The sequence below is a fragment of the Leiobunum rupestre genome, chromosome 8, assembly GCF_980474605.1.
Source record: "Leiobunum rupestre chromosome 8, qqLeiRupe1.1.hap1, whole genome shotgun sequence".
NCBI lineage: Eukaryota > Metazoa > Arthropoda > Arachnida > Opiliones > Sclerosomatidae > Leiobunum > Leiobunum rupestre.
In genome coordinates this window covers 32675262-32747350 of record NC_143391.1, presented here as the reverse complement: position 1 = coordinate 32747350, position 72089 = coordinate 32675262, and positions in this window count along the sequence as shown.

Here is a 72089-nt window from a genome sequence, read left to right as displayed (position 1 = left end):
TTTCTATTCATATTTATCATATGTCCGTTTATCATATCCGTTTCCTCACCGATAATGGTAATCGTGTATGAGTTTTTACTACTATGGGTATTTTTGGCTATCATCTAAGAAATATTGTATTTTAAACACGAAAGAGTAAAAAAGATCGCTTAATTTTATTAAATTCTAAAATCGCTGTACTTCAACCAATACGCCTTCATGGTCTTTTTTACTCTTATCTACAATTATTCCGATGGTTGGTGACTTCCTTTCTTCCGATTTCTTAGGAAATATTGTTTCTTTTAATGTTTCTGTATTTTTTTCGAGTAAAAATGTAACTTAACCTTTTCAAATCTAACAATGTAAGAACAATTACTGACATATGAAACGTTCAACGGAGTATAAACTGATGTTTTAAGATCTTTATAAAACAGGAGGTGTTTTTTTTTAGAAAAAAAGGGTAGATTTTTCAAATGTTTTCAGTGGAGCACGAATACAATATATCACACATTTATTCCAAGGGTTTTTAAATCATTTCAATTTTTAAGAACTGTTATAATAATGCCATAATTAGACATTTGTTTAAAAAAGTTACATATTAATGTCATTTGAAATTCTGGCATTTATGATTATCTTAGAAAGGTTTTGTATTCATGTTTGTATTTCGAAATAGAGTTTTGTCGATTATTAATTAAATGTCAAAAGCATATAGGCTAACATAAACTTTGTGGTAACAATCCTACAATTTCATTACTCAAATAATCTTATTGCGGCGTTTAACACTTTATAGCATCCCCCCAAATATCATCATCCATAAAGCGCCAACGGTTTAATGGCGGATGGAAACACGACGTTTAGTAAATAAAATATGTCCTTCTCGTCGGGCGCAATAAACGGGCTTTGGATAATCTAGGCTGCTAAGTTGCGCCACAGGGTGACAGGATCACTCGCGAAATCAGATGTACAAGGGCACTGGAGGATTAAAGGGGAATGGTCAAGCTTTAACCAGTTAGATAGCCCTATAGGCCATTAAAAACTAAAGTTTATGGCGAAAACCGCATCAAAAAATTTTGAGTGGTTAATTTTTAATAAAATAAAGAAATTTCGGGAAATCGAAAAGCGAGCGTCCGCCGCGACTCCTGGTGAGAAGTCGGTGAGACAGAAAAACAACGAAAAAGCGCGCGCTGATGAAGACGCGAAAAATTTGTTTTGCACGCGCGGCGCGTTCCAATTATAGGAGACTGTAGCGCTAGATATCCCTACCTATACCTAACCAATAATACTAATTCGAAATGTGGAATAACTTAGCACTACATTCCTCGAACAAAGACTCTGGCCCGGGGAACCGCGTCACTTTCTCTATTGGGGTGAGCGATATATTTATTAAAGTTATCTAGGGGATTTATTAACGAGAAATTAAGGTCAGTTATGGTGTCTAGGGGTAAGCTTAAAATAGAAACTACAACTGGTTGAGGTTTGCCATTGAAATAAACTATTTAATAATAACACTAAAACAATTAAAAGAAAATAAAAGCATTGCCAATTTACAAACTTGATTACTATAGACAATGAATACTAGAGTAGTCGACTACCTTCGTCATAAACGGATAAACAAAAGTTCCCATTAACGGGTAACTTAAAACATACGGGTCAATATTGCCCAATAAACACATAGATTAAAATAATAAATATTGGAAAATAAAAATATACAAAACGATTTTACGGAATTGTCCGACGATCCAAAGACTCGCTGTTAGTGACGATAGTTTCGCATTAGCGTTGGTTGATGAGAAGGTCCGATATGAGGTCGCACATTGCGCGTTGAAACTCGGTGTAGCGCGGCGAAGCCCCCGATCTCACGACACATTTTCCGATCGCGGTCCTTGGTACTCGGTTACCGATCTCGAAGAAATTATCTGTCTCTCTCTTAAACAAAATTTTTAAGTCCCGGTTTAAAGGTCGGAGGTCACGTGGTCCTTGTTGAACATCATTCGTTCGGACCAATCGTGACCGTTCACAAGAATCCCGCGCTTGGAACTTTTTCCAATGACCCACCGTGGGAGCGACCACGGTGTCGCGCACCATCAAAGGGGTGACCCGCACATCGTTCCAAAAATATTTACGACGAGAGATGGCGCCAGAGTAGCGGCCATCATAAATTAACGAAGTTCAGCAGAACTAACAATACCAAAAGAAAATCAGTTGACAGGGTGATACCAATTATATTTTCGCCCTGCCGAATGGGTAGTGGGATTTCCACGAACCCTCGCAAAATATAAAATATGGCAAAAGGAATATATTGACAACAATATAGGCAAACCTCAACGGGAAAATATGAAGCACTGGGTCTTCACCGTTTAACGCTAACGAAGGGGGTAACACAATAAGCCCAATAAAGTCGGTGCCGCGGCTCGACATAGATAAGGAAAGTGGAAGGGGACAATGGCCAGTAGTCCCGGAATGACTTTCGAAAAGAAAGGGGGGTTTAGAAAGGAAGGGGTAAGCTTATTAGCCTGCCACCTGGACGACCAGCGTCCGGGTAGGTAGATGAGTTCGCGGAAGATAATTCGTAAACAGAGCCATAAATTTAAGAATGTGGGAAATGTATAAAAAAAAATCATCTGACTTTCTGAAAAAAAGAATACTTAAATAACTTTAGCGTTACAAGACCTAAAGCCCCATTTTCATGCTCGCTGGTAGCGGGTAAAAATCGTCAAAATTCGCTTCCGCCACTCGCAAGTATGAAAAGAAACCTAAAATATCTGTTTGAAACAGATCGACGCGGAAAGTCAAAAAGTGTGTAGCGGAAGCGGATTTTGACGATTTTTACCCGCTACCAGCGAGCATGAAAATGGGGCTTTAGCCTATATTGCGCGATTTTAAAGTTAGGAAGGTGCTGCTGGCTCTGGCAATACACCTTAAGATGGCGGTGCCTTGGGTATTAGCGTAGCTGATTTTTTTTTATATATATACTTGGCGTTATTTTGCGTTTCAACTTTTTTGGCCAAAAACTATTTTTTCAAGACAAAATAAGGTACGTGTAAGTATATTGAACGCCTTGTTGATCTTTTGATATGCAAAGAGGTGACATTTGGAAAAGCTTGGCCGTTCCCCTTTAACTACCATCCGGGCCCTCTGAGCTCGAGCTTTATTAGGACCCCCTGGACCTTATTCTAGCTTGGTACCGAGTCTCTACATTTTGGAAATATCATGGGCCCTTAGGCTTAAACCGAATCAGCCTATTGGTTAATCTGTCACTGTGATAACGTGAATTATTTGGCCTTCGATCGTAATAGCAATTAAGATTCATATCGCTAGACCGGGTAATCATATTCAAGACGAATATGCGCTATCCTTCCTTGGCTTTCGTCTATCACAAATTTGGCCAACATTGAAAATAACCTAGTAGTGAAATTTTATTCCAAAAATAGGTATTGACAGGTCTAAATATATATACGTTTAACATATCATGAGGTGGTGAAGCTATTTTGGCGCCCAGAATCAATTAGAGGGTATATTCCCATTCGATCGAAATCCCATTCGACCGAATTCAATATGTTTCCGAAATATAGCCCAAAAGGCGGATTCGGTTCATTGGGACCTTTTGTTTTGTTTTTTACTTCTGCCCCGAGATATAGCAGGGTACGCAAAAAACGTTATACCTAAACAAAATTGCTACAGGTGTACTAACGGTAAGGTTAGGTTAGTCTCTCACTTCCCTAGGGTGGCGCGCTTTTATAAATATATTTATGCTTTGAACTTTTTATTTATATCAAGAATACAATAATTCGAACAATTTCATTTTTTAATGTGAATGGTTAAGTTTGTAGCAATTGCGTCGAGTAAGGCTAACGCGACGAAATGTGATGTACTATAAAAAATAATATTAACGTGCAAAATTGGGCTGTAAACCGCACAATTGGGGTATTTTCGATCGATTGGGACTCAATGTTAAATCGTTTTCGAACGAATGGGATTTCGGTCGAATGGGACCAAAGCCAATTAGAGCCTAACTGTCTCCGTCCCGTACGTTTTTTTTGCTCTATAGCCACGACAAGCAAAGACTATTTATAGAATATAAATAAATAGGACGAAAGTGGTGGAGGGGATGTGACTTTGCATAAGCAGCCAAAATTCGAAGCCAAGTATCATTAGGCTAATTAATTAAAAACTAGGAATTAATGAGTTACCCGATTAAAAATTTACTATAGACGATCTGGAGATGGGGTCGAAAGAGGAGAAGACAGAGAGGGAATCGAAGCCACATAATTAGGTCTCATTCATTACGAAAAAAAACGTCTTTCTGGAGAGTAGTTTCGGGATAATAATGATTTTTAGTCGAGCACGCGGGTGGAGGGGGGGGGTCGAGGTGGGAATGCCTCGGCACGCGCTGAATACGGCGTCAGAGGAGGCCAACCTTTCGTCGTGGCCTCCTGCCCCAAACATCTGCCGCTGTTAATTATTAGCCGTTTTTTCTTCACTCATTATTTAGCAAGTACGTCCCCCCCCCCTCCTCTTTAGAATCTACGCGAAACTTTCGTTCAAGAGAAAAACTTTTAATTAAAAACTTAAAATTTTCCAATATACGTACATAAGTCAACCGCCCATGGAAACTACTGCCCCTTCGTGGTTCGCAAAACGCCTAACTGGATTGGTAATGGGAGCTTTACAAGCCAAATGGTAAAGTACAGTAATGCGAGAGGTTAAGTGGTCCAACGACCTGAACCCGAATGGATAATGTAGGCTTTCCAGGGTTGGCACAATTTTGCCTAGGGTGGAAAAAACTAGATTTTTCCGCGATTTTTTCCACCTATTGTTTTCCAGTTAAAAACCGTGTGGAAAATCGTACTTCCATGGTTTTTCCACCTCTAGGGGCAAAATTCAATAAAAAATAAATAATAAAAGCAGTATATTCTTCTATTATATTCACTCTTCTTCTGGCCTTTTTTTCATCTCTTCTATTTGCAATGACCAAATTAGTCACTTAATAGATATATCAATGATTAATTTAGCATGAAAAGAGTTTTTCCATTTTTCCGGTTTTTACCAGTTTTTCCCACATGCCCCGGAAAAAAACCTGTTTTTGCCCGGTTTTTGCCAACCCTGAGCGTTAAGGGTTGCTAATTCCCTGTTTTTTTTTCATATTTACCCTGACTTTTTTTGCAAGACGAATCGTCAAATTAATAATATAATAATATAATATTATATCATATTTTCAAATACCCCGACTTTATCCTTTTTATAGTCTGACCATTTCAAACATTGTCTCTGAACTATTGAAGATCGAAATGAGTGAATGTTTTACTTAATATTTTATTTCTATCAAAGGTGAATGAATTTATGCTTTAGTAAAAAGTTAAATACTTTATAACAGAAATATAGTAAAATTAACTTCATAAAAGACTTCAAGGTACATTAAAAAACCATGACCTTTCACCGACGTTTTAGGCCCATTTAAATATCGCCCGACCTTTTCCTGAATTTATAGGCTCATTTAAATATTCCCCTACCTTTCCCCGACTGTTTAGGCTCATTTAAATATTCCCCGACCTTTTCCCGACTTTTTACTACCATTTAAATGTTCCCCGAACTTTTTCCAAATGTTTAGGCTCATTTAAATATTCCCGACCTTTTCCCGACTTATTAGGCTCATTTAAATATTCCCGACCTTTTCCCGACTTATTAGGCCCATTGAAATATTCCCCTACCTTTCCCCGACTGTTTAGGCTCTTTTAAATATTACCGACCTTTTCCCGACTTATTAGGCCCATTGAAATATTCCCCTACCTTTCCCCGACTGTTTAGGCTCATTTAAATATTCCCGACCTTTTCCCGACTTATTAGGCCCATTGAAATATTCCCCTACCTTTCCCCGACTTATTAGGCCCATTGAAATATTCCCCTACCTTTCCCCGACAGTTTAGGCTCATTTAAATATTCCCGACCTTTTCCCGACTTATTAGGCCCATTGAAATATTCCCCTACCTTTCCCCGACTGTTTAAGCTCATTTAAATATTCCCGACCTTTTCCCGACTGTTTAAGCTCATTGAAATATTCCCCTACCTTTCCCCGACTGTTTAGGTTCATTTAAATATTCCCGACCTTTTCCCGACTTATTAGGCCCATTGAAATATTCCCCTACCTTTCCCCGACTGTTTAGGCTCATTTAAATATTCCCCGACCTTTTCCCGACTTTTTACTACCATTTAAATGTGCCCCGAACTTTTCCCAAATGTTTAGGCTCATTTAAATATTCCCGACCGACCTTTTCCCGACCTATTAGGCCAATTGAAATATTCCCTGACCTTTCCCCGACTGTTTTGGCTCATTTAAATATTCCCGACCTTTTCCGACTTATTAGGCCCATTGAAATATTAACCTACCTTTACCCGACTGTTTAGGCTCATTAAAATATTCCCGACCTTTTCCCGACTTATAAGGCTCATTTAAATATTCCCGACCTTTTCCGACTTATTAGGCCCATTGAAATATTCCCCTACCTTTCCCCGACTGTTTAGGCTCATTTAAATATTCCCGACCTTTCCCCGACTTTTTAGGCTCATTTAAATGTTCCCCGAACTTTTCTCAACTGTTTATTCTCATTGAAATATTCCCCGACCTTTCCTCGACTGTTTAGGCAAATTGAAATATTCCCTGACCTTTCCCCGACTGTTTTGGCTCATTTAAATATTCCCGACCTTTTCCGACTTATTAGGCCCATTGAAATATTAACCTACCTTTACCCGACTGTTTAGGCTCATTTAAATATTCCCGACCTTTTCCCGACTTATTAGGCTCATTTAAATATTCCCGACCTTTCCCGACTTATTAGGCCCATTGAAATATTCCCCTACCTTTCCCCGACTTATTAGGCCCATTGAAATATTCCCCTACCTTTCCCCGACTGTTTAGGCTCATTTAAATATTCCGACCTTTTCCCGACTTATTAGGCCCATTGAAATATTCCCCTACCTTTCCCCGACTGTTTAGGCTCATTTAAATATGCCCGACCCTTTCCGACTTATTAGGCCCATTGAAATATTCCCCTACCTTTCCCCGACTGTTTACGCTCATTTAAATATTCCCGACCTTTTCCCGACTTATTAGGCCCATTGAAATATTCCCCTACCTTTCCCCGACTGTTTAGGCTAATTTAAATATTCCCGACCTTTCCCCGACTTTTTAGGCTCATTTAAATGTTCCCCGAACTTTTCTCAACTGTTTATTCTCATTGAAATATTCCCCGACCTTTCTCCGACTGTTTAGGCTCATTTAAATATGCCCGACCCTTTCCGACTTATTAGGCCCATTGAAATATTCCCCTACCTTTCCCCGACTGTTTAGGCTCATTTAAATATTCCCCGACCTTTTCCCGACTTTTTACTACCATTTAAATGTTCCCCGAACTTTTCCCAAATGTTTAGGCTCATTTAAATATTCCCGACCGACCTTTTCCCGACTTATTAGGCCAAATGAAATATTCCCTGACCTTTCCCCGACTGTTTTGGCTCATTTAAATATTCCCGACCTTTTCCGACTTATTAGGCCCATTGAAATATTAACCTACCTTTACCCGACTGTTTAGGCTCATTTAAATATTCCCGACCTTTTCCCGACTTATTAGGCTCATTTAAATATTCCCCTACCTTTCCCCGACTTATTAGGCCCATTGAAATATTCCCCTACCTTTCCCCGACTGTTTAGGCTCATTTAAATATGTCCGACCATTTCCGACTTATTAGGCCCATTGAAATATTCGCCGACCTTTCCCCGACTGTTTAGGCTCATTTAAATATTCCCGACCTTTCCCCGACTTATTAGGCCCATTGAAATATCCCCTACCTTTCCCCGACGGTTTAGGCTCATTTAAATATGTTAAAATAGAAGAGACCACCTATGGACTGTGAGAAGGATGATAAAATACGCGAAAAAGTAGATTAGTCCATAATTAAAAGGGATAATATATCTAAATCCTAAACAAATTTGAAGAAATTAAAAAACTTACTAATAACTCGTACCGATAGGTCTTCGAGCGAATCTCGGATCAAATAGATCTTCGAGTAATACACTCCATAAAAACTAAATAAAATAGCCAGAAATTCCAACGGTAGACCGGTTTCGTTCTATTTGGAACTCATCAGTACCGTGCGGGAAATCTGGCTGGCGACTGTTATATCGAAAAGAGAAACTAAGCCTAAACATTGTCAATTTCAAAACGCGTTGCATAGCAACGGAAAGCCGAAAAAGGGGGAAGTGTGGTGGAGGTTAGTATATACGATAAGTTAAAATAGAAGAGACCACCTATGGACTGTGAGAAGGATGATAAAATACGCGAAAATGTAGATTAGTCCATAATTAAAAGGGATAATATATCTAAATCCTAAACAAATTTGAAGAAATTAAAAAACTTACTAATAACTCGTACCGATAGGTCTTCGAGCGAATCTCGGATCAAATAGATCTTCGAGTAATACACTCCATAAAAACTAAATAAAATAGCCAGAAATTCCAACGGTAGACCGGTTTCGTTCTATTTGGAACTCATCAGTACCGTGCGGGAAATCTGGCTGGCGACTGTTATATCGAAAAGAGAAACTAATACTAAACATTGTCAATTTCAAAACGCGTTGCATAGCAACGGAAAGCCGAAAAAGGGGGAAGTGTGGTGGAGGTTAGTATATACGATAAGTTAAAATAGAAGAGACCACCTATGGACTGTGAGAAGGATGATAAAATACGCGAAAAAGTAGATTAGTCCATAATTAAAAGGGATAATATATCTAAATCCTAAACAAATTTGAAGAAATTAAAAAACTTACTAATAACTCGTACCGATAGGTCTTCGAGTGAATCTCGGATCAAATAGATCTTCGAGTAATACACTCCATAAAAACTAAATAAAATAGCCAGAAATTCCAACGGTAGACCGGTTTCGTTCTATTTGGAACTCATCAGTACCGTGCGGGAAATCTGGCTGGCGACTGTTATATCGAAAAGAGAAACTAAGCCTAAACATTGTCAATTTCAAAACGCGTTGCATAGCAACGGAAAGCCGAAAAAGGGGGAAGTGTGGTGGAGGTTAGTATATACGATAAGTTAAAATAGAAGAGACCACCTATGGACTGTGAGAAGGATGATAAAATACGCGAAAAAGTAGATTAGTCCATAATTAATTTTAACTTATCGTATATACTAACCTCCACCACACTTCCCCCTTTTTCGGCTTTCCGTTGCTATGCAACGCGTTTTGAAATTGACAATGTTTAGGCTTAGTTTCTCTTTTCGATATAACAGTCGCCAGCCAGATTTCCCGCATGGTACTGATGAGTTCCAAATAGAACGAAACCGGTCTACCGTTGGAATTTCTGGCTATTTTATTTAGTTTTTATGGAGTGTATTACTCGAAGATCTATTTGATCCGAGATTCGCTCGAAGACCTATCGGTACGAGTTATTAGTAAGTTTTTTAATTTCTTCAAATTTGTTTAGGATTTAGATATATTATCCCTTTTAATTATGGACTAATCTACTTTTTCGCGTATTTTATCATCCTTCTCACAGTCCATAGGTGGTCTCTTCTATTTTAACTTATCGTATATACTAACCTCCACCACACTTCCCCCTTTTTCGGCTTTCCGTTGCTATGCAACGCGTTTTGAAATTGACAATGTTTAGGCTTAGTTTTTTTTTCGATATAACAGTCGCCAGCCATATTTCCCGCACGGTACTGATGAGTTCCAAATAGAACGAAACCGGTCTACCGTTGGAATTTCTGGCTATTTTATTTAGTTTTTATGGAGTGTATTACTCGAAGATCTATTTGATCCGAGATTCGCTCGAAGACCTATCGGTACGAGTTATTAGTAAGTTTTTTAATTTCTTCAAATTTGTTTAGGATTTAGATATATTATCCCTTTTAATTATGGACTAATCTACTTTTTCGCGTATTTTATCATTTAAATATGCCCGACCCTTTCCGACTTATTAGGCCCATTGAAATATTCCCCGACCTTTCCCCGACTGTTTAGGCTCATTTAAATATTCCCGACCTTTTCCCGACTTTTTAGGCTCATTTAAATGTTCCCCGAACTTTTCTCAACTGTTTATTCTCATTGAAATATTCCCCGACCTTTCCCCGACTTTTTAGTCGCATTAAGAAAATTTTTAACCTTCAGACGTTTATTTTTTTTTCCAAATAAACAAACTGACTATAGAAAGTTGGAAGATTAATTTTAGTGAGATCTTCGCATCTAATTATGGCCTTTCAAATCCACCAAAATATAAAATAATGCAAATTTATTCAAACGAATTGTCTATAGAAATCATACTAATTTCTACGTGTATTTGACTAGACCAGCAACATACTAATATAATAATATAATATACCATAAGCGACTAACTACGTATCATTTGCACTGTTACGCTGTATTTCTAGTTAAATCCATCGTTGTTATTTATTTTTGTAAATTTTTCCAATATGGAGAAACAAAGCAAATGTCATAAGAACTCGTAGTATTTTCGTAAATCTAAATGAACGTTGGATTTCACGTATTTCATTAGGTAAAACATTTTGGATAAAATCAATAAAAATCTAAAGTTCATACAAAAGTGATTTTAAATTTATAAATAAAGAGTTAACGTTGAAAGCGTAAAAGAGGCCGTCTAAATTCCAGGGAATATTCGTGCTCGCGTGGCTTAGGCGACTGAACCAACTGGGAGTACGACAGTACGTCCATTGCGTCCTTTACCTATCTAAATTACGCAACCTAATTCCCCCCGCGGGTGCCAAAGCTGATATACCAAATATAGCTAAGTATAATCTAAACTGGGAGACACATGACGAATCGGGACTTATTACGGACCCGGTTTGATTGACAGGAACGCGATATTCAATCAAAATTCTGCCGCCGCTCAAGGCGCCGCCTATGTTCAAGATCCATCATTACCGCGTGCCACACCTATATAACACTAGGCAGAATACACTAATTTCATGGTTTAAATGCCCCGATATAACAGCGACAACGTCAAGAATTAATTAACAGAAACAGAAACCATTAATAATAAGGATAATTTAGCTTAAAGCGCGTATATTTCCGCTTAAAAGAGTATATACCAGCGTATAATAATAATAATAATAATCAGCTAGGCTAATCAGCCAAGGCTCCAAAGCCAATGTTTGAATTAAACACTATAGAAACTGTAACAAGATCAAATAATCTTTTAAATCAACCGATCTATCAAACTACAAAAATATTAAACTCGATATTTTATATGGGAGTTAAACTGTATAATAAATTTTATAAAAACATGAGACTTCTACAAAATAATCAATCTGTGAAAAAAATTATAAAAAATGCAATATTCAAAGATATGCGACCGTTAATTATCACCCCCAAATTGCAAATTGTATTTCTGTCAATTAACTTTGGTTAGCTGTTTTATTAATATTTTTTTAATTATTTTTTTAACTAGAAATTTTGTTATAAACTAAACTTTGTGAAATTTTGTAAAAGAGGGCTATAAGTCGCACTAAGACTTGGCCCTCTAAACCTCTATTCATCGCGCTTTAAAAATAAAGAAAATTTGAATTTGAATATTTGATTTGATTTGGACCACCTCAGGCCTCAGTCATCAATCGACTTTTAAAGCCATTAATTCAGGTGACTGGGTTACAATGCGTAGGAGGGTGGTGGCAAGCCATTCATGCCACCCGAGCCAACAGCTCCCTACACTCATTATTACCGTTAACCTCGACAAGTTTTTATGGAAGGGGAAACCGAAGAGCTCGGGGTAAAACCCCTTAAACCAGCGGGGAGAGAACTTGCAAACTCAACGCGAAAGGAGTTGTTCCGAATTTTCACCCAGTGCCACAAACTGACCTATAATTACCCTATTCCGCCTGAGGAAGTGTTCCAACCGCAGCGCGTCGATGCCCCGGGAGAGGTCCCCCACCAGGAAATAATAAACTCCGTCGCGAAAACATTCCCATAAAAAATAGGCGCAAAGGGAAGGCAGTTTATATTTTGTACAGAAGGCGCGACCCTAAATGGCGCATTTCTTTGGCTGCGAGAAGAGAGAAAAAATCAAAAGAAAAGAACGGATGACCATTGAACGAGGGAGTCTCGCTATTCGAAGTGTCCAAATGGCTTTCTTTCAGTAATGGATCAGTGGCCTAATGTTTTTTCATTAAAAGCCTTGAACTCTGGTTGTCGGAGTCCCGGCGCAATCAAGCAAAGCGCTGCCCTATATAGTCGTCGATTACATTGTAAAGATCATTTAGAAGCAAACACCTCGTACAGCTCTCTATTCTGTTGGAAATGTTTTGACTGAAACTCCCTGTTCCATTTAACCGTTATACAATTCACTCCCCCGCGCCGCCCCCTGCTTGTACGAGGATCCGGCGAATTCATTATTTTTTCATCAGAGACGGACGGAGGCAAAAGGGCTGACTCCGCTTGACTCTTTTTTATTCATCCGCTTTCCGCTGGGTGGCAGCACCAACATCGTCATGGCGAGACGGGCAAAAACTTCCCGGAGAAAAAGGCTCTTGTCAGAACAGATTATGTTCCGCCCGTTTCGCCGGCCTTGCTTTGCTAAGCGCCTTCCGCTAAAAAGATACTTTTTATTATCCCTTAAAGCGTGAAATTCTCCGGTTTCACGCGCACTCGTCTACTATCGTAAAATATATCGGATATTTATGTTTATATCACGTCAAATTGTTTCCATATTTCTACCCCTGATTTACAGGTTATGCCATATCACCTAAGCGGTTAAAGACAGGTTCAAAGGACCCGCTTTGGCTAAATCTATTCGTGTAAAAAACCCGAGGCAGTTCACAAATTTAACAATTTATTTTTTAAATCTATCTTTTTTAAAGTGAAAATATTTTCTCGCTCTTATAGCCAACAAAATTACTAATTAATAAATATTTGCAAACATAATTAAAAAATTTTGTACAATTTTTTTTTTCTTTAATTCCGTGTACATTTCTATTTGTTAAACTACTACCCTTTTTAAAGGGTCGGTTAAGTTGCCCCCCCCCCCCCTAACACCATTTACAAAAACTAACTAGTTGATTAAAATGCACCCTTTATGCACCATTATGCACCATCAATGCCCCTTTACGCACCCATTCGGTTCGGAAATAAATGACGATTTTAAAGTGGGGGCCAGCTTTATCCGTGCCCCCCCCACTTCCACTTTTCATAAAACCTTGTTAACCAAACAAACGCACCCATTACGCACCATTATGCACCACATTCGAATCATTACGCACCATTATCTCTTAAGAATTAACTTAAATACTAAATGGGGGGCCAGGTTAATCCCAGCCCCCCCTTTCACTATTCGCCACGAAAAGTGTGCCATTCAAACGCACCCATTACGCACCATTATGCACCACATTCGAATCATTACGCACCATTATCTCTTAAGAATTAACTTAAATACGAAATGGGGGGGCCAGGTTAACCCCAGCCTCCCCTTTCACTATTCGCCACGAAAAGTGTGCCATCCAAACGCACCCATTACACACCATTATGCACCACAGTCGAATCATTACGCACCATACTAGTTAAGGAAATAACTTATTTTTTTAATTTTGGACTTTCAAATTTTATAATAAAAAAAGTGGGGGCTAGGTTAACCTCAGCCCCCCCAATCACCATAGGCATTAAAAATGGTGCCATTCAAACGCACCCATTACGCACCATTATGCACCACAGTCGAATCATTACGCACCATACTAGTTAAGGAAATAATTTAATTTTTTAATTTTGGACTTTCAAATTTTCGAATTAAAAAAGGGGGGCTGAGGTTAACCTAGCCCCCACTTTTTTTATTATAAAATTTGAAAGTCCAAAATTAAAAAAAAAAGTTATTTCCTTAACTAGTACGGTGCGTAATGATTCGACTGTGGTGCATAATGGTGTGTAATGGGTGCGTTTGAATGGCACACTTTTCGTGGCGAATAGTGAAAGGGGAGGCTGGGGTTAACCTGGCCCCCCCATTTCGTATTTAAGTTAATTCTTAAGAGATAATGGTGCGTAATGATTCGAATGTGGTGCATAATGGTGCGTAATGGGTGCGTTTGAATGGCACACTTTTCGTGGCGAATAGTGAAAGGGGGGGCTGGGATTAACCTGGCCCCCCATTTAGTATTTAAGTTAATTCTTAAGAGATAATGGTGCGTAATGATTCGACTGTGGTGCATAATGGTGCGTGATGGGTGCGTTTGTTTGGTTAACAAGGTTTTATGAAAAGTGGAAGTGGGGGGGCACGGATAAAGCTGGCCCCCACTTTAAAATCGTCATTTATTTCCGAACCGAATGGGTACGTAAAGGGGCATTGATGGTGCATAATGGTGCATAAAGGGTGCATTTTAATCAACTAGTTAATTTTTGTAAATGGCGTTAGGGGTGGCCAACTTAACCGACCCCTTTTTAAAATAATAAGCCTTTGATGTTACATCAAAACCAGCATTTAAATTAATTTATTTTTATAAATTAATAATTTACATCTCCTATGTATTTAAAATCTATTTAACAATAGTGTTTGTAACCACACAAATTCAAAAACAAATTAGATTCAAATGAGTAATTAAATTTAATTGTACTTAATTTAAAATATGTTTAAAAAAAGTTATTTTGACCATAGAATAAAAAATAATTTAAATAATTAATTAATTATCAAGAAATATTAAAATCAACAACCCTAACCTACCAAAACTTACCTGTCACGCTAATTTTTATATATTTAATTATAATTTCCCTCTAGCATGTATAAAAACAAGGATCTCGGAGCTCCAGAAAACTTAAAAACTGCGGGTATGGTTTTTAATGATCAGAACAGATATCGTGCCAATGGTCATTTTAATATAAGGTAAAAAGAATAAATATAACGATTCTATAAACCCCGACACACCCTCAAATATACAAGTCTATAAATCCCCAATTATTAAAACTAAACGGCATATTAATTTTTGGAATAGTACTTATCATAAGTGTAGGCGGTACCGACTGTCGAGATGTCACCTCCGTAAACGGATATTGAAGAGTTAGCGAAGTTGGCCACAGAGGAAGACTAAGAAGCTTGGAGATGGCAGTGTCGTAGGACAATTCCGACCAAAACACGACTTGGATTTGAAAATAGCACGAGCTACGTTGATTACCAGCTAGGAGCAACAACCACAAGGAGAACGCAGCTAGCCTATAAACACGCTAACGAAGGGTTGTGTACGAATTTCATTGGACGAGCGTCACGAGCCTTTACGCTGAACGTTTTACGGGTGGGGGGGAAAACGATTTCCGAATTTTCCCCTTCCGACGGCAGCAGGCTCTAAAGCGTCTAGCCAATGAAAAACTTACACAAGAAATTCCACGACTTTTGACGGGTTGCGTTCTCCTTGTATGGGGTGTTGTGTTTGTTGGTCCTAGCTACCAGCAACTGAGGAAAGGATACTCTGTTGATCTCTCACTTTCGGACTCGACCGAATTTAACTTTTTTCCTGGTTTTGATGTCCCAGTACATCCATGATCTTCGGGGTCAAGTTTAGATAACCTGTGGACTACCCAATCGCTGACCCTGGGTGTAGTTATCACTACCCAGTCCAAATATTACGGCAATCTTGATTCTATGTGGCAATTTTATACTTTAAATAATAATTTGATAGCTTTTCACCGAAACTGGCATTATGGCTTTTATGACTTATATTTCATGGCCTGACACTTACTTTGGCAACTATCCCTAATAGTTCTTTTTATAAAGTAAGGTGGCCTTATGGTTTTAATGTAGCTCTTACGTCATCGCCAGATAAATATAGGTTTTTCTAGAGCCCGTGCAAATCACGCGTGTGAAGAAAATGGTAATAAAACTGTGTCTTCTGACGAAAGAGCAACATTTTAACAAGTTAGGCAAAACCACTTTTTATTTTATAAAATCATCTATTATTCCTTATTTATTTAGGGTTTAGCTTTTTTGTCCCTTTTCGTAATGGACTAATCTACTTATTCGCTAATTTTAAAATCCTTTATTATTTCCTAACCCACTAAAATACCATAATACCCCCTAAAAATATTCCTAACCAAAATGTTTCAAAACAAGGTAACTTTTTCCTTAATACAATGAACGAAAAATCTCTAAAATAGGAAAAAACCGCGATTTGGCCATGCTATTTTACGAAGACAAAGTTTAAACTTGAGTTGTGAAAAACATTTTTGGTTGGCATGGAAAAACGAATGGCCATTGAAACGTTTCCCTTTAGGAGCTTTCAAAGGTACATGAACGTCTACTTAACCCCCGAGTTTGAAAAAAATCGGGGGTAAACACTTCGGAATGTCTCCTTGTTAGGGTAGCCCACTTTCCGACCTCTGGGATCTAGGGACCCAATTCACCTTTTCTGGGAATCGGATCCCTTTGAAGAAAATCGGAGTAAAACGAATATTGATATAATTTTAACGTGACACGCCCTAGTTATTTAGACAGTGAAATATAATCTAAGTTAAAAAAACACGTTTAATTAATGAAATAAAATCGAAGTACGGCTTAACAGGGAGCAGATGTCTCGTTTGAAGCTTTAACGGATTTTTGGTCTAGTCAGCGGTAATCGTAAAGTTGTTACTTTGTTTTTCCACTCGAATGTAGTCGATGAAGTTTTTTATCATTTTCAACTAAGCATATACAGGGCGTTAACTAAAAAATGATACAAGGCCAGTGTTGGAAAAAAGCCGGCTTTTTTTGAAAAAAAAAACAGACCAGTGGTTTTAATTGGCTATAACCGGTTTTTTTTCGGTTATAAACGGCTAAAATATAACCAGTACCTTTTACTTATTTAAGTAGAAATTGTCTGCAGTTATTGTCGTAAATAAGAAACTAAACAAATAAAGCGAAATAACTATATAAAATAACTGAATTCTTTTGATTTCCTCGGGAAATTCCCCCCAGTTTTTGTGTATGACGCACCGACAGAAGCGAGGCAGCGAACTTTCGAACTTTAAACCGACCGAAAAACTGGCCAAAGTAAACTGGTTTCTAAATATGAAACAAAAAATAAACTACATTTCTAAATAAAAACTATTAATTTACTAAAATATTTATATTGTAATTTCTTTTTAAAAAGCCAAAAAAATCCGGATTTTTTCAAGTGGCTATAACCGGTTTTAACCAGGTGGCTATAACCGGTATGGCTGGTTATATGCCAACCCTGTACAAGGCCAATAACTCAAAATGTGTTTTAGTTTGGAATTTGAAATTTTCAGAACACAACTATAGAACCATGTCATTCAAAATTTATCTCGAGAACCATTAGAGATACAAATAGTTGGTTTCAATTAGAAACGTAGTTCCCGTCACATTTTAGGACTAAATAGCTTTGGCCCAGCTAATTTTACCAATATTTAACAAGTCGAGGGATTTTAGACAAAAACCGCTAGATCGTGATGAAAATATTGTACCAAAGACCAGGTTGAAGGGCTAATCACTCGAAAAGTACTCATGCTAGAGTATCAAAATTTGCTATACATACTCATCTGGTAGGGGGTCTTTAGAATTTTCAAACTCTGATGACCTTAAACCCATGGTTCAAGGTCATTCAAAGTTTATCTCGAAAACCAATGGATTTAGAGAAATGGTTCCAATTTGATAGGTTTCCATCATGGTGTTTTTTCATCGGGCTAAAGTCATTTAGACTTAAAATTTCAATTAACATACTTTTCACACGTTCTATATGTCCTGAAAATTTTAAATTCCTAGCTAAAACATATTTGGAGTTATTGGCCTCGTATCGTTTTTTAGTTAACAACCTGTATATCATTTTCTTTAATGACAGCCATTAAAAATTAATTTCTTAACGGAATAAGCCGAATCTCCCGGGGAAAGAGAACTACCCGATCAGCAAAATTGAAGAAGACAAACACATTGGAAACGATGAGAGAGCCGGAAAGCGCAAATAATAATAGTACTTGGGTTCGGCGCGTTGTTAACATCCCTTCGAATACGAAGGAAAACGAAATAAGCCGCGTTCACACGCAACGTTTGTATCCCGATGTGTGAACAGTGACCGTTGCGCGTCCCAGCGTTTCAGATCGCTTCGGCTAAGCCGCTTCGTTGACAGGCTGAGAAATAAGGAATATTTTTTTAAACTGGACCTGTGGCTAGTAGAGCCTAGGTAGTTTACTACTTACCATTTTTAACCTTCAAAATCAGGCTTTCATAATTTATGGTCAAATTATCTATTCTTGACAATATGTGCTAGAAGCAAAGACCAAACCGTTTTAGGGATGAATATAGTATTTTTTTAATGAACTAAAATCTTGAAGGGAAAAAACAAATTAATTAAGTGGTCAACAGGGCTACTAACACCCCAAGCATTTAATTTTTAAACTGTACCAGCTAATTTTTAAACTGGCGATTGGCCTGTGATAGTGTCTTATTTCTCACACTGTTCGTTGACCATTTTGGCAGCGATTCGTGACGTCATCGAGCGGGTTTTGTGAACCATGAGCCCTTTTTTTACAAAAATCGTCAATCGTGATTTTTTTTTCGCCTAATAAAACTTTTATGCCTTTTTGAGAGGAATATATCACGCAACTTTTCGTCTATTTGTTTAAAAAATACAACAAATTTCTTCTGAGTGCATTAATTTTTAATTAGAATGTTATGAAACGCCACTCAAATGCGCAAGCGGACGAACTTCTAATATATTTCTATACTACGCGTGCCAAATTTTCTTCAAAACTCACTGGAAATCGAACGTGTGAACAAACAACTTTCCAAACGCCAATAACCGCAGCGAGATCGAATCGAGGCAAAACGTTTTCGAGGGTACGTGTGAACGTGGCTTTATAAGACGTTACTTCCGGCTGCAGCCCCGCGTACATGGCGACCCGATAGTTAAGGCATGGAAAATAAAAGAAACGAAATCGATGAGGGGAAAAACTCGAAAGTACTGAGAGCACGAAGAAAAAGTAAAACTTGTCAACGGAATCGTGTTTTCGCAAATCGAAATGTTATTGCCAAAGATTTTTCGTTCTCCTATATCTCCGCCGCGGAGAACGAGGAAAAAAGGGAGAAAAATTCAATTCTTCGTTTTAATCAATGTTTAAGGGATTTTGCGACGAAAGAGAAATAATGCGATCTTGAAGATCCGCCGATTCTTTTGTCGGTCTTAGCCAACATCGTAAATACACGGGCCAGCTCTGGCCGACCCGGACCAGAGCCCTACAAAATCTCATCGCTTCATAGCCGTAAAGGCAAAACAATGCGGCTCACACACAGAATCGAAGATTCACGCCACTATTTACAAGTATATTCTATTGTTACGAAAATAAAGAACTATTTGAAAAGAAATAAAAGGAGTTCATACAAAATATGGCAATCTGATTTTCTTGATATTTGCACGATTTTCAGTTACTTTTATCCCTGGTATTTTCGCGATTTTCACTGACTTTCCTCCCTGATATTTCCAGAATTTTAATTGACTTTTATCCCTGATATTTCCGGAATTTTAATTGACTTTTATCCCTGATATTTCCGGAATTTTAATTGACTTTTATCCCTGATATTTCCAGAATTTTAATTGACTTTTATCCCTGATATTTCCGGAATTTTAATTGACTTTTATCCCTGATATTTCCAGGATTTTCACCGACTTTTATCTCTGATATTTCCAGGATTTTCACCGACTTTTATCCCTGATATTTCCGGAATTTTAATTGACTTTTATCCCTGATATTTCCAGGATTTTCACTGACTTTCCTCCCTGATATTTCCGGAATTTTAATTGACTTTTATCCCAGATATTTCCGGAATTCTAATTGACTTTTATCCCAGATATTTCCGGAATTTTAATTGACTTTTATCCCTGATATTTCCAGGATTTTCACTGACTTTCCTCCCTGATATTTCCAGAATTTTAATTGACTTTCCTCCCTGATATTTCCGGAATTTTAATTGACTTTTATCCCTGATATTTCCGGAATTTCACTGACTTTTTCTCCCTGATATTTCCGGAATTTCACTGACTTTTTCTCCCTGATATTTCCAGAATTTTAATTGACTTTTATCCCTGATATTTCCAGGATTTTCACTGACTTTCCTCCCTGATATTTCCGGAATTTTAATTGACTTTTATCCCTGATATTTCCGGAATTTCACTGACTTTTTCTCCTGGATATTTCCGGAATTTCACTGACTTTTTCTCCCTGATATTTCCGGAATTTCACTGACTTTTTCTCCCTGATATTTCCAGAATTTTAATTGACTTTTATCCCTGATATTTCCGGAATTTCACTGACTTTTATCCCTGATTTTTCCAGGATTTTCACTGACTTTCCTCCCTGATATTTCCGGAATTTTAATTGACTTTTATCCCTGATATTTCCGGAATTTCACTGACTTTTTCTCCCTGATATTTCCGGAATTTCACTGACTTTTTCTCGCTGATATTTCCGGAATTTCACTGACTTTTTCTCCCTGATATTTCCAGAATTTTAATTGACTTTTATCCCTGATATTTCCGGATTTTCACTGACTTTTATCCCTGATATTTCCAGGATTTTCACTGACTTTCCTCCCTGATATTTCCAGAATTTTAATTGACTTTCCTCCCTGATATTTCCGGAATTTCACTGACTTTTTCTCGCTGATATTTCCGGAATTTCACTGACTTTTTCTCCCTGATATTTCCAGAATTTTAATTGACTTTTATCCCTGATATTTCCGGAATTTCACTGACTTTTATCCCTGATTTTTCCAGGATTTTCACTGACTTTTTCTCCCTGATATTTCCAGGATTTTCACTGACTTTCCTCCCTGATATTTCCGGAATTTTAATTGACTTTCCTCCCTGATATTTCCGGAATTTTAATTGACTTTTATCCCTGATATTTCCGGAATTTCACTGACTTTTTCTCCCTGATATTTCCGGAATTTCACTGACTTTTTCTCCCTGATATTTCCAGAATTTTAATTGACTTTTATCCCTGATATTTCCGGAATTTCACTGACTTTTTCTCCCTGATATTTCCGGAATTTCACTGACTTTTTCTCCCTGATATTTCCGGAATTTCACTGACTTTTTCTCCCTGATATTTCCAGAATTTTAATTGACTTTTATCCCTGATATTTCCGGAATTTCACTGACTTTTATCCCTGATTTTTCCAGGATTTTCACTGACTTTCCTCCCTGATATTTCCGGAATTTTAATTGACTTTTATCCCTGATATTTCCGGAATTTCACTGACTTTTTCTCCCTGATATTTCCGGAATTTCACTGACTTTTTCTCGCTGATATTTCCGGAATTTCACTGACTTTTTTCCCTGATATTTCCAGAATTTTAATTGACTTTTATCCCTGATATTTCCGGAATTTCACTGACTTTTATCCCTGATATTTCCGGAATTTCACTGACTTTCCTCCCTGATATTTCCGGAATTTTAATTGACTTTCCTCCCTGATATTTCCGGAATTTCACTGACTTTTTCTCGCTGATATTTCCGGAATTTCACTGACTTTTTCTCCCTGATATTTCCAGAATTTTAATTGACTTTTATCCCTGATATTTCCGGAATTTTAATTGACTTTCCTCCCTGATATTTCCGGAATTTCACTGACTTTTTCTCCCTGATATTTCCGGAATTTCACTGACTTTTTCTCCCTGATATTTCCAGAATTTTAATTGACTTTTATCCCTGATATTTCCGGAATTTCACTGACTTTTATCCCTGATATTTCCAGGATTTTCACTGACTTTCCTCCCTGATATTTCCGGAATTTTAATTGACTTTCCTCCCTGATATTTCCGGAATTTTAATTGACTTTTATCCCTGATATTTCCGGAATTTCACTGACTTTTTCTCCCTGATATTTCCAGAATTTCACTGACTTTTTCTCCCTGATATTTCCGGAATTTCACTGACTTTTTCTCCCTGATATTTCCAGAATTTTAATTGACTTTTATCCCTGATATTTCCGGAATTTCACTGACTTTTATCCCTGATATTTCCGAAATTTCACTGACTTTCCTCCCTGATATTTCCAGAATTTTATTTGACTTTTATCCCTGATATTTCCGGAATTTCACTGACCTTTTCTCCCTGATATTTCCAGAATTTTAATTGACTTTTATCCCTGATATTTCCGGAATTTCACTGACTTTTATCCCTGATATTTCTGGAATTTCACTGACTTTCCTCCCTGATATTTCCGGAATTTTAATTGACTTTTATGCCTGATATTTGCAATTTGGTGCTTTCGTGTATCTAATTCAAAATAAAAACAAAAATAAATTGTAAATGAAACCAATCTTATAGTAAATTATAATCTTTCATTCTTCCACTTCATTTTCATTTAATTTTTTTTTCTGTTATTTACTCTTACACTTTGATGCCCTAAAGAAGTTATCATTTTACTTAATGGTTAATTCAGTCCCACAGGTGCTAGAGAACAAAATGGTTTGTGTGTCGCACAACTTTGTTAGTTTTAAAACCAAGTGTCTCAAAAAATAATTTAAGAAAACAATATTGAATATTATTTTACACGTTTTCAAGGGGTAGCTTAAGCTGTCTAATCCTGGTATAAATGAAAGTTTAAATACTATTTCGAAATCGCTAAAAACATTAAATACGCATAAGTCGATTTACTTGGTTCTGGAAATGGTTGGTTGGCGGAGTGGTTAGCACTTTCGCCTCGCAGCAAGAGGAACGGGGTTTGATTCCAGCTATTGGCACTGGGCAAAAACTCAGAAAAACTGCTTCTGCGTAGCGTTCGCTAGTTATCTCCCCAAGTTATTCGGTTTCCCCTTTCCATAAAAACTTGTAGAGATAACGGTAATAGTTAGTGTAGCGAGCTGTTGGCTCCCGTGGCATGAAGGGCTTGTTACCACCCTCCTACGCATTGTTACCCGGCCTCCTGAATTAATGGCTTTAAAAGTCGCTCGATGACTTGGGTCTGAATTGGTGCCTTGGGTATTAGCGTAGCTGATTATTATTTAAATGTTTGTATCACGATCATGAATGACATCAAAAGACATTCCGACTGCTTAAAGGTAGTTCATAATGACGAAAGAATTTAACGGGTTCATCTTGAACCAAAAGTATCAACAACCACAACCGCTTCATTTGAAAGTGTTTCCCAAAACACCAAAGGTGTGACTTAAAAACGTAGGGGATAAAATAAGAGAGTGGCAGTGCTTTTTGGAATATCGAAAAAACGATAATACGCCTATGCCGTATATAGTATATTAGCTTATTTTCCTCGGCTACAATCCTTTACTGGTCGCTTCGAGCGGAATATCCGCGCATACGGAATATACGATAAAATAGCTTCTTCCGGTGGAGAGACTGAAAGAGTGAAAAACGGAGACTAACACCCGTCGCGCGCGAATATCAAGAATATAAGCAGCGCTTGTAGCCTAAAAGCAACCGCCTTAACAAGGTTGTTTATAGGGTCCTACTCCGGGTTGGAAAAGGGACGGGAGACCCCGGTGGAATCATTTTCTATATTAAAACGCGCTCATTTTTTATCCGCCAGAAGGGACAATATCAAAAAACCGTATAGATAATATCTACTTTTTATCCGGCTAAGATAGAAAAGGGGTTTGAGGAAAAGAACGGGTTCCGGGGCCTCGTGTCGCCCGTGATAGCGAAGTGATGGCTAGTATTAGACATCTCTTTATCCCCCGCTGCAGGAAGATGCAATCTCACTAAGTGAGCGTAAAACTCGGCGACGACGATCCATTTTCCAAAGACCTCTCTCCTCTACTCTACACGACCAGATACATATTATAGGCTCTCCGAAATAGTAGAAGGCCTTAGTCGCCGCGACGAAGATATCACAAAGAAAATATTAGAAAGCTCGCTCCTTTCCTCGACATCCCAACAGTGCCAGAAGTGGCGACAGAGTCGGGTTTCGACGAAAACAGAGTCCTCACGTTTAGTGGCGCGTCTCCTTTAGCTTCCCTTCCAGGTTCCAGCTCGACCTCCATACACGCGCTTCTTATATTAAAGCGCCGCTCGGAAAGAGGTTTTTCGGGCGCGTGTGTTCGAAGGCGGAAACCCAGTTGCAGGGGCTGCTAGCCGAGTTGTTTGGGGAAAGAGTTCCCTCCATTTTGAGACATAATATTGCGAGTTCGAAAGCAATACCCCGAGATTTTCATGATTAAAAAGTTTCAGTTCACCTTCCTCTTTTCATCTACCAGCGAACGGGCTTAAAAGAAAGTGAATGTTTCGAATAAAGTTTTAAGAGCGAAAATATTCGGAGCATTCTAGAATATCATAAGAATTATTTCGCAAGTGTATCAGCATCTCCTATGCACCATCTAACTGGCTAAGCAAAATAAGCAATTGTCTAGTGTCTGAAATATCCAAGGATCCGGAAACCAAATTTTTATAACCTTGATTTAAAAGAAATGCGCGTATGTTTTAAAGAAACTTTCAAAATAATAGGTCTTCGTGAGCTCACAGTTCATATAGCTATAGAGACTCTTGCTTTCAACAATTTTTCCCCCTCGAAGAAACTCGTGGAAAGTTATTGGAAGAAGGCTGGTTCCACTCTTTGTCTCGCAACCTTCCTCTTATTTTAATTTGAGCTTCACATTTCTGCCGCCGGCTATGGCTGATTGGCGCTAGTTACGTTAAAAACCAGTCTCACGGACGATTTTACTATTTAATTTTTACTCCTTTTAATCTTGGATTTAACAAAGACTTCGGACAATGGCGACCTAAAATGGCTTTAATTGTTTTTACGTCTTTTCCTTCACTTCCGGTAGCAGTGGGATACGTTTCGGGTTTCGTATAACCCGAAATATAACCACAATTATCTACCTGGGAGTGAAAGACAAGCAAGTAACAAAAAAAAACATTTGATTAAAAGCAAAAAGTTTAGATATGTATCTATAATATAATATTATTTAATAATATTAATATAATAATAATTATTTTATAATATAATAATAATTATACTATAATATAATAATAATTATATTATAATATAATAATAATTATATTATAATATAATAATAATAATATTATAATATAATAATGAAATCTTTATTTAGAGTGCACTACAACAGTACGAATTGTACCAATAAGGTAATACACAGCAATAAAATATTTACAACTTAAAGTGACTATAACAGTGCTATAATGACAAAATTAAACAATTTTCAAAATAGAGGTGTATTTACATGAAAAAATATCGATTTGGTTGTACATATTGCATGTTTGTTGCATACGCAAAATCGGTGAGACAGGTTTAGTTTTACAAAATGTTATTTTCTGACGGGTTCTGTGGTTTGGCGTGTGAAAATTTAAATAGGAGGTTAATTCAATTATATCAGATCGATTAATTTGTTTCCAAATAAAAATAATTTCTCATTTGGTTAAAAATAATTCAATTTATTCGAGGCTCAAGCAGTCCAGGAGACAGGTATAATCGTATGGTTTATTTTTTAAAAAGAAGGTGTGAGCAAGTTCAACGAATTTCCTCTGCACTCTCTCAATTCTGTCCAAAAAACAATTAGCACAACCACACCATGACAGAGCGTCATAGGACTGTTTTGCGCACACTAAGCTAAGGTATAAAATACGAAAGCAATTAATGGATTTTAATACACGCGCCGAGCGAAGGATACCAAAAAGCAGGCGCTTTGAACGACCTACTATACCAAAAAATTTGCTCTTGGAAATAGAGGCCACTGTCCTATAGATAGCGCACCAAGGTCTTTTAATTAAGTGTACGTCCGAGGGACAGGATCACGACTTACGTGGTAGTTGAAAAATATGGAGTTCGATATCCTCGTAAACGATATATAAAACCTCTAGAAATAAGAGAGGAATTAATGAAAATAATTCTAAAATTCAGGGAAATACATCATCTTCCTCGAACTGTTGTCCAGTCTCTAACTAATGATTTATTAATTTTTTGCGAATACATTTTATCTGCCAACAAAGACAATATTACAAAAGTGCTTCGTTCCAAAAACATAGACATTGACGAAAATGAAATATTTTCGAGAAATATAGAGGTCACGGAGGCGTTTGAGAGTGTTAACTCAAATTACAAATTAGCTGAACTGTGCAAATCTGATTTTGGATTAATAGAACCCATTCAATACACATTTTCGGAAACGTTGAACACGGAAAAGAAGAGATATTTTCACTATGTTCCAATAATAAAAGTGATTAAAAAGATTTATTCTACGGGTGATGAATTTGGAAAACATGAGGATTGTACAAGAATATTAATAGCTAAGCTTTTAGAGCCGTTTATGAGTAGATTGTTTTGCAGGCACCAGTTGTGAATGCTGTGAAGGTCGGACGGCGTAGCTTCGCAGTCCTCTATACGTGTTATTGTTTTGTAGAGTTTGTTATCATCGACGGACTGGATAACATTAGATCTACCGTCCAAGTAGTTTAACCACAGTGAAGCAGGCTCTACTAGCCAATAATGTCTTAACTTTGTCATCAGTAAAGGGTGCGATACCCGGTCAAACGCTTTAGATACACTGAGAGAAAAAACCGTAGTTTTAACAGAACATTTTTACATGAAAATACGATGCAACACGTTGACAGAATAGTCCTGTAAATATTACCGGGTTTTGGTATTTTTTAAAGAGAATATTTACAGGAATAACGTGTATTCTTTAAGAAAGGTATTTACCGTAAAAAGTACCGAAGAGGTACGTAAAAACCTTTAGCACACTTTAAATTTGTATAAATTACAGGGAAAATGTCTGTGAAATTGTCAGTGCACATTGCAAAATTTACATAAATATAATGCTTTCGCTAAGTAAGTTAGCTTACGTTAAAAGTACAGTTTGATGTCGTAAATACGATTTATGTAATTGAAAACTGTATGTTTTACATATATTGGAAGCTAAAATATACATAACGAGAACTTTTAATGAAAAATCAATTTTAAATATTTTAGACCACATAACACCATAAGTTTATTTTCGCAACGCTATTTTTTAATGACAGTATGTTTTTCTAATAAAAATATATTTTAAAGGGAAAAGTATACTCTTACTTTTACCAAATAATAATAAACTATTCAGTTGGAACCAGTGGCGTAGTTAGGGGGCACAGGTGGCACGTGTATATACAATAGGGAAATATCACTCCGTAGCTTTGAGCATGGCCGCCATTGTGGGGGGAAATTTTTATCAATAGGAATAAGCACGGGTGACGTAGTGGCACGTCATACTGTAAACTCCCTATTTATGTATTTTATTTGTTTCCATTGTGTGCCCCCTCCGAAATTAAATCCCGGCTACGCTACTGGTTGGAACGTTACATTTATTATTATAAGCGCTCACTTAAATCCCAAAATCGTCTGCTAAAACTCGTTCTTAGGTAACTAGCACCAAACACTCCTAGCTTTGTTAAACCTGGTGGTAGAAATGCGAAACTCGTTGATCCATCATAAACATGGAACTACGTACTCCCTTTAAGGTACTAAATTTTATCTCTCCGAGGGTACATTCCTGTTACGCAGTATAAAAAAATCTCAAATATTTTATTCAATGACGTTTTCGTCACTCTTTAATCATCAATATTTGAATTATTGCTGTGATACGCTAATGTTTTAAGTTGCTGAATTCCAGGCAAAAGAAGGAACTTGTACTTTTGTTGACCTTTTTGTACTGATCGACATAACGATTAATTTTCTTTTATTTTCTTACTACTGCATACGATGGTCGACGTTTGTTCTGCATTTCAGCAGTGCTACTACTGTCGCCTCTAACGGCTGGTCAGAAGCTTCTCCCGTGTTTCTAATGGAGGTAACAATATTGTTGTAGGGCGAAGTCTGTCTAGTTAGCGAAGCGTATTAATAGTCTTTGCAGGAAAACTTTAGATTCTTAGATCGTAGAATTTCGTTTCTTCAAACTCTCGAACAATGTTGCCACTCCTTGAAATTTATCTTGGCATCAGGGTATATATTTTCAACACTTTGGCATTTCACCTAGGGGTTTTTTTTTGTCCCAAAGATCTTATATTATCCGTAGGATTTTCCTTTCGAAAACGTTACAAATTGGGATTTTACTATAATTTATCATATTTAGTTTGGGCTTCTAGGTCACTACGAGGCCGTGCGAACAGGGTTGGCAACCTTGCTTACGAATTATAAACATAGAAATCAGAAAGTAACTACATGTAGAACGATTTTTGCAAAGGCGGAATGACCGCCGATTAGAACCGTAGCTTTGTCTTTACTAAAACTTGGCGGAATCCGCCGGTAGCGGTCACTCCCGCTAGTTTTGTAACTTAAAAGGCTACCTTCGCTACGAACAAAGGATATTTTTAAAAAAGGCGTTACTGACTAATCCGCCAGTTTCAAGTCGGTGCGTGGTCTACCATCGCAAAAACGTTCTAGTTTCTTTCGGATTTCTGTGACTGTAAATTGATCTACGCGTCGTTAGAGCTGTCACAGTTGTGAACAGTCGGGGGTAATATTTGCGCTCAATAAATGATTTTTAGTGAATGTGAGATTCCTTTTTCCATCTAAAACACTGCGACCTGTATAAATTAAAATTGCCACGCTTATTTGTGGCTACTGCTTTGAAATTTCACGCTTGACATTTCTTGGCATTTTGAAAATCACAGAGTGGCAACACTGCTCTCGAACTAAGCTCTCGAGTGCCGGGAGTAGTGGCTCACTTTCCCAGGCATCCAGGAGGCAGAGTTTGTGGATGGCCGTGTGAGGACGACCACCAATCCCCCAAGGGGTGGTCGGAATACTTCCGCCACGGGGTTCCCTACCCCTGTCCCCACGTATCCCCCCGTTGGCGTGGCCGTTACACATATCTCGCCCTGATTAATCAGATGGTGTTTTCGCCGGGCTCGCGGTCTTCTCAGACTCAATCAACCCTTTCTTCTTTGAATAAAAAAAACAAAGCTCTCGAGCACGTTAGGCTAAGCGGGAAACATCAAGGCTTAAGAATCAAGCGAACAGAAATTAAAAGGTAAATATGTTTATTTTGATATTAGTATATTTTAAAGGGGTAATTCAATATTTAACGTCTACAATCTGTGGGTTTTGTAACTGGACTTAGGAACTAACACAACGTTCCTAGTCAAAACGTAATTAAGGTAAGTTGATTATGTATTGTAATTAGTAGACTTTGAAAGAAAATATAGGCCTAATTGTGATTTCGATTGCATTTCTTTTTGTATAACATGCATGGTTGAGTTGTGATTAGAGTTCAGTGGAACAGATAAATGAACTACAAAAATGTGGCTTAATTATAACAATTGTTGTTAACCGTTTATTACTGGATAATAAACGATTTAACATGCAAAAAATAATTTATTTTCGGCTAATTTGCGTCCATCGATTCAAAACAAATAAACGGTTAATTTATTATCCAAACGCCGAACCCTAAAGCCTGGTTTTCATGGTCAATTGTGAACGGAAATAAAACGGAAGCGGTAAGGCGGACGTCGGTGGTTTTGTGTTTCGGGAAAAATGCAAGAGATGGTGTGTCTTGGCTGGTGGTTTTCGACAATATATTTATATCAATTTAACGTGATTCGATCCAATTCATAGGTGTTTCTTTAAAATGTGATAGGTTACGTGAAAATGTTTTTTCTACGTCACATAGTCTTAGTCGATATTTCAACATAACGGATAAAAAGCCGTCGACGAGTTTCGGTATATTTTTCCGGCGGCCCAACAGAGCGCCATCTTCGGTGTGACATGGTTGCCAGCTAGATTTATTATAACTAGCTATTTCTGCTGGGTTGCCAGATCCGTAGGCAGATAATATAAATATTTTTTCTCTCACTCCGAAAATGGCTACTGATCACGTGACCTCGCGATTTCCCGCAAATTTAGCCGCACGCCAAACATTTGTGCGGCGTACGTATCGACTAGGTTTATTGAAGAGCGCGTTCTAGTCACTCGACCCTTCGGAGTTTTTATTCCGCGTGCATAACGCGCGTGCCTTTAAAGTACAAAAATATACTTACATGTACGCTCGTGACGCGGAGAAAACATTTTGTACTTATAAATGTTATTGTTTTATTTTATGGAAACACCTATTGTACTGAACTTAAAGTTGAGAACGGGTTTTTATGAAACATACCCGCGCTGAAATATTAGCTCGTGGAATAAAACGATACAGCGCGTTGCATTAGAAATTAGCTTTTTTGTAAGAAAGTCGCTCAGCAAGACCGTAGCGACTTCCCACGTCAGTTTTTCCAAATTCTCAAAATATATGGCTTTAGTTGAATATAGAATTAGTTCCTTGAGCTAGCAGTGCCGTTTTCAATCGTAAACTAGATTAATGTCAAACCTACCGAGATCCGTTTTAATTTTAAAAATCGGTCCAATAATTAATTATATTTCAAGGCCACCAGTTTACAAATACTATAGTTGGTAAAATATGTATAATTAAATGTTAAAAATGCAAATACGAATCATCAATCATTGAATAGTTAAAGTTTCAAATAAAATGTTTCAAAACACAGCGGTTTAATATCTAAATAATTGTAGGAGTGCCGTAAAACATCTTATTGCTATGGTTATTGCGGACTTTCTCATTATGAAAGCCCTATCGTTTTAAAGGGATAATGAAATGGTAAATTAACCTATTGTCTATCGATTGGTGATAATAGGTACAAAACTTGGTTAAATCTATTAAGCGTCAACAAACCCGCCCGCCTTCCACACAAGCATGTTTGTTAGAGAGTGCATCTTTGGTAATCAGAAAGTCACGGGTTCGCTCCTGGCTCCAGACCTTTAGCTTTTTTACTAAAGTGTTATTTAAATTAAAATTGAAAAAACTACAATTAAACTCTAATAAAGACCTTATCATTATTTCTGTATATTATTTCATGTTTAACAGCATTAAAATAAATCTAAAAATAAATTTAAAAACTCTATAGTAAAAAGTGTTTGGTGCGGAGCCGGCGCGACCCCACGACGTTTCGATTGCCAGAGACGCGCTCTTAAAACTGTCTATGTGATTCTCGTTGCTGATTGAATATGAGTATTTCACTGATTTCCTACTAATACCGTCTAGTTTTGCAGAACGTTTTAATTAATAACATATAAACTTTATTCTATACTAGCATTTGAATATCATTTTGTACTTATTGTCAGTGCCGTATTTCCGCCTAGGCCAACCTAGGCCGTGGCCTAGGGGCCCATCCTTGGAAGGGGCCCTCCAGTGACCGTAATTACTGTATTTGAAGGCGTAAATCTATAATATCAATCGTAATTTATATTGGAGAAATTTCTAGGTAGAAGATTTTGTTTTAAAATTACCAAAATGTTTGCCTGGCAGTTTACGGACGCAGCCTAAAATCGAAATGTTGCATAATTATCGCGTATTTAGTCGACGATTGTTAAGAGCTTTTATTTAGTAATATAACCGTAGAGCTCAAACTTCTACGGTGAATCAGGGAAATTCGGGCACAGCCTAGTTCCGGGGATAAGAGTAAATGCAGCACGTGAAAAGGGGGCCCAGACTCCTTATCTGCCTATGGGCCCAGGATCTCTAAGTCCGGCCCTGCTTATTGTTCAACTACAAATTGATAGAAAATAGGTTATTGTTCCATTTCACTATTCCTGAAACATAATGTTCAACGGGAAATGTTTTGCTCAGCCTTAGCCATTCCGTTCAGTTTTTCAACCTCAGTAAAAGAGTATCAAATATCCTAATGCCAACTGTTTTTGCAATTTTTTGCATTAAGTAAAAAAAAACTATGCAAAGAGATCATTGAAACCTTGAAAACGGAAGACCAAACTGAAGCCAAAGTCATTCGATCGGTAATACTCATGATAATGAATCACCTTAAAGAAGAACCGCAACACATTTTCCCAACATTTGAAGTAAGAAAATTATTCCAGGTTTTGATGTTATTTTATTTTTGCAGCCTGGAACTCCAAATATGAACATCATAAAGAAAATAGACAAATATTAAACATTAATAGTGATGGGTATTTAAAGTGTACATTGTTTATACCGAAAAGGTTCCAAGCTGAACTTTTGCCGAAACAATTGAATAAAATATGAAAACATTATCATAAATGATTATTTTTTAACTAAGGTAAATAAAACACAGCTCCGAATTGTATATTTCACATATTCTTCAATATACGTACCCGTAAATTATACAGTACTTCCAACTGTATATTTTACACATTCTTCAATATAATAAACATGAGTACCCGTAAATTATACAATACTTCCAACTGTATATTTTACACATTCTTCAATATAATACACATACGTACCCGTAAAATATACAGTACTTCAGACTGTATATTTCACATATTCTGCAATGTAATAAACGTGACTACCCGTCAAATATGCAGTACTTCAAACTGTATATTTTACATATTCTGAAATATAATAAACATGACTACCCGTCAAATATGCAGTACTTCAAACTGTATATTTTACATATTCTGCAATGTAATAAACGTGACTACCCGTCAAATATGCAGTACTTCAAACTGTATATTTTACACTTTCTTCAATGTAATAAACGTGACTACCCGTAAATTATACAGCACTTCCAACTGTATATTTTACACATTCTTCAATATAATACACATACGTACCCGTAAAATATACAGTACCTCAGACAGTATATTTCACATATTCCTCGATATATTTAATATATCTTACTGTACAATATACGGTAATTAGAGCTGTATATTTCACATATTCTTCAATATAATAAACATAACTTACGGTAAAATATACAGTACTTCAGACTGTATATTTCACATATTCTGCAATGTAATAAACGTGACTACCCGTCAAATATGCAGTACTTCAAACTGTATATTTTACACTTTCTTCAATGTAATAAACGTGACTACCCGTAAATTATACAGCACTTCCAACTGTATATTTTACACATTCTTCAATATAATACACATACGTACCCGTAAAATATACAGTACCTCAGACAGTATATTTCACATATTCCTCGATATATTTAATATATCTTACTGTACAATATACGGTAATTTGAGCTGTATATTTCACATATTCTTCAATATAATAAACATAACTTACGGTAAAATATACAGTACTTCAGACTGTATATTTCACATATTTTCCCATAAAATACAAATAACTGTAAAATATACTGAGGGGCGAACTGTAGTTTAAACATTTTTAGCTAGAAACTGTACTATAGTGTATGTAAAATGTATAGAGTTACCTACTGTTATGTTTACATATTGTCCTGTAACAACAAAAACCTCTACCGTAAACTTTTAAATGTAAAATCTACATTTTGTTTATGTACATAAATTTCACGAAAAGATCCAGTTCAATCTACAGTAACGACATGGACACCCGTGGGTCCAAAATATACCTGTAAATTCGACAGCATATTTTTCTCTCAGTGTAAGTCAATGGATACCACGTCAACTTGGCCTTGACCCATGACTTGTGCTGTTATGTCATTCAAAAATGACACGTGATTTCTCTCAACAGATCGCCCCTGAATCCGTGCTGGCGTTCTGCGAAGTGGGGTTTAAACCAATTGTAAATAACAGAGTGCATCGGTGCGTCGAAAATTTTCGCGAAGCAGCACAATAGCGATATTGGACGATAATTTTGAACGTCACCAGCGTAGCCACTCTTGAATACTGGGGATACGACAGTGCACTTCCACAGATCAGGAAATATGCCAGTGTTGACGGACAGTTGGAATTTGTGATTTAATAAAGGCACTAAGATCGTAGACCACCCTTTGATGATGAATAAAGGAATGTTATCAATACCTGCATGTAGAGTGAGTTAGTTTTAGTTTTTTTTATTGTAAGGCTTACGTCCACCTCGTTGATCGGAATGTTCGAGAGCGTGTCAGCAACGATTGGTATTTCGGTGAGCGGATACGTATTGGCGTTATAATAATAATAATAATAGAATAAGAACATACGTACAAATCGACAACTAAAAAGAATGATGAAATTGGCGACCTGTTAAAAAAAACTCGAAAATGAAGATCTGTCTGCTCTCGATAAGATCGTACTTACGAAGAGACTCAAAATTTAGCAAAACGAGAAAGCTGAGGCCATGATGGTCCGGGCGAACATCAATTTTTCTGTAGCTGCACAGTATTCTTGTTTCCAGTTAGCGGAAATTGAAAAATCTAAAGGAATTAATCGGTTGATGTCTGTAAAAAAAAGTAATGGACTAGAAACTACCTCCGAACCCGAATTGCACCTGGAAATAAAAAAATACTACGCTCACCTTTATGATGTTGAACCTGTCACGGACTGTTCTTCGTACATTGAAATTCTTCCTCGGCTTAGCGATGAACAAAAAACTGGGTGTGAAGGCGATATTACGAAAAACTAACTGTTAGAAGTTATAAACGGTTTAAAGTCTGGAAAATCTCCCGGTGCTGATGGCATCACTTGTGAATTTTACATTTTTTTTTTGGGTTTTCAATTGGAGATATTTTATAAAATATTTTTAATCATATTTTAAATCTCTCAAAATTTCCTAGCTCTTTCGCGAGTGCGATAATAGTGTTAATTTTGAAGAAAGGTGATCCACTTAATTTGGGGAATTGGCGTCCAATTTCACTGCTCAATGTGGACTACAAAATAATAGTGAAAATAATTGCTAATAGAATACGCGCTGTATCCAGATGTCCAGAGTACCAAATAGAACAATATTTTCGAACTTAAATATTATGCGAGATATTATTCATTATTATAGTCAGAACTCGAGCGATAAACTTGCCATCGTTTCTTTAGACCAAACAAAAGCTTTTGACCGTGTCTCCCACAAGTACTTACTCTCTATTTTAAATCATATACACATTGGCAGCACTATTATTAATTTTATAAAAGTAATTTATCAAAGCACCGAAGCGCACGTTAAAGTGAATAAAAATCTAACGTCTAAATTTCCAATAAAGAAAGGAATCCGCCAGGGGGATCCCCTTTCGGCTTATTTATTTGTTTTATCTATTGAGCCGTTTCTATGCCACTTGCGCGATAAATTATATGCTCATGGTGTTTGTTTGCCGTTTATTCCTCGACCGTTGGTAGTTAGTACCTCCGCCGATGATATAAATAACCTGATTTCTACTGATTCCGGTTTGACTATTTTAAAAAGTGAATGTATTAAATATTCTAAAGTTAGCAATGCCAAAATTAATTTAAGTAAAAGCAGTGGGCTCTGGCTTGGCGCTTGGCGGAATCGCTTTGATTCACCGTTAGGCATCAAGTGGAGCAATTCTAGTATTCGAGCACTGAGCGTCGACTTCAATGTCGATGGCTCATGGAAAGATACGTTTTTCTAGCAAAAAATTGCTCAATTGGATGAAAAGCTAGTCATTGCAGGTGACATTAAGCCCCGGCTATCTTATAAAGCTAGAACTCAGCTGTGTAATATCGAACTTTCGAAGTTTTATTACCAACTTCCAATTGTAAAACGCCCTACGGAATATTCAGATCCGGTAATGAAAAAATTTTTAAATTTTATCTGGGACTCTAATAAGCACTGGGTTTCTAGTGACGTAGTTGGCCAGCCTGTCGATAGTGGCGGTCTAGGCCTTAAATCCTTAGATGAACAATGGAGAGCCTTTACCCTGGAGAGGTTTTAAAAAATCTTGTCCAATGCCTCATTGGACAAGATTTTTTAAAACCTCGAAATTGCGTTTTTTGAGTTTTATATAACTAAAAGCAATGTCTACAATATGAGTTTCCGCGTGTTCTCTTTAAAAAACATTGATTTTAAATTTGATTTTACCCCCCGTTTTTATTATGATTGTATACAATTTTTAAAATCTATGAACCTAAGTTCTGAAAAACCCAATTGTTTTCAACAGTCTTTAAACTTAAACATACCAAGAATGTATTTATTTATACTCAGGGAGAATGAATATGTCGAGACTATTGACGGACACGTTGGGGGGGGGGAAGGAGGCGGTCTTATTTTTAATCGCGTCGAAAAACGTAATTTTTAAGAACCAATGAGATTGCAGTATTATTTTATTTTATTAAAGCGGAGGGGCATACCGGGGGCCCCAACGGGTGGAATTGGAGAAACGCTTAAAATAGTCTTGACATAATCATTCTCCCTGAGTATAAATAAATACATTCTTGACCAAACAAAATAATCAATTTTTAGAAAGTTTATGTTTTAATTTTAAATGGTTTAATTTTAGAATATTCTTTATAAAACAGATAATGAATTGTACCACTAGAAAATTTTTAAATCCCTTTACAAACCCTGATTTCCAAATGTCGGTCCCAACTGTGCGAGCCCTTAGTCGGGAATATTGCAACCTTGTCAAAGAAATCTTACATATTTTTCCGTTAAACGAAATACACTTGTGGGAAGAAGGCGAGCCTGATGAGAAAAATTATGCAAAAAAATTAACAATTAAAATTGGTGAAAAATTCAAACTAATAACAGATTGTAAAAAAATGACTGGCGAAATGCTTTAAAAAAAGAAAAGATAAATACGAGATCATTGGGAATCTTTAACTTAAAGGAAACTGATGTAAAAATTTACTTTAATCGTATATGTAGTAGCCATTATACGGTGAGCGAGACGAATATTTTGTATCGTCTACTTAAAGGGAATGTTGTCACTCCAGATGTTGCTTTCCATGTTTTTAATTTATCCAATATGTGTCCCCTATGTAAAAAGACCAAGGGCTCCCTAGAACATTTATTTTTTACCTGCGAAATTACTGAATGATTTTTAAATCGGGTATCTGCAATGATTGCCCATTTTCTCTCCAATTTTATACTAAAAGACAATTTATTTTTATATTGGTTTAACGATAGTAGCGATTTTGAACATGGCAATTGTATAACACTAATTTTAAACATTTGTAAATTAATTATTTACTTTACTTACCAAAACGCAATGAATACTAATGAGCCGAATGTAAAATTAAAAATAAAGTTGGCCTTCTCAATAAAGTTATTGAGATGTTGCCCTCGCCATTACGAGTTGGGATAAAGAAATGAAAGAAATATGTTAAATGCCCTCATGAACGCCAAAATCTGTAAAGTAGACGACTCCGGGAAGGTCGTTCTAACTGTAAATGTTTAATTTTCTTTTATGTTTTGGATGTTTTTGGCAAATTTGATTTTGTTGTATTCCGAAAAATTTTGTAACAAATAAAGAGAAATGTTCAATAAATGCTTACCTGCTTGACAGGTAGGCTTAAATAATAATAATAATAATAACTATTATTATTATTATTGTTATTATATATATTATATTATATTATATTATATTAATATAATAATTTATATTAAAATTATATAATAATAATATAATAATTTATAATAATAGTTATATAATACTATAATAATAATATATAATAATATAATAATATAATGATTATTATATTATAATAATATTATAATAATAATATTATAATAATTTATAATAATAATTATATTATAATAATTTACAAAAACATAATAACTAAATAATAATAATTTATAAAAACATAATAATTATATAAAAATAATTTATAACAACATAATAATTATATAAAAATAATTTATAACAACATAATAATTATATAATAATAATTTATAAAAACATAATAATTATATAATAATAATTTATAAAAACATACTAATCATAATAATCAGCTATACCCAGGGTCCCACTTTATGCCAAAGTCATCGAGTGACTTATAATGCCATTAATTCAGGTGGTCGGGTTGCAATGCGTAGGAGGGTGTTGCCAAGCCCTTCATGCCATGCGAGCCAACAGCTCCCTACACTAACTTTTACTGTGAACTTCAACAAGTTTTTACGGAAAGGGGAAAACCCCTTTGACCAGTAAATACACCTAAATAAAATTGAATTGTATGTAGGGTGACCAGACTTCCTATATTTCCTACATTTTTTTTATTTTCACCTACTTTCTTATAATTTCACGGTCTTGTGAAAATTAAATCACTTTTTTATACGTGTCATAGAACATTTTGTGAAAACGCTGGCCCTTTCGAACAAAATCTTGAAATGTACGGGCATTGTAAATCCGCTATGTGATCCAATAATGCAAGAAAGCAGTGTACAAAAAAATATCAATATTCTAGGTGAATCGAGTCGAAGTTTACCAATATGCAATAATTATATTATATTTTTTCCAATTTAGTGTTTTATATTTTCCTATAATTCGTCTATTTATTTTCCACCACCCTATGCCCAAGTCATCTAGCTTACTGGATTTTGAATCTCAAAGTGATAATTAGTGATTTCAGAAATTAGAAACTGATTTTGAGATTTCAAAGCTCAATTTTAGTGTTGATGTCTGGTTATTTGGGCTGATTTCGAGTTTTCGGAATTGATTTTTGCCCAGATTTCGGGATTTTCAAGTAGATTTCAATTGTTACCTCTCCGAGGGGACAAAGTCCCCTAGGAGGGGTTATACAATCACCGTGTCTGTCTATCTGTCTGTGTGTCTACCCTGCGAACGTGCATTTTCCGTGCAAAGGTTAATCAATGTACGCAAGGTCTCGAAATCTCTGCGTTCGCAGTTTTTCGTAGTGTTGGCAAAACCACCGTATGACGGTGAGCGTTAACGGATTATTTTGCGGATGGGTTTGGTTTGGATGCTGTTTTTTCGTTAACGCTCACCGTCGTAACGGTTTTAACTCAGATTGATTGGGTCTTTAATTATTGTAATGTTGAGTTCGTGTTATGACGGTTGTGGGTGTTGAGTTCGTGTTATGACGGTTGTAGGTGTGGAGTTTGTTGTGTTTGTGCTATGATGGTTGTGGATGTTGAGTTCGTGTTATGACGGTTGTGGGTGTTGAGTTTGTTTGTGTTAGATTGGTTGTGGATGTCGAGTCTGTTGTGTTTGTATGGGCGTTTTCTCTCCAACTTCTTCTTAATGACTTTGGGACGGACCGAGTGCTGAGTGTTATGCAACCTCTCAACGTCCAATGGCAGGGTTTCCACCAATTGTACACGGTATTCGTCTTAGTATCAATTTACGATTAATTGGCGCCGGCCGGGAATCGAACCCGGGTCTGCCTCGTGCAAGAGATTTACTCTAACTACTCAACCACCAACGCTTGTTAATTTACGGTGTTTTTCTAAAAAACAGCTTTGGCGAATGTTAGGTACTATAATTTATTCTACATCATTTTAAATATTAATAAATTATATTAATCTTATATTTAATGAAATATTTATAAATTATATTAATCTTATATTTAATTAAATATTTATAAATTATATTTATCTTGTATTTAATGAAATATTTATAAATTATATTAATCTTATATTTAATTAAATATTTATAAATTATATTAATTTTATATTTAAATAAATATTTATAGATTATATTAATCTTATATTTAATTAAATATTTTAGTATTTTAATGTAAAATTTGATCGTGATCAAGAATTGAACTCGGGTCGCATTGTAACAATGCGGATAGTTCATCGCCGAGCCATTGACTTCCTTAGGGAAAATATTAAAACCATTATAATAAGGCGGGTTTTTTTACTAAACGGATTAATACAATATCTGTATATATTGTTTATTGAACTTTGTTTGTTTATTCTTTGGTACGGTTTTTTGTTTTGTTAAATTCTTAACAAAATTTCGTTAATACACAAAAAGTAGTTCATTGTTACCTTTTAATAACGCTTAGAAAAAGGATAATTATTCAAAATTCCCGCGGAAATTAAATCAAAGTAATAATATAGCGCCACCGTGTGGAGAACTATCAATCAAACCGGGTAAAAAATATAATCTCTTCAATTTTTCGAACTTTAGTCAGATCTCGACGGGTAAAAAAGAAACACAAAATAAAAGTATATAAGGCCGTTGCCGTCAATATAGAAGATCTATTCTTTCTTAGTTCTTGGCTGTCAGGCGAACTAATACAGGACGGGGTCCTGGTGTCGGTCAAAAGTTATGACGAACTTTGCGGTTGTAATTAGTATGTTCGGTCTTCGGTCAAGAAAAGAGTTAAATTATGTTTCGCGTTTGGAACGTGAGTGAATGGACTTAAGTGTATGAACAGTGCGTGTTTAAGACTGAAAGTGTTAAAGTAATGGTGAACTACCTCAAGTCAGATGTAAGATAAAATTGATTGTTATTATTTTTTGAATTGGAATAACCTAATTATACCCTTGAAATTATCAACTCAACCTGTGAGGCTTATTAAGTAGATTGGAAGTAATTAGTAGCGAACATATGTCAGCTGTTAATTAAGACAGAGTTTAAAATTACTCAGTATAATTTATGATAATTACTTTTAGTAAGTGTGTTTTGGTTTATGTTTCAATCACGATGAACTAAGACAAATCTAATCTAGTCTTAGACACTTGAGTACCAGTTCTGTATAATTACGTAGAAGGGATATATATTGTTGGATTATTGATGAAAGTTAAATCTAGAACGTTCCAGAGACTGTTCTGAATAAAAATAAACATTTATAATTTTACATAATTCAGGTTGCAATTTTATTTTCTAATCACTCGCCCACGACATTACAGTTCTGGCAATCCCGAACCAAATAAATTTTCGGTATAACGGCGACGGGAAATTAATCTCGCGCGGCCTTAGGGAATATTCTTTTAACAAAATTTCGATAATCAATCGTTTAATTAAAATCGGCCCGATTCCGTTAAAATTATAAACCAAAAAGCGAACGGTCGTTATAATACCCTCTGTAGATATTTATTTCATTAAAATTTGCTTCGTATTATATTCAACTGATAAACTTGTACTGTAAAAAGGGTGTAATTCAATTGTGCATTGTCATAGTACGTCTAACTCACTGCTGTAACTACTTAACTTATGATATTCTGAATAAATTAAAATTGGTCGTTTCGTTTCAATTATTTTAATTATAATTAAAATTTTATACCGGGCGGGATAGAACTGGGATAGCATTTTTAACAAATATCTCTGGATAAGCGTCGCCTCATCGAAGACATCGTCAAAGACAGTGATTCAGCCTCTGCGCTAGCTTGTCAAGTACGCGTATTGGCATTTACTGAACCGAACATCGCGTCTATTGCTGACTCGAAAGCACGTCATCGCACCCGCATTAGATACACATATATCGCGAAAGAAATTCGTCGTCTTTACTCTTTTCCACACGGTACGGATTTTGATTCAGACACCCACGCCAATTCGCAGGCGTAACACCCCCCCCCCCCTTATGTGTATATTTTTGTGTAGGGCACTCTACTTTATTGTATTAACTGTAAATATGTATATAGTTCCATCTACTATGTTTAGTCTGTTAACTGTAAATATACGCGGCATGGGCCCCGCGATCAATTGCGTCCGCGCCTTTGATTATGTAAACCGTTTTCGTCCAGAAATCATCTGTCTTCAAGAGACTAACGTTTCGCTGGCTTTCTCTCGCTCCTTTATATGGACCCAGTGGTCCTATCGTCTCATACACGCGTTCCCAACACAATCTCACGGCTCTGGTGTAGCTATCGGTCTTTCGCCTCGACTCATGTCACAGCTGGACCATAGCGAAACCCTCGAGAGCCATTGCGTGTACGTTCGTCTCCGTGAGTCCAAACTTGATACGAAAGTCTCCGCGAAACACCTTTTCGCGATACACGTTCCACCGAAAGACGACGATAAAGCGATCGCCATTTTCGATTTCGTCTCGCGTCAGCTTCGTAACGCGAGTGACGACGACCATATCTATGTGTGTGGGGACTTCAATTGTACCCTCGACCCCGCACTAGACCGTCACAATTGCATCAACCGGAGGAAAAAGGTTGCTGGCGCGCTCCAGAATCTCGTCGCCTTCGGTCCATTAATCCGACTCTGCGAGCGTTCAGATGGCGTTCTAAAAATCACGATAAAGGCGAAGTGTTCGCGCGTCACGACCGCGTTTACGTGTCTGCCAACACCGGCTTACGGAGCGCGCGACATGCTCCAACTTGTTTTTCCGACCATGACGGCGTGCTCTGTGATTTCTTCACGTCGTCTTCCGTGCCTCGACGTGCTCCGTACTGGAGATTTCAAATCTCCTTACTGGAGGACTCAAGATTTCAAGCGAAAATGCGTGAAAAACTTACACAGATCGCTAGTGAAAAACCGGAAAACATCTCTTACGGTCTCTGGTGGTTTGACACCGTAAAACCACAGATAAAATCATTTTGCGTTACTAACTGGCACGCTCTCATTACTCGAGACAACTCGAGAATGACACAACTCGAACACTTAATCGCCAGTTCCCCTACCGACTCTCAATTACGTGAACTGTACATCACCGAATTACGTGAACTGCAGCTAAGTAAAGCGCGGGCTTCCCTATTGAGAGCGAGGTCCGAGCATTTCACTGCAATCGACACCCCATCCAAAGCTTTCTTTAACCTCGAGAAAAAACCTTTCTCGGACAACACCATCCATGGTATCTACGGTCCTGGTTGCCAGTTGTTCACGGAGCCTTCCGAAGTTCGTTCCATCGCGTCGGACTTCTACGAAAAACTCTATCGCATCGATTCTTCTCTCAAGCCTTCGGACGCTGATGAAAAGATTCTGTTCGCGGACCTACCCACCATTGACCCGATTTTAGCTGCAGACCTGGATTCGGATTTCTCTAGCGAAGAGACAACCTCCCTTTCGCGTGGAAAATCTCCTGGTCGGGACGGACTCCCGATAGAATTTTATTTAACCTTCCTTCTACCAATTATTTTACACGTCTTCCGCGACATTCTGACCGAGCCATCCCTAATGAGTCGATTCTGCGAATCTGTCGTAAATCTCATACCTAAATCCGGAGACCACCTAGATATAAAAAACTGGCGTCCCATCTCCCTTACTAATTGTGATTATAAACGTTTTGCCAAACTACGGGCTACCCGTTTGGGTAGTTGGTTCTCTCGTTCATCCCAGTCAAACCTATTCTCTAAAGGGAAGGTCAATTTTCCAAACTCTCGCCGTCTTGCGGGATCTCATTTTTCTCGCGAAAAAGAATAATGAGAATCTCGCGACAGTAAATATCGATCTCGAGAAAGCTTTTGATCGTGTCGATCACGCATTTCTTTTCCGCGTCCTGAATCGCTTCGGTTTCCCAGAGAGTTTCTTGACCAAAATACGCGCTCTTTACTCCGACGCATTTTTTCGACTTCGAATAAATAATTCCTTAACTTACCCAATATCCTTTAGTCGCGGAATTCGTCAGGGCTGCCCATTGTCGGGTCTCCTTTACGTTATGGCCCTTGAATCTCTCCTTTGCCTTTTGCGAAAGCGACTCGATTTACGCGAAGGCGCGCCTCACACCCGCCTGGTTAACGGGTCTTTCGCTGACGATCTCAACGCTTTTTTGAGGTCGAACGCGGATTTCCCGATCCTTGAATCCTCCCTCGATCTGTATTGTCGAGTTTCGGGGGCCCTGGTAAATTCCCGTAAATCTTTTGGCCTGTGGTGTGGTGCTTGGCGCCACCGAACTGATCAGCCCCTTGGAATGCCGTGGAATTCGGACGGTGGAAAATTCCTAGGTGTTTTCTTAGGAAACACTCCCAATCTCGAGTTGCAAAATTGGCCTGATCTCTTGACTAGACTTCAACGCGTACTTGGTCGATGGTATCGTCTTCGACACCTTTGCTCGGCCTACGGCCGTGTCCTTTTAATTAACCAGCTGGCTTCCCCTGTCCTTTGGCATAGAATCAAGGTTCTTAATCTGCCAAAGGATTTCGTTTCCGACGTCCAGAGATCTTTGACTCAGTTCTTCTGGGACGGATTTCACTGGATTTCGGAGAGGAAACTTACTTTCGACAAACGGTGTGGTGGTCTCGGTTTCGTCCATGTCGAAACCAAGATCAAAGCCTTCCGCTTAGCTCTGTCTGCCGACCTCATAAACGCAAGCGGTGACCAGCTTCCTCATGTCATAACGGCTAAGACCGTTCTAAACGGACTTCTCTCCACCTTAAACACTATTCCTGAGTTTTTCTTATCTAGCCTTCCTTCGGGTGACCTGAATTGCTCTGGCACGATCTACGCCTCTGCTCTACTCACGTGGGCCGAGGCGCCGATCGTGCTATAAAAGGATGACCTCTCGCCTGACGCAGTTGAGGATCTACGGCTCTTTGACAACCGCTTCATCGTAGACCCCAATGGGGACCCCCTTTGCAGTATCCTCCATAATCGTTTCGCTTCCGCAAATCGCTGTCGCGTGGGGGATTTCCTTGATCCCCTCTCCTCCAATTGGCACCCTTAGAGGAGCTTCTACAATCTGGCCATCATTCTCGTTTCATTATCCGCGCCCATCAGAACATCGTCGCTGCCATAATTTTAGCTTTCCCTAATTTCTTTAACTCTACCGGCCGTACTCGTACGATCCGACCGCTCTCCTCATTTAACTTTAACTTGCGAGCCTCCACCTACTTCGGGATTAAATCCCTAAAATTAACTGATCTCACTTTAACAAGAACTATCTACCAGCTACTGACACACCATGATTATACTCCACCTCCCCCTTTCACGCCTAAATCTGTTGCGAACGGCTTTCACGGACGGAGAATCTCCCTCATGTGGATGGCTTCGCGTGTTTCCAATCTGACTACCCGCATGGAGAATGCCGTTCAGTGGCGCCTCTTCCATGAGGCTCTTCCATCTCCATCTAGGCTCTTTCACTTCCCGGACGGTTGTGACACCCCCTCGTGCCACTTCTGCCCGGCCATCGGTGACTTGAGCCATATGTACCTAAACTACCCAATTGTTGAAGGTATCATAAAAATGGCACTTTCATGGATCAGGGAATTTTCTGGCCACTTGCACACACCAAATGACTATTGGTTTTTAGTTCAACATAGAGACCATGATTTTTGCAACATGATTTTTATAATAACTAAGCGTGTCCTACTTGAGTTTTTTTATTCCCTCTCTAATAATAATCTAACTGTAACTGTAAATTTCCAAACATTTTCCCCCAACACCACAAGCGGCCTTTTATTCCATAAAATTAAGCGAATTGTGACATCGCGTCTCACTGTCTTTCGTGAACGGTCTAATAATCCCGAAAGTTACTTAAATGACCTTGGAATAACCGGAAACCCTTTTGTGATAAACTGAATTGTATTGCGTACTATTGCATTTTTTATTATTGTTTAATTGTAATACGCCACATTCATTAACTCATTGTTAATATGCGATATCCCTTTTTTAATAGATGTAACTTTGTAACTTGACATGATATTAAAGCTCTGTTTAAAAAAAAAACTCCCAAGAGAAACCAAAGAACCTAATTTTTGGCATTTATTTAAGCGGTTAGTCTAAATACATCGTTGTTACAAATCTGTCGTAATCTCGGTCATAATAAATTTATTTAATTTTTAATTACATTTTTAATCATGGTGAAAAAATCGTAATTAATTTATTTGAATTTTAATTACATTTTTAACCATGATGAAAAAGTTCAATTTATACGGATACTTATCTCGTAAAAGATATGTATATTCTTTTGGTAGTAGGGAGAGAAAAAAAGACCCAACGATACTAGCACTTTTATTTTCTGGTAGACCATGATCATTTATGAACGTAATGAATTGTTTACGCTCCGTTCGTAACTATTTAACGGACCTTACTTTGAATAGATTTATTTATTCATACCGGACGACAATCTATTCAGTATGATTTTAGAATGTGCAGATTCCGTTAAATAATTTTATTTATTTAAACAGGAAGTTCTAAGGTTTTTGAAAGGGCGCTTTGATGTCTACGTAACGTTAATAATAGACTGTATAAAATATTTTTTATCACAGACATTCGTAAGAGGTATTTTAAAATACCATTAATATTTAATTAGGTTCTGTAAATGCGTATAACCAAGAGAAAAAATAAAAAATTTAGGGAAAAAATATATCGGAATAATAGACCTATATTAAAAAGGTCGGTTAAAAATTCAGTCGTCGGAATATTTTATCGTGCTTAAAATTAGGATAAATGGCCGATATGAAATCCTGTCGATATATTCTTGGAAAAAGGGAAAGAGAGCGAACCGAAATCAGTCGAGTTCTTCCCAAAAAAAATCTCATTCGATATAATATAAATTTAAAAAAAAATCTTCTCCTAGATTAAAAACCCAATTTTTATCGGCATACTAAAATAGGAAAATCGCGTTGGTAGAAATGTCGATAGTTACTCCCACCGCCGCTCGCGAGAGTGGGCCGCCGATAGAGACCAAAAACCGAAACGACCTAACCAGATAGCGGTGTCGAAGTAGAAACTGATAATAAACGTCCTATGAACTGTAATATCGGGTAAATTCGGACGTAACGAACCTAGTCGAGGGGCTGATAACATCGCGTAATCGGTGTACAGAGCCGTACCTTTGACTGTACTAATGGGATTACGCGTAATCTTTGAAGTCCCTGCCTTTGGCAGTGGTAATCTAAGTGTAATCCGGTGTACAGACTTTCTAAGAGTGGTTAGCCCCTCGAACCTAGTTGGTGCCAGAAGCGCTCTCTATATCATTAATTTGAGCCAGAAGATGAGAGGCGGAGGACGTTCGAGAAGAGTTCGGAAGCGAGCGGGAAACGAGTTGGCTCCTTATCCACGATTCGTTCGACACTCGAGCCTATTTCCCTTCTCGTCTCGGGATCCTTGGATGAGAGATCAAGGCGAGGTTGGCCCAGATCAATGCAAATTCTTCCCCATCTTACGCCCTACCAGATTACGAAATTAATATTGATTCCACAATCGCTTTTCCTCTCCTCTCGCTGCTTCAAAAGATGAATATACAGAGATATATGGAGAACGAGCGAAAACGAAAAAAGGATCGTCATTCGAGAAGGGCAGACCCCCCCCCGCCCCTGTAGCCAGGGCCTTGTTTCTACTAACGGAACCGCGAGTACAACCTTACACCACGTCGCCGCCGACGAAAGTGTGGTTTTGTTTTGGCTATTAATCTTCCCACCGGCGCTCCTTTAATACTACTACTTCCCTCCGTCCACGCGTATGTACTGCCATCTACCGAGAGTTATTGAAGATTGGCCGGATCGTATTTGGGAGGTGTGTAGGCGTTACCCTTTTCATTTATAGACAGTTAAGCATGCAGCACGCGATTGAAACTGAACTTGAAAGCGTCAGGACGCGTTAGGGCTAACCCGGTCTTGCGGAAAAGGCCACGGGTCAGCTCACGTTCGAACGCCTGCTACTTGCATAAGCCCTCCGGACTATTTCATAAATTATATTTTAATACTTAACGGCGTTAGTATTTCTATTGGAGATATGTCTCTGATTAAAATTGAATCGTATAACCGCGCGAATATACTCTGGTTTCGGATAAATATAATTATTATTAACGGGGTCTCTCCTCGCTATCGTTATGAAGTTTTAATAAAATATAACCGTTGTTATGTATATTAAAAATACGAAAATTAATTTTCGTGGTATCAATAATGTAACGGTCCCGGGCTCCCGGGCTCTCCCGAATGTTGTACAGGTGCAGGACGTAGAAATTATTTTATCATTATTTCTGGCTGTCGTCGCTACCCCCTAATTGTCTTCCTCTACTAAAGTTCCAGCTATCCTGATAGTTTTACAGGTGGCCGTAGAAATTAAATTACATCTTTTAATTTAATGATTTGGTAATGAACCGGAAACCAATTGAAATTTTCGTGGTCCGAATGTTTGAAATGTCATAAAATCTCTACGATGAGTAGTGTCATCGCTAGATCATTCGGAACGATCTAGTGTAAAATTTTATCGTTTGTGATTCCAAATATGCTGAGGTAAAGCAAAGCTTATGGAGCTGTTTTCAGTTTGCGAGTACAAAGATACTTAGGGGCTGAGAAAACCTTGATCACAAACCATGCCCGTAACCAGCCGCCAAAACTTGGGGTCGTTCAAATTTGTTTGGGGGGTGCCAATGCCTTGATACTAAATATCGTTATTTTTAACACCCATTCCTGAAATTAGTAAATATACCGAAATGGTCTTTATTTTGTTATTTTTTAAATTATGAATTTCGACTTCGTTGAAATCAGAATATTTTATTAAAAATACGGGTAACCGATGTTTTCTGATATTAGTTGGTAGTAGAGCAATCGATTTATTTTTTGGATCGGTTGGGTTGGGTATGCTCAAATATGCACTTGGGGGCGCTGATCATCCCCTGGCACCCCCCTCTCATATACGGGCCTGTCATAAACACTACGCTACACTATTCTTCGAACCTAAGTAATACCTCGGGGAAACAAAGGCCTTAAAATATACAAAGGTAGATAACAAAACGCCTGATAATTCAAAGATGTGAAATTACCATCTTAAATGTATTTTTCTTAACTTCTAAATGAGAGTATCTGAAGCGTGTGTGATCAGGACTGGAATACGAATGAATCTTATTCCGTTAGAGCTGGATATTATTCAGCGGCTCACGAAAAAGGAACGAGGGTTTATGACCCTTCTTTCTCTTTTTCTACTGTCTTTCTAAAATCGCGTCGTCGCGGCTAAAACGACGTCGAATTCATTAAAAACTATAAAGATAGCCATCTCCGCACCCAGGATCGTCGGTCGGTCTCGTCTCTGAAGTTCAATCAATGTTCAGAACGAGAGCGGCTTCAAAGGCCGCGCTTTCATCTTGGTCGTTGGAGGCTTCGAGTGAACGGTCGGGTTAACCACGGAGAGACTATGGCGTTCTTAACGAATTGCCCCTCTCTCGAAAATGAACTTGGTCAAAGCAACCACTCGACCCCCCTCGCTTTAAGCATTCTGGCACAAATGAGGGAAACTCCGGAATAAGAATGACCAGCGACTGAAGATAGAACGAAACGTGCCCGCCAAACCGACATAACAGTTTCACACGACGCAATTCTACGAACATAATTTCAAAGCTACAAATATTGCTCTCTCAACTTTGATTCTCAAAGTAATTTCGGAAATCTGAAAATGTTTTTTAGGTTTTGAAGTGTGATTGTTGTGCTGATTTCCAGTTTATAATGTTGATTTTGGATTTTTAATGTCGATTTACAGTTTTTAAATATCGATTTTGGATTTTTAATGACGATTTACAGTTTTTAATGTTGATTTTGAATTTTTAATGTCGATTTACAGTTTTTAATGTTGATTTTGTATTTTTAAGATCGATTTACAGTTTTTAATGTTGATTTTGGATTTTTAAGGTCGATTTACAGTTTTTAATGTTGATTTCCGGTTTCTAAGCCTGGTTTCCAGTTTTTATTGTTGATTTCCCGTTTTAAAAGCTAATTTCCGGTTTCTATTGTTGAATTCTTGTTTTTATTGCCGAATTACTGTATTTATTGCTGAATTCTGGTTTTCTTTACTGATTTTCTGATTTTTGAACTGATACCTATATTTTGAAGAATATTCGACCCATCACAAAATGAACATCTAAAAACGAATTATTCTTCAAGGGAAATTCAACGAACTATAGCAAAATAGAAAAATTTGTAGCTTTCAAAAAGATGACTGGAAAAAGGACAATTTCAAACCTTCAACTCAAATCCTTTTTTTTAAACCTGTGAAGGTGTTAAATATGAGGTAAGAAAAAACCCTTAAAGGTTTGAAAATAAACCTTTTGTTTTAAGAGTGTATGCTACTGCAATAAGGGTTTTTTATCCGCAATTACATAATGTAATAATGAAATTTAGAATTAAAATCTTCTAGAAATTCCTACCTACACCGCCCAAACCCTTCGCAAAGACTATATAGCGCACGTCAGCAAGATTTACAACTACGACTATTCTTTAGAACCAAAAAAATAAATGAATAAAATCATAAAAGCACTTAAAATAAGCCGAAGTTTTAAAAGGTTTTAAAAATTCACTTTATGTTAAGCCCTTTTAGGTGGTATATTTCAAAATATAGCTATATTATATATGCAATATTAATTCAATCAATGATATTTAGTTATTTATCTATATACATGGTGAAAGCCTCAGCCGTGGTTCAGCCTTGGTACTTCTCCTAGTACACAAGAGTGCTGCGGGTGGAACACTTCTACAGGCGCAGCTTCGGCCATTTAATCCTTTATTTAATTATCGGTTAACTAATTTGGTAAGAACAAAGTTACGCACTTGGTTTCCGCGATAGCAGATGACGATTTAAAACTGAAAATGAAAATAAAGATCTAGTAACAACCAGCTAGAATTTGTAGAAATTCTAGCCGGGTAATTAAATAACGGATTAAATAGCCGAGGCAGTGCCTGTAGAAGTGTTCCACCCGCAGCACTCTGGTGTACTAGGAGAAGTACCGGGGCTGGACCACGGCTGAGGCTTCCATCCTGTATATACATAATATTTACATATTTACATACGTAAAGTGGGACTACCTAGTTATTCGGTTTACCGGAAGCTGGCTGCTTGCATAGCAAATGAGTTATACAGTCAGCCAGTTTACAGGGATAAGACAGAGTAAACCAAACAACTGGGTAGACCACCAAGTTGCTTTTATCCGGATTCAAAAAAGATGGCGCTCAGATCTGGACCTAATAAGGGGTTTCCAAAAAGTTAGGCTTAACCTTTTCCATTCAGACAAAACAACAATTTATATTCAAACCACTTATATTAATGAAATGTGTTATAAAATTTATTTTCCTAAATTAAAGAAATAAACTCTTTGAAAAGAATCTAAGAAAAGGAAATTACACCCCATATTTTTCGTCAGTTTTGACTCTTGAAAGTTGAAACCTTGCCGTTACCTAGGCAACAAGTTTTAGATACGTGATAATCTAGTGGTCAGAATTGTCGAATTAAAATGGTAGAAATTAATTGAAGAAGTTTCGTTTATCATAATGTAGGCAATGACCAAAAACTCTTCATATTCCAAAAAAGGAAAGAGGTCTCGAAGGAATTTATAGTCGGGTGTCTATTTAAATTTACAGCTGTTCCGAATTGAATTGTTTCGCGGGATCAATTGGGAGTTTTTGGTTAAATCTAAAAAATGGCAATAAATTAACTACTTGCTGATGCGCGAAGCATTAGTAGCGCTCCAAAGATCTCTTATCTCTTTGGAGCAAGAAGCGGAGAGAGATAGAATCTTTTTACGATGCGCGTATATGAATAATATTTTAACGTCCGTCGCTATTAGGCTCGCGACTATACACTTTCTGATCTTCTATTTTTCGTCTCGCAGACTATCCTTCGAGATATAGCTCATCACGCGTCAAAGTCAAAATTACAACCTCCTACGCTGTCCATAAATTTGGAACACTTCGTTAATTTTCCACGGAATATTGGACACTTAAAGTTTCACGTTCAGGGTAGCTTAAGCGCATTTCTTTATTTCAATTTTTTTAGCTGATACAAAATGTTACGCGCGTATTTTATTATGATAAATTGCAACGAATGAGCCCCAAGCTAACCTTTTTCGAGTCTAATTGACATACCCATAGGAAATATAGAACGGGAATAGAACTTAGGCTTCGGGTAATCTTACGACTTAAAGGGAATATGAATTCAGAAACCCTCAGAAGTATTTACAATGTAGACTGGCCAGCTGCTAAATGGTAAATATATTTCAAATCTATGATTATATAAGTCTTAATTTTATCCACAATAATATGAGCAATACCACTGATTATCTTTTTACATTCAACGTAACAAAATCAACTACAAGATCTGAAAACATTTTTAAACCGCCCCAATGTAAAACTGCAAAGAAACTTAATTAAATTTTTAAAATGGCGTTAAACTCTTCAATGAGATATATGAATAAGTAAAGGAGATTAAAAGGGTCTCAAAAAAATCCTAAAACCATTTGTGCTAAACAAAATAGTGGGAAAGTTATTATGTGTGAAATTTTTGCAATGTTTTATAACATAGGTTTTTCTAATGTAATTTTTAATTAACCAAATATCTCTAAATTATTCTCTTATTTTACTCTATTAATCTCTTGATTTGTTAACTCATAAAAATCGCGTGATGACTGGGCCCTCTAATGCCATTGAAACAAAAAACCAAATTTATAATAAAATATTTGACGTACATATTTATGGTGGATCAACGAATTTCATATTTAAGAAGCTAAAAAGAAGTAGAAGACGATTTTTCGATTTAGTTTCTACTCATTTTAAGCTTCGTTTATTGATATTTATATTAACCCACGACTAACTCTTTCTCATTAAAAGCTCCGGCGAAATACCAAACCACTTATAAAGGTAATTACAAAGTACATTCTTAAGTGTATCTAATGTTCATCTAGGGTTGACAGTGCTCAGAGGCTCTTGAATATAGTTTATTTAACTAAGCAAACTGTGTATTTCGGGATGAAAGTTTTTGCTTTTGTCCCATTGGGTCGGTGCCCATTGGGTCGATGCTCATTCGATCGAATCCCATTCGACCGCCTGTCCCATTCGACCGACATTTTGTTTGCTCACAAGTGAAAGCATGAAACCTAACCTAACCTAACCTAACCTAACCTTACCTAACCTAACCTAACGAAATAAACAGATTTCAATTTTATATTGCTTTCTTTATTGACCTTTGTATTATATATTAACTTTTTCGAATAAATGGGATTCGACCCAATGGGATTGCAAAATTAGAATTCGTTCAATTGGGAAAGTATATTTTTTACTTCAATCCATTGGGAATTCGACCCAATAGGATTCTATCCAACGGGAATATACCAAATTTTTAAAGGAATATTAAATATCCTTAAGTGTTATTTTCTTGAAATATTTTACTGCTTATATAAAAAGAAGAACTCTCAGGGGACGATGGTGCCACACCTCAATTTTTTGCCATAGCTGCAGTGGCGTATACATATGGGGGCACGGGGGACGTCCCCCCTTGACGCTTAAGCTTTGCATGTGACTTGATGATTTGTTATTACACCCATAGCTTAAGATGTCTTTTAGCGTCCCCACCCCTTGAGTTTTTACTGTAAACGCCACTGCATAGCTGACACCACCCGCGAGCAAACGAAGGGCGCATTCCAAAGGATAAATTTCCTTACCTGAGATTAAAAGCATCGTAAGTTTGGAATAATCAAGTTTTGAAAATTCAAGTTTGGAACATTCAAGTTTGGAAAATTCAAGTTTGGAAAATTCAAGTTTGGAAAATTCAAGTTTGGAAAATTCAAGTTTGGAAAATTCAAGTTTGGAAAATTCAAGTTTGGAACATTCAAGTTTGGAAAATTCAAGTTTGGAAAATTCAAGTTTGGAAAATTCAAGTTTGGAAAATTCAAGTTTGGAAAATTCAAGTTTGGAACATTCAAGTTTGGAAAATTCAAGTTTGGAAAATTCAAGTTTGGAAAATTCAAGTTTGGAAAATTCAAGTTTGGAAAATTCAAGTATGGAAAATTCAAGTTTGGAAAATTCAAGTTTGGAAAATTCAAGTTTGGCCAATTCAAGTTTTGAAAATTCAAGTTTTGAAAATTCAAGTTTGGAAAATTCAAGTTTGGCCAATTCAAGTTTTGAAAATTCAAGTTTTGAAAATTCAAGTTTTGAAAATTCAAGTTTTCAACATCAAGTTTGAAAAAATCTTGAAGAAAATATAGTAAATTGTATTTTTATTATATTTTCATCCCAAAATCTATTGTTCGTAAAATACTATTAAGGACACAGTCCACGATATGTTAAAGCTAAACTGATATCAGTTATACGTTAACATTCACTGGTTTTACATGAGACCAGAAGGTTATAAGATACTCCTACGAGAAAAGTATCAATCTTGGCCACGCACTCACACACTTCACTGGCCACCAATTTCACGGTAAACCGAAAACGTGTACGCCGAATCACGGTTGAAAATGTTAAAAGTAATATTTATATAATAACCATATTTTTTATCAATGTAATAATTTTAGCAAGTTAGTCCCGGGCAGTATTATTTCTTAAAAAACGAATTTTGAAAAATCAGAGTAAGCCTTCAATAATTTGCAAACCGAAAACTATCGACAAGCCCCCTTTGGTTCGCTAAAGCAGACGCTATTAGTTTTTCCTCGTCGTCATTCGTAAATTTGACTTTATAAATAATAAGACGTGTTTTTTAATATCAAGTTTCATTTGTCTGCAGCAGACGCGACATCATAGACGCAACCTCGGAGAAGCTAGCGAATAATAATAATTTTAATCAGCTAGGCTAATACCCAAGGCACCACCTTAGACCGAAGCGAAAAAGAGTGTTAAGGGATATGGATATTTCCCTATTAAGATATATATTATATACCTTTGATGACATCAAAAGCAACGTATTTGAACTTTATACTTGTAAACTGCCATTTAAAAACCTGAAATGAATTCAATTATTCGGAACTCGACTACCGTAATCATCGCGCTAATAATAAAAATGACTATATCAATTTAATTAAGCGCGCATTAGTTCCGGTATGGCGTAATTAGAGATTAAAAAGGGGTTATTAAAATAATTCCACCACAGAGAGAAACATTTTCCTTCGACAAATTACGGCATATACATGTTTAGGCATATGGAGAGGCAACATTGTCTGACGACGGCGAAAGTTTTTAATTATCCGCGAGAGCGCGGCCCATCTTCGGACAAACTCATTTTCTGGAAATGTTTATAGGCAGAGCCATCTAGCGTAGCTCACGGGTACACGCACTCTCCGGCATCTTTTCACGCTCGACAAAGTTATTAAGAAGCGCAATAATGAATGAATGAGGAACCCCGGCTGGTTTTCAGTGACGTTAATTGTCCGAGAGAAAATGTACTTCCAACTCAACTACTTCGGGTATTTATAATTTCTTAAGGCCGAGGGAAAAAATCTCGCCGTTGTTGCGAACAATCTTCGTCACACAAAGAGTGATATCCATTTTAATCCGTTGTTTGTCTCCACAACTATTTTGACAAAAAAAAAAACAAATAATGATTTCGAGAACGTCATTACGGATGTTCTTTGGCTCGTTCAGTTTCATCAAGTACCACTTACAATTCATTTTATTTTTGTCAACTAGTTAATCTACTAGGTGGCGCTAGAGTTAAAAATGAGGTACCCCATTTTTAGAATTTTGCGCATTCCTTTTACGTACTAAAAGACCCTCATTCAAAATTGAACGTTCAATTTCAATCGCGAATTTATTCGTGAGATTTTTACTAAACCTTTCTGATCCGAGTAAACATTAAACTGGAAAATGAAATATAATTTCGCGTAACAATGCAGTATTAAAGTCCACTTTCCTTCAAAAAAATAGTGTTGGATGGATCGCGACGTGCCCTAGATTTTATTTCGGGTGGGTTTAAACTTAATAGAAGTGCTACGATCAATATCGGCAACTCATGAAACTTTATGCGTAAATGCATCTAAAAGAAGTTTGAGTCCAAGTATAAATAAATTTATTTATTTTTGGGAGAATGACTATATTGAGATGATTTTTAGCGTTACTTCGAATCACCGTCACGCGCTATATCAATAAGCTTTTCACCCTAAATTCCGACGCAATTGATAGTCTCCACATCGTCATTCTTTCGAAGAATAAATCAATGCATGTACATTATTGGTTTAGGATAAGTACAACATTGGAATGCCTAAATGTGCCGTCTTGCAAATGTTACTGGTGCCTAGCTAAAGCGAGCCCTAAAAATTACAATATTTGTACTCGGAATACAATGCAGTACCGTAAATGAACTTGATTCTTAATAGTTATATTATTGTTTATATGAATTAATGAAACCTATCACTGGATGACGGGAACCCCGGATCGGGCACTTTTTAGAGGCTGCTCTCCAGCGACAGTCAAGTATAACAAAACTTCTATTTTAAATCGCTAAACATCGTATCATTAATGAAATGGGATATACTCTCAATATTTTTACTACAACTATGGTGAGTGAGGGTAGGAATGGACATGGCGAAATTTGGACACTTTTGAAAAATATTTAATTGAAAATTTATTCTTTGATGCCAAAGCGCAAAATTGGTCTCATTTTGAAGCCTTAAACATACCATAAAACATGCGATTTATTACTAAATATTTACACCGCGACACATTATACAGCAAGTCTTGAAATAAAACAACTAAAATTATCGAAAAATATTTCTTGAAATTTCATTGGAAATTTCGTTTTGTGGCTTAGGAAATAAGATATAGCATGCAAACATGAAATGGTGAGATAAAAATAAATTGTTTAAGTATTATTTTAAGCAATTTGGCGTTTTTCTAGTACACGAAATTTATAATTTAATGAAGGTTTTGTCTTTTTTATAAGCATTTAAATTAACTAGTGCAAAGTTTAAGATTGGACAGCCTACTTTGTGATCAATCACATGTCGATTGTATTCAATTTTAAACGAGGTAGGATTTAGTTTAAAGTTTTTCCTTGAAAGGAAACTTTAAAAACAAGTTTTCATATTCAAATTTCCCGGGAAAGCAGACGGCTGACTGTGTACGGCTGTGAGGTTGGAGCTCTACGAAACACGTAGCTATGAGGCTGCCTCGCTTACATTGCTAGTGAAGGAGAGTCGAGGGGTACGACACTTTTCAAATTTCGTACACGCCAGTGATTTGAAAAATTCCAAATTTCAAATTACGTATTAAATTTTAGAAAATCTTTTCAAATTTCTCAAATGTTTTGGAAAATTTTATTTTTTTTTCTCGATTCCAACAAATTTCTCAAATTTAATAAATCTTATGAAATTTGATGGTTTTCCGCAAATTTTTATGAAATTTTAGCAAATCTTGAGAAAATTCATAAATTTCTACGGGAAATTTAAGAAATCTTCAAAATTTACAAATTTACAAAAAAAACCCCGAAGGAGAAATTTCCAAAGATACCGTAAACTATTTCTGTGATAACTGGACACCAGAAGTATAATATGTAATATATTAATATTTTTATATATTAATATTGTAATATTACAATATCTACCCTTCTTGTCCATAGTTTTCCTAATAGTGTCCAAAGTTAGCACCCCCCCCCCCCCCAGGCTAATTCAAAACTATTTTGTCCAATGTTTGACTTACTCACTTCATTTCTTAAAATAATTATTGTTTTAAAAATTCACAAATTTAAATACCAAAAACCAGAATATATTAAAAATGAACATTCATTATTTGTATTTCAAATCGTTTTAAAATGGTCTACTCTCAATTTGTGTTTTTAAATCGAATTTTACAAAAAGTGTCCATTCTTACCCTCACTCACCCTATAGATGATTATTTTAAAGTTTGGATTAGTTTTATTCCGTGTTTTCTGGCTGGCACGATGACTTCGACTTCGTTCAAGAGCCATCCAGCTTTTGTTCCTGGGCATGATCCCGTCTCTTTGTGGGCTGCTTACAACGAAGGCTACGAAATTTATGCCACTGCTGCAAATTTGCAAGCTACGCCAATTGCACCAAAAGTCCCAAACGTGCCACTTTTTTGCATATTTTCGGCCCTGTTGGGATTTCTATTTACAAGACTCTTCCAATTGCCGAAGTCAACGATGCTCGTACTGTTGAGGTAATCTGTACTGCTTTGACAACTATTATCTTCCATATAAGAAATTGAACTACCTTCTTTACTGGTTCTTCCAAACCAAATAAACTATTTCAGAAACGAACGTGAGATTATTTCTACACAAGCTTGAAAACCAAGGCCATCATGGATTCCCTCATTACCACTTAAATTTTTTGTGGAATTCGACACGAAAAACTTCGAAAGGAACTTTTATCTATTCCTACACTCACTCTTGAAGGCGCTGTACGCCGCTGCCAAGCAGATGAAACTTCTACTATCCATGCTGGTATCATTTATCATGCATTCCTTCCAGCGCCGTAACCAGCCTTAAAATTTCAGTAGGGCACTAGTAGGGCACTGTTTTCAGTGGCGTAGTATGAGCGAGTGAGGCGGTCCGCAATGTATATTTTTAAATAGACCTTTCCTAATGTTCGTTACGGGGAAGGAAAACTGTTTTTGCAAGGATATTTTAGATCAACGTTATATATATTACTCCTTGTTTTTACCCTCGCTCGATTCTTGAGCTCGGTATGTCGTCTGCTGCCGAGTGTAAGTATTTACAAAACAGGGCGGATTAAAATTAATTCCAGTAATTTTAATAAATTTGTTATATCAAATGTTTAAAGTATAAAATATTTCGTTTACTTCACTAGTCATAATAGGAGGGGATTTAAATATTTAAAATAACGAAATATTTTACATGGTTTCGATGATGTTTAACAATTATGTTTATAGTCTTGTGAACTAAGGCTTAACATTTCATTGACAGCCACAGTAGTGTATCGGGTTAAGATTAATTGTTGTTTATCATAAAATATTAGCGAATAAATATATTAACAATACTTTCACAGAGTTGATATAAGTATTGCAATAATAATTCATTCAATTAGTATCAAAAATAAATTAAAATCAGTTTGAATTCCGAAGTCACTAAGTCTAACCCGAGCTCCGCGTAAAATGTTTGGGGAAATTTTTACCGGAAAATTCAAAAAGTACAGCCAACTTTTTGTTTAGTTTGAGCGAAATTGGTGGTGGTTGACGTAGAAAAAACAGTGAAAGCACGTAGAAAAAATTGATGGAAAGGCCTATTGATGAAAATTATAATGTTTTAACTGTCATCCAATGTGCGATGGGCAGTCAATCAGAGACTGTAACCAAAGCTGAACGGGCTCGTCTCACACTAAGAGCCCGAGCTCGATTTGAGACTGAGCCCAAGCTTTATTAAGAAAATGATTCGAGACCGAGAAGAGACCAAAACGTTTTGTTCATTTAATGTGATCTCGAGATGAGACCATTCAAATATAGAAAATTGCTGTGAGCCTGAGCAGAGTAATATTATAAAGTCCAACTGTACCATATTTTTGTAACGAGCCCGATATGAGACCTTCTAATTTTTAAGAGACGCTTATGTGGCCGTTTTTCCACGATTATGTTTCCCTAGGCCACTAGGGAGTGCTGCGGCGCATAGCAACACGTGCCGTAACCGTACCACTTTTGTTCTCTCCGATACGACCAACTTTGATTACGTGCTGTTTGCGCTATAGTTTGGCGTGACATTTTATAGCTAAAGCTCGAACAGCGCGTGAGCACAGTTGGCCGTGTGAAGAGAGCTCTGGCCTACAGGGTTAATTCGGAGTTTACGTAAAAGACGCTTCAATAAATCATCCTCCCAGGAAATCACCTAGAAGGAATATTTCGGAATATTTCTGAGAGCCAGGACCTGCAAGTCACTGTTTATATAGTGCTTGTTAAAAAAATTGACACTTTTTACCTTTACAAGCCACAAGCGTTCCCCATGGCGTTATATTTTAACCCGTTAGCTTTTTCGACTTAATAAGGCTTGGCAAAAACACGACGTTCTGTTTACAGGTGAAAACTTTCCATTATTTCCACAAGCACTATATAAACAAAAACCTTGCGGGTCCTGGCTCTCGGAAATATATCTTCTTGGCGATTTACTAGGAGGATGATTTATTTAAGCGCCTATTGGCTATTTCGGATAACGTGACTTAGCCCAGTCGTTTTCTGATTGGTCCAAAGTATCTTCTGGTATTTTCGAAGATTGTTGTAGTGAAGAGAGTACCAAGCCTGGTCGCCCGGCGGTTTCGTTTGACTTCCTATTTTTCATATTGATAAATAAATCATAAGAATTAAAAGAGATATTAAGAGACTGGAATGAGAACCGCGAGTTATGCAAATTCTTATTAACTTGACTGATACGAGCCCTTGTTAGTAACAGAAATAAGTATGAGCCCGATACAAAGCACTAATGTTTATGGAGAGGAATGAGTTCGAGACGAGCTCTTGTGTTTGGGAGAAAATAATATGAAACCGAGACGAGCTCTCGTGTTTAAAAAAATTCATGAGTTTGAGACGAGCTCTCGTAGTTAAGAAAAAACTATGATCCCGAGACGAGCTCTCGTAGTTAGGAAAAAAACTATGAGCCCGAGACGAGCTCTTGTAGTTAGGTAAATATCTATGGGCCCGAGACGAGCTCTCGTATTTCGGAAAACAAACTTATGAGCCCGAGACGAGCTCTCGTGTTTTTGGGGAAATTCTTATGAGACCGAGACGAGACTAAGGCCAAACAAAACGTTTGGTGACACTGAGCGCGAGACCAAGTCTTGGTGTGCAGCTATGCCTGTAACGAGTGACGGGCGCCCCGTTTGTATTAGATTTACTGCAAGTTCATAATCTTAACTTTTCGAGTGGGGTAGGTACACACCGTTTAACTCACACGATAGAAATATCTTTGTATATCAGGTGTAATGACGAAGAGAGATATATAGACTATGGAAAATTTTAGTTTATATTTTTTTTATAATTTTATTTGTTTATATTAATAATTATAATAATAAATAAAAGAAAAAAAGAAAAAGAAAAATGCGTACAACTGAAAAACTTTAATGATCTCCAAAATATCTGGGTAGGGCACTTTCCTCAGATTTCAATTTCATCTCAAAATTCTAGGTAGGGCACTTCAAATTCCAGGTAGGGCACGGCCCGTGTGCCCCCCCCCCTGGTTACGGCCCTGATTCCTTCACAACAAGGAGCACCCTCATCTACTCCAGCTACTGATGTGTCACTAGCTGCTCTCCATCGTCAACGTCCTCCGCTACAACCACGAGTACCACCGACAAAACATTCACAGTTTACATCAAATGCTTTTCGTCTTGGGAACCCACAGTCTTATCAAACACGACCGTTTCTTTGTTCGACCAACTCTCGTCACTCTACGTATGCGTGCCGACAACCTTTTCGGCCGGCTGGTTCTCGATTCTCTGCTCCATCATCTTATCCGGTCGCCTCTCGTGGGGCTTCTTGCCCTAACTGCGGACAAACACCTCATGTGTCCCGTACATGTCCCGCACGTTACTCATGGATACGGCGAACTTGGATTTCGCGCTTGGTGAAAGTTGGCTGTACCAGCCACTATAAATGTACGTCCAACTTCGATGTTTATCGTGATTGAAGTTGACCGTACCCAGGTATTGATTTAAAATTGTCATGGTACTTTCCTTTGGGCAAAATTCATAATAAATTCACACACCCTTATTCGAGTCTGTGAATATAGGTCGACTACCAAGGGCTCATTGCCATCTCCTGCTGAAATGTGTGGGACGTTGTATACGTACACACCTTACCACACATAGTGACACATTGCAAACCCGGTAACCAGCTAAAATTGATCGTCAAACATTACAAGAACAACAACATGCGATGGTTCTTCGTCACAATGAAAAATATTCCCATGATCTTCCCGCTCTTTACCCTGGACAATCAATACTATATCTAGAAGGACCTCGAAATTGGCTACCTGCCAGTGTCCTATCACATGGACCTGAGCCTCGATCGTACGTGATTCGTAAAGCTCGTGGCCAGATATTTAGATGGTCTCGGATTCATCTAAAGGTAGTCAACACTTTTGACACAGCCCCGCTGTCGTCCTCTACACCTACCATAACTATACCACCGTTCCTCACACCTACGTAAGTTCCTCCACTCAAATCTATTACTGGTACGAGCGCGTCAGAATCAGACTCAATGGCCCAGACTAAATTACGCAAAACCCGCCACAGCTGGTCAACTAAGGTACACAGGACCTAGATATTTCAGCGCAAACGAATTTGGTTATACATCTACGTTCACAAATCATTCATAATCCTCGACCACCGATTGTGGACCGTGGATTAACCCTAATGTTGAAACACTGATGGCATCTCCTGGAGTTTCGAATGCTGCTTCACAAAATTATTTTCCAACCATAACCTCTACACCCACTATCGGACCTCCGAACATACCTGCGTTTCAGTCGTCACACCCAACCAATTCTATTGTCTCAGGCCATACTACTACTCGTAGTGGACGTACAAGAACTCTTCCATTACGATTGCGAACGTCTTTAGATTGGTCGAAAAAGCCCGAGAAAAAATTGACAACTTCACAAGAATCAAAAAACACTCAACAATAATAATAATAATTCGAAAAGAACGGCTCCGAAAATAAAGATGCAGGGCTTGCCACCACCCTCCTACGCATTGTAGCCCGACCACCTTAATTAATGGCTTCAAAAGTCGCTTGCTGATTTAGGCTAAGGTGGTGCCTTGGGTATTAGCCAAGCTGATTATTATTATTATTTTATTTACCTAAACGTGGCTAGAAAGAGAGACGGGGGCCCCCGGATGTGGGACTTTTTAGAGGCTGCTCTCCAGCGACAGTCGTGTATAATAAACTTCTATTTTAAATTGCTAAACATCGTATTATTAATTATACAAACTTAACGGTTGGAGGATTCTCCTTTAATTTGCATCATGTAATCCTACAAATAAAGCGAGCACGTGCAACGTGATGAAATTATAAAAATGCGCTGGTACCTCCGCAATTATCGCCAATTGGGAAGTTCGGGGAGAAATAAATTTGATAATCCTATTTATCTTGTAGAGAAGCGGTGAGTGAAGACATCTAGCGAGAAACGTTGGCTCTAGTGGCGTTTATAAATTTTCATTTATCCGGTAGAGCGGCAATAATGGGTAAATTCGAAGGTAAAAGATATTGGGAGCAAAAAGGGGGAGAAGGCGAACGCTAAGGCTGAGGGAGAAATTTCTGCAAGGTTGGAAATGTATCAAGTAGAGCGATTGGGAACAGCTGACGACATTCACGGAATAAATTAAAAACCGTTTGGTTTGAACTGCAAATTTGATTAGACACGCTTCGGCAACCACACCCGTCGCTTCCTCCCCCCCCCCCTCTCAAATGAAAACACGCCATCTATACTTCGATATTAATATTTCTCAACTTCTTATAGGTACATAGTTATACCACGAAGCTTCTAGAAAAAAGAAGTTAAGAGTACCAGCTTCTACTGTGATAGGCTAGAGCATATTTGTCTTTTTCGTGTAGGGGTATTTCCACCCCTCAACTCTCCTCGAAAGAGCTCCGTGCCCGTGTCAACAAAAAAGATGGCGGCGATCAGTAGTTGCGATTCCTAACTAAGCCTTAGCACATTCAATCCCACTATCTCGTAAAATAATGATTGCCGATTTGAAAATAATTACTTATTATTAAGTTATTATAATTTAATTAATGTGCCGTCTTCCAAATGTTACTGGTGCCTAGTACAAGCAAGCGCCAAAAATTACAGTATTTGTACTCAGAATACAATAGTTATAATATTGTTTAAATTAATTAATGAAACTTATCACTAGATGGCGCTAGTTGCCTTAACTTGGCAAGAGAGACAGTCAAGTATAATAAACTATTTTAAATCGCTAAACATTGTATCATATATTAATGACATAACGACCATTAATTCGAATAACGCTTTGGAACTCCAAGGTAAATTACGTCACATTTGTTTACGTGCGGTCGAGATGCGCGAATAATATGCGCATAACCTGTAATAATTTAAATGGAAAAGTCTCGATAGTGTACCGAGGCATTAGACAGATCATTGGATAGTTTAGTAGAAGATAGGCGGATCAAAAAAAACATATCGCACGTGACACTTTCGCCTTGACTTATGCCTATGGACTACAGACATCGCGCGGGCGGGGGGGGGGGGAGGCTTCAACTAAGTGTGAAAAATAAACTTCTGAAAAACTGTTCTCCCCCACCCTGCTTTCTCTCTTCTGAAAAAGTATTTTTTCTGTAAAACGCGAATTTCTCAACTGGAAACTCGGAACTTCTCTCTCTCTGGCACATAGTGTCGAGATTCTGACATGTATAACGAAAAGGCTAAGGCTAAAGGAGAGAGCTTGGGATGGGTGGTAGGCGCGGGCAACAGCTGGTTCTCCACTTATATAAATTTCATTTAAGGAGTCGAGCGAGCTGCCTTTTATACGCTACACCGACCTTTGGCCGTAAAAGTCCAAAGGAGAGAGAACCGCTAAATCCTAAAAAGGATTCCAGCAGCGAGATGAAAAGGAGGAGGACGGATAAAAGTGAAAGGTTCAAAATTTGACATCGCTTATCACCAAATCCCCCGCCTCTTTCGACCTCTCCCTCCGACAACTTTGGTTTTGAAAAGGAACACTTTAATACGTCCACTATCACTGAAATAGTCCTACACTTCCCTTTTCAACCGGCTCTCAATTTTCTAAATATTCAATATCGAAGTCGTAGTTCCGCTATAGATCGATTCGAAAATTGCTTACGGAGAAATACACATTTAGTAAGACTTTGACCATTTTTAACTCCCTTTTATACTAGATGGCGCTAATTAGACGTTTTGGTGGCAAGATAATAAACACTAATATATTACAAAAAAAACCCAGCTTCTAACATTATTTTATGTACTGAAAAATTCCGCATGAAAATAAAGCCCATAAAATTAATATTTTTCGTGGTATTAGGTAATTTAAATTATCAACGTTTTAGTCGGTTGGCGGTAGACCCGTAGTCAGGACTTTTCAATTGAGGGGGAACCCTTAAAAATCAATTTCTTTCTTAAGACCTACGAGGCTATGATTACTTTAAAATGAGCTTAAAGGTTCACCAGGGCCACAGTGGAGTTTGAAATTGGAACACGTGGTTTAAATATATATAAATTAAATTTATATAAAACGTAAATCGAAGTTGAATTTCCAATCACCTTAGTTTGGTGTTTATCCATACTTGGACTTGCAATGACTTGATTAATTTCACGCGAGTCGATAGCGAAACTAAAATGGTGTAAACTGAGAACATATTGAGATCTTTCTATTATTCTGAACCATAAAACGTCACTACAAGGAGGCGATAGTGAAATGAGCCGCAGTTAGTATACTTGGGTAAAACTGAATAAACGACGACACCGTACAATGGCATATAGACTACAGTACTACATACAATTAACCTTACAAGGAGGCATCCCGAAGTGTAACCCACCGATTTTGTTCAAACTCGGGGGATTGGTAGACGTTCATGTATGATTTATTTATTCAATGGGCAACCGTTTTGCCATGGCAACGAAAAATGTTTTTGACAATACAAAATATTAAATTTTCCCATTGAAAATAACATGGGATTTTGACCTCAAATTGATCAAAAGTTGATCAATTTTGATGTTTTTATTGTCAATTTTTATTTATTTTTTCTTTTTTTGGCATTTTCGAAATTTTGAAATTTGTTCAAATTTTTCACAGGGGGGCCCTAGGAATCGGTCAGAATCCCATGTTATTTTCAATGGGAAAATTTCCATTTGTTGTTGTCAAAACCATTTTTCGTTGCCATGCCAAAACGGTTGCCCATTTAAAAAAATCCCTTAAGGATTTTTCATGATACATGAAGGTCTACTAATCCCCCGAGTTTGAACCAAATCGGTGGGTTACACTTCGGGATGTCTCCTTGTTAGTATAGTCCAATCAATATTTCTACTTGATTACCGATACGTGCCATATTATTGTTTCTGCTACAGCTAAAACTTTCAACTTCAAATGGTGGAAGTGATACTAATATAGTTAAGCAGGGTACACAAATGCAAATAATATAGTTTGAACAGTTGAATTTAACTAAATATAAAATATGAATAGGATATTTTTTATTGATTTTGTTTACTTATTTTGATATTTATTTAGGAGGCAAAGAGATTTTTTTGAGGGGGCACGATGGTCCACTCTCAGTTTTTTTGAGGGGGCACAAATTATTTTTGAAGGGGCCGGGCCCAATCGCTGGCTACTGGTCTTCTTTCTTAACAAATGTGTATTGGTCTATGCTACGAGAAGTGATTAATTCGTAGATAAAATTAATCTTGAACCTAATGGTCAAAGGAAAATTCATAAATTGATGAAATATCAATAAGCTATGTCCTTCGGTCAATCCCGGTATAATTATTCACCAAAAAAGTTTAAACTTTCACCAATCTCAACAATCCAGGGTATTGGCCAGTTCATCTATGAATTTTATGAACAAGTTTTTTTTTGGAAAATCAGAAACTCGTCAGTTTACTTTTCATAATTCTCGTGTAATTGATTTTTACCAAACATTGCATATTTGGAAAACTGTATTTATACTTAGGGAGAATAATTATGTTAAGCGCCAAGCGAGCGAGCTCTACCTACTACTGGGGTAGTTAATTTAGCCGAAGAAGTAGAAAAGTCCGTAATAAAAAGGGAGCCAAAAAAACTAAACCCTAACAAATTTAAAGTAATGAAAAAAGGCAAGTTAACCCCTCCATAGTGTACGGAATACATTGATTTTTTACTTATTTTTATCCCAGCCTTCCACAATTAATTAATTTATTTCCCTTTAATTATTGTTTGGGTGCGTCACTGCACGAAATTCCCATTTGTCTACGCCCAGTTTTGTATTGGTAAAAACATAGGTACTGGCTCCAGTGTGTCTACGCCAAACCCCCTCTTGGAGTCTTGGTCTTAAATAATGGGATAATCATTGTTCTTAGCCGTCTGGCGTAAGGATAGGATATCGCCAAAGCTCCTTCAAACATTTTCATAATTGTTTTACGAAATTATATTAAATTATAATATAATAATAATAATATGGGATGATCTGATGTCCTAGGGGCACCGGTATATAGGTTCTGATCCAATATATTTGCTATTTGCTTGCGATTTGTGCGATAGAAAAAAACAAAAGTTACTCGCAAATCTAGCACGCCAAGGGTTGAATTAAGCGGTTATACAGGCTGTCCACCTAAAACGATCCCGGGTGAATATCTCAGAAACCGTTTTCTAAAGGAATTTAAAATTTTTATGTTATGTAGCTCGTGCAGAGAACCAAAGAAGAATGAGGTAGGTACATTTGTTCGAATTTAAATCGTCCGAACGGTGGAACAAATGTTCGAATTTCATTCGTCCGAACCGCCGAAATAACAAATGTTTCAATTGTTCAAATTGGACAACATGTTTGTTTCATTCGTCCGAATCGGTAGCATCACCTGTCCGAATTCTGTCGCTAAATTAGTATTTCTTATTGCTGTTTTTTTTTTTGGTCCGGATTTTTTTTTTGGCCGATTTAGTAAGTGGGAATTGCGTTGAATGTTGTGGATATTTTAGGTTAGGTTAGGTTAGGTTAGGTTCACGTTAATGTTACTATTTTCTTATATTAACAATATTTAAAAAAAAAACAACCAATTCCTAATGTTCGAAAAAACGGACAAACGATTATTCGAACAAATGAAATTCGCCAGTAAAGTTAACATAAATTGAACGACTAAATCACCAACAAAAGTGGTGATAGATTTTTCGGGCAAATGAAATACGTTTTCGGACATACGATCCTGTTTTCCGGCATTCGGACAAATGATCATTCGGACATTTGTACCACCGTTCGGTTGAATGAAATTCCAACAAATGTACCCAAATCAGAAGAATGATAACCTCGATGACCTTGAACCATGTCTTCAAGGTCATCGAAAAACTATCTCGAGAACCGCAAGTGTTAGAAAGTTGGTTCCAATTAGAAAAGTGTTCCCCATCACGTTTTATATCTAAATAGCGTGAACATGATCGGATTCGACCAATAGTAAGTCGAGAAAAATTTACCAAAATCACAAAGGTCGTAAAAGGGAAAATTGCAAGACAGCGCTAATATCTCCGAAACAAGTCGTGCTACATTATCGAAATTTGCTAGACAATCGCATCATGGTAGGAGATTTTAATATTCGGAAAATTGTATGACCTTGAACCATGTCTTCAAAGTCATTCTAAAATAATCTCGAGAACCGTTAGGTTTAGAGCAAAAATTCCAATTAGCAATTATAATTTCAAAAACTTCCCAACAACTTTCTAATTGGAAATTTTCCTCTAAACCTAGCGGTTCTCGAGACAATTTTCTGAATATTAAAATCTCCTACCATGATGCAATTGTCTAGCAAATTTCGATAATGTAGCACGACTTGTTTTGGAGTTATTAGCGCTGTCTTGCAATTTTCCCTTTTACGACCTTTGTGATTTTGCTAAAATTCTTATCGACTTACTATTGGTCGAAGCCGATCATTTTCACGCTATGTAGATATAAAACGTGACGAGGAACACTTTTCTAATTGGAACCAACTTTCTAACACTTATGGTTCTCGAGATAGTTTTTGGATGACCTTGTAGACATGGTTCATGGTCATCGAGGTTATCATTCTTCTTGGCCCCTGCACGAGCTACGTAACATAAACATTTTAAATTCCTAGAGAAAACGGTTTCTGAGATATTCGCCCTGGATCGTTTTTTAGTGGACACCCTGTATACTTCCCGAACTATATTAACCGCTTAACTCAAATAATTTTATTGATATTTCTTAACTGTTATCTGATTATATTTGCGGTACAAACCATATAAATTGTTTTAGATCGAAATGACTAATGAATCATAAAATAATTGCAATTACCTTGCCCAACTAGACATGCCCATCGCGAAACAGGGGAAAATTTATAATTAAAATATATTCTATCTTTATTTGAATTATATTGCTTTTGAGTAATTCAATTAAAGATAAAAAAAAACGTCACTCATCTTTTTTCAAGTATTCATTTCTAGCATAGGATCAAAGCTCTTTCTATTCTGAAGACTAACACAGTGCAGGTGCCGGGAGTAGTGGCGTACTCCTGTAATCCCAAGCGTCTGGGAGGCAGAGTTTGTGGATGGCCGTGTGAGGAAGACCACCAATCCCCCAACGGGTGGTCGGAATACTTCCGCCACGGGTGCCACCACCCCTGTCCCTACGTATCCCCCCGTTGGCCAGTGGCCGTTACACTTATCTCACCCTGATTAATCAGTTATTGTGTGCTGGTGTCTAAGGCCTTGGGTCGACACCGATTTGTGTATCTCAAAAAAAACACACAGTGCAGGTTAATATTCATGATAGAAATGTATTATTACGTATACACTTAAGGTAGCGCTTTTCACATTTCGCAGTCGTCAGGAACAGAGGTGACTGGGCTCTTTTTTAGAAGAAAATTAATTTTTCTTATTTTCTGGCGCTAGCTGAAAAACCAAAATGGCGCTGCTCTGTTTTCGCGCTCACTTTAGAAATATGGAACTCCTCTCTTTTTTCCCTCACTGAAAAAAAAATCCTTTTAGCATAGTAAGATTTTCTTTAATTACAATTTGTATCACGTTTATTCAGCCCAAAAACGCAAAATGAGCAGAGCCTGTCCATTATTCGGTAGAATCAAATTTCATAGTGCTCAACATATTTTAAAAAGCTTTATTCAAAATGTGGCTCATTCATTTTCATGCGGTTAAGATTCCATTCAATTTATTGTTTTCTTTACTATAAAATTTAATATGTAATCAAAAATAATACAAAATATGTTAGTAACATAATTATTTATAGGTAAATAAATTTATACGATAGGGCCATTCTGCCGCCACCGCGCTAGCTGCTAGCTCTGAGAATTGTTAAAAAACTACTAGCTAGGAGCAACAAACCCAAGGAGAAAGCAGCTAGCCTTTAAACACTCTAACGCAGGGTTGTGTACAAATTTAATTGGACGAGCCTTTACGCTGAACGTTATACGGGCGGGGGGGAGGAAATTACCGAATTTCCCCCTTCTGACGGCAGCAGGCCCTAAAGCGTCTAACCAATGAAAATTGTACACAAGAAAATGCACGACTTTTGACGGGCTACGTTCTCCTTGTATGGGGTGCTGATTTTGTTGCTCCTAGCAGGACTTCCACATTTGATATCTAAAATTTCCCTCTTGCGATAATTTCATTTAACGAAAAATCCCTTTAATCCCATTTTTAACTTGGAAATTTCCATATTATCCCCCGCTATATTTTGGAGCTTTTAATACTAATTTATATAAATATACACTTTAATTTTGAAAATAATTACAAATATAAGGTTTTATTTATTACCTAATTACCTTCATTTGAATAATTTTACAAAAATATATCATCAAAAGTCTCAAATGTGTATTTAGATCATGACTCTCATTACTATCTAACGTATTAAAAATATTTTTTTACATCTGTGACTCAACATATCCATGGACTAAATATACAATTTGAGTAGACTAGAACAGGCAATGTTATCAGAAAAGCTAAAAATTCCCTTTCTTCCCGTGCAAAGAACACTTTTCCTTCATTTCCCCCCGCGGAAGGCCGTTTTCCCTCACTTTTCCCGTTTTCCATCTTAAATTGCATTATTCCCTTTTAGCATTTTGGAAGGTTCAAAAATCCCGGAAAAGGGATAAATCCCTTGCATGTGGAAGCAAACTACCTCGGTTTGCTGACAGATGGCAGCAGCGCTCCGTTCGCAGAAAGCATTCAGCGTGTAACATGAGAGAGAGGGTTCGGGGATATCTTTCCGTATTGGTTGTAGGGCTTTGTGGACGCGATTCTAGAGCGCGGTAAGGGTCGGAGGGGGCTTCTCGTAGGGGCGAACTTTCGCTATTATCATATTATAATCGGCGCCGTTTTGTGTGTCTCTCTGTCTGACCGTACGATCACGAACGAGATCCTTCACGGTTATAGGGCCGGATTCTACGTCTGTCTTCCATTACTAAACGAGAGGACGTCAGAGCACGCGACTTTAATTCTTTTCGACGCGGGGATGGTAAGACGAGAGGGAGGTTGAGTTCGTTTGGGGTGTCTGTCTTCCTGCTTTCATTTGCGTTAGTGTAGTCTAACCTTTTTATCGTCTTTCTGCGTCCTACGTTACCCGAAAAATCTTTTTCGTTGGATATGATTTCGGCGAATTGACCATAGAGAAAGGTAGAACGCGACTTTTAATCTTTTTATCTTCGGGAATCATAAGAGAGGCTGGTTGAGTTCGTTTTGCTTGTCTGTCTTCCACCTTTCGTTTTCACTTTGCCCTGATAGTCTCATTTCCTGGTATTTCGCACTTTGGACTGAGCCACCCCAGACTTTCGGGTTTTTTTTTTGGCTATTTGGAACAATAGCCCCGCCACATAGTTTCCACTTTTTAGTTACACCTTACCAACGTACTTATTAAGGGGAACCTATATTAAGCCAATACTTAGATGGTATAAAATTCGATTAAAAGACCTTTTTTTAGCTACGACTACAGTGTTCTACGGGCGACGCCAGTAGTGCATGCACGATTTTTAAAAACCTTGGTTATTAACATTGAAGAATGGTGCACATTTCCTGGAAGCAGTTCGTCTATGAAACGCAATAAAAATTCACTATATGACTTGGGCCTCGGGTATTCACCTAGCTGGTTAATTTTATCACCCATAACAGCAAAGTATATATATAACTATATAAATAGAACTACCACTCTTGCGTAGTAACTTGTTTTTAAAAATATTTATTTAAAACATTTTAAAATTTAAACACTACTAGTTTCATTACCATTATAAGTTACTATGCAAGAGTGGTAGTTCTATTTATATAGTTAGTTTAATGCATAGGGTTGGACCAACCACAATAAACGTATTTATATATGCACTGAGAACAGGAAATGCTGAACAGTTTGATCCTAAATTTAGTTTAAGCAAGGGGTTTATGCTGCCAGTTATTAAAAATGGATTAAGAGGTAAACGAAATTATATTATCGCCTTAGTGAACTTGATTTATATCATTTATTTTCGTAAAATCAACGTTTTAAGTTTTATAGAGATAAAAAATACTTTTAAGGGCAACATGGATCAAAGTTACACGGCATGTTTAACCTTTTGCTTGCTCTAGTAGTGTTTAAAACAGGGTTGGCAAAAATCAGAACGTTTCTTGAAAACTCCACTACAGTTTGATATTTTTTCCTTAAAACCATTTTTAATAGGTTTTATCCTATTTTTTTAGAACCACGTTTCCTCTTACTTCCTATATTTCAATAAATTATTAAGTAGTGCTTGACCTTCAAAAAGTTCGTACATTTATATGTATTGGCTAGACAAGACCCGGTTATGTAAGGCCGGTCTAGTCATGAATATATCTAGCTATGAATATACAATAGCAATAGCCTCTCTAACCTCCCGCTAAAATTTGGGTTGGGCTTATCTAGTCACGTGATCAATCACATCTGCTCCGACCGAGTGAGGAGCATGCCGTCATTTCCTTCAGTCTCCTGATTGGCTGAAAACGCGTCACTGGTCTCGAAAGTTGCCACCCAAATCAAATCGACATGATAGAAAGGCTATATCGTAGGGTTGGATATTCATAGCTAGATATATTCATGGTCTAGTGTATTGCTTTGCCGACGGCCGCTGTACATGTGTTGTTAATAAGACCCTGCTTATTAATAAAGAGGGTGCTTCCTTTCTGCAAAATTGAGTTTATTAAAATTGAGGGGGTAGGTACATTTATTCGAATTTCAATCGTCCGAACGGTAGAACAAATGTTCGAATTTCATTCGTCCGAACCGCCGAAATAACAAATGTTTCAATTGTTCGAATTGGA